At 38.0% G+C, this 72089-nt stretch overlaps 1 long non-coding RNA gene across 1 annotated transcript; it reads left to right on the top strand.

Annotated features, from left to right (window-relative positions):
- The first annotated feature begins 35918 nt into the window (after nucleotides 1-35918).
- LOC103093340 (uncharacterized) lies at nucleotides 35919-66513 on the top strand. The gene is made up of 3 exons (XR_461656.3): nucleotides 35919-36095; nucleotides 45812-45904; nucleotides 66172-66513. It is a non-coding gene; the product is annotated as an uncharacterized LOC103093340 (long non-coding RNA).
- Nucleotides 66514-72089: the final 5576 nt, after the last annotated feature.

Here is a 72089-nt window from a genome sequence, read left to right as displayed (position 1 = left end):
TCTATCTATTTATCTGTTTTTTCTATCTAATCCTATGTGAAGAAAAAAGAGAGTCCTTTTCACTTTAGAGGGCCCTGGTTTAGGGAAGCCTAAAGAGATAAACATAAGTGAGCAATCATAAGGAAGTAAACAAGGATAAACTGCTTACTTTGTAATACAGGATGACAACACATGTATCTCAAAACAGAAGTCTATTATCAGCAGAGTCATAGAAGGAGACTAATTAGACAGAGGTCATGTTTTGACCCTAAAAGAAGAATGGAAAGGGAGGAAAAGAGGAATGCACTAGAGCATCGATGATGAACCTTTTAGAGACTGAGTGCCCAAACTGAAATCCTCATGCTGCCTATGAGCCACCCCCTTACCCCAGACAGGGGAGGGAGGAAGCACTCCCATTGGGCTGCTGGGCAGAGGGTTGGGCAATGAGAAATGTCCTCAAGCTCATTGGAGAGAGGTAAGGGGGCAGCCCCCTCTGGCATGTATGCTTTAGGTTCACCAACATGGCACTAGAGAATAGGGGAGAGAGGAAGAAGAATGGGAAAAATTATCTCACACAATTGAGATATGCAAGTAGAAGATTATACAAAGAAGAAAGAATGAAGTAGATGAGGGCTATGAACCTCATTCTCATCTGGACTTTTGAAAGGAAAGAAGAATATTCATACTTTCACAGATACACACGCAGGAATGCCTTTTCCATGGGAGGAAAAGAAAACTAAGATATACTTATATGAAGAAATCCAGAAAGCAATATTGAGATTGTCAACCTGGAAAAACACAGAATCACTAAAGTTCTTTAGTTCCTTGGAAATTCCCATGGAACAATTCCCATAATGGAAAATCCTACAAGTCTTTAATCAGTACAATGGAAACAGAATTCTTATGGTCACCTTACAGAGTTATACACAACACCACACAGAGACAAATTCTGGGACTCTGGGAACATTATCTCCAGGAAAATGTACCACTATGAAAGCAGCAGAAAGAGATGCTATGGAATAATTAGGATTTGGTTAGACTTCAAAGAAAAATCCACTGCATCCCAAGCCATCACGCAGCCATCTTGACATTGGACTTCAATGACTCTGGAAGAGAGAGTGAGGCTGACAAATTTGTGAAGTTCTGCTCACTTAAATCTAATTCATGTACATTTCAAGGCATCACCAATATCACTGCTCACCTTCAAAAACAAAGGATAAACAACAGATCACTCAGACTGACCCTCTTCCTGTTTTTCATACCTAGTTCTTTATTTCTGTCTTCATGCCTTTGGACAGCTAGTGAGTCCACCAGTAATCAAATGCATTCCCTCCTTACCTCTGCCTTAAAAATAGCTGGTCTCCTTCAGGACTCTGCCCTAGCACTACCTTCTAAATGAGATCTTTCCTGATCCTTCCAGCTACTAGTGGCCTTCCTCTCAAAATCACTTTATATCCATTGTGTTTATATCTTTTTCTGTACATGTTGTTCCTCTGACAGAACATAAACTCTTTGAAGGCAGGAATTGGTTTCACTTCTGTCCTTCAATTCTTAGTGCTAATTTAGGAAATGGACTAGAGAAGGTACTTAATAAATGTTGACGGATTGATTGATGGATTATGTGATGCCAGGACTGGTTCAAAGAAGTAGTTAGGGAGGGAAGAAAAGACGCATGGGCATCATGATCATTGTATTTGAGCATTTTAAAGGTTTTCTTCTAGAAAAGGGAGTTGACTTTTTCTGTTTAGTCTCAAAAGACAGAACTAGCAACAATAGCATTTGCAAAGAGGCAAATTTAGTCTCATCAGAAAAAAAACTTCCTAATAATTGGAGTTTATAAAAATGAAATAGATTGTCATAACAGAGGATTCTCCCTCCTAGAAGATTTTAAAGCAAAAACTAGATAATAACATATGTATTATAGAAAAAAAAGATTCTATTTTTTAGCATGGGTTGGACCAAATGGACACTGATATCTTTTCCAATTCTGGAATTCTGTGATTTTGAATTGAAAGACCCTCCAAGGATGTTTTAATAATTCTATGGATGCTTGTTTCCCTTACTGTGAATATTCATTGAATGTTTATTGAGTAAACACTAAGAACATGATGGTGTCCTAGGTTTTAGGGTGGGTACTAAAGTAAAATTAGATTTATTCCCTGTCTAGAAGCTTATAGTTTAATAGAAAGACAAGACATGCAATTACCGGATACATATACACAGATAAATACAGTAATTACATATTAACAAATATCCCTGAGGGATGACTCAAAAGAGTAAATGAATGATTGTATTTATCAAGGAATACTTCCTTGTGACAGTAGTCCTAAATGTGACTTGATGAAGTAGTTAGAAGAAGGAAATATATTAAATTTTATTTTTTAAGAATGTTTTTGTTTTATTTTTCTCAATTACATGTGAAAGTAATTTTTAACATTTTAAAAATAATTTTTGAATTCTAAATTATTTCCTTCCTGCTTCTCTCCTTGATAAGGCAAGCACTTTGACACATTGAGGTAGATTATACATGTACAGTTATGCAAAACATATTTCCACAGTAGCCATGTTGCAAAAGAGAACATAGAGAAAAAAATAAATAAATAAAATTTAAAAAGTGTACTTCAATCTGCATTCAGACTTTATCAGTCCCTTCTGTGGAGATAGATAGTATTTTTCATTTTAAGACCTTCAGAGTTGTCTCTTATCATTGTATTGCTGAGAATAGCTATCATTCACAATTGATCATTGCACAATATTTCTGTTACTGTGTACAATGATCTCCTTGCTCTTCTCAGTTCACTTTGTATCAGGTCATATAAAGTCTTCTCAGGTTTTTCTGAAAACATTGTGCTTGTCTTTTTTTTCCTTCCTCCTTTCTTTCTTTCTTTCTTTCTTTCTTTCTTTCTTTCTTTCTTTCTTTCTTTCTTTCTTTCTTTCTTTCTTTCTTTCTTTCTTTCTTTCTTTCTTTCTTTCTTTCTTTCTTTCTTTCTTTCTTTCTTTCTTTCTTTCTTTCTTTCTTTCTTTCTTTCTTTCTTTCTTTCTTTCTTTCTTTCTTTCTTTCTCTCTCTCTCTTCTCTCTCTCTCTCTTCTTTCTCTCTCTCTTTCTTTCTTTCTTTCTTTCTTTCTTTCTTTCTTTCTTTCTTTCTTTCTTTCTTTCTTTCTTTCTTTCTTTCTTTCTTTCTTTCTTTCTTTCTTTCTTTCTTTCTTTCTTTCTTTCTTTCTTTCTTTCTTTCTTTCTTTCTTTCTTTCTTTCTTTCTTCTTATCTTCTGTCTTGAAATTGATACTCAAGACAGGCGGGAGTAAGGGCTAGACAATTGGGGTTAAGTGGCTTGCCTAGAGTCACATGGCTAGGAAGTGTCTGAGGCCAGATTTTAACCCAAGATCTCCCATCTCCAGTGAGCCACCAGATGCCACACTTGTTATTTCTTATAGCACAATAGTCTTCTATCACAATCATATACTACAACTTCCTTAGTTATTCTCCAATTGATAAGCACCCCTTTGATTTCCAATTCTTTGCTACTACAAAAAAAAAAAAACTTACATAAATATTGATCTCTTTGGGATATAGACCTAAAGGTAATATTGCTGGGTCCAAGGGTATATACAGTTTTTTAGCCCTTTGGTCATAGTTCCAAGTTGCTCTCCAAAATGATTGGATTAGTCCACTTCACTAAGAGTATGTTAAATGTCCCAATTTTTCCATATCCCCTCCAACATTTGTCATTTCCCTTTCCTATCACATTAGCCAAACTGACAGGTGTGAGGTGGTGCCTCAGAGTTGTTTTAATTTGCATTTCCATAATCAATGGTGATTTAAAGCATTGTTTTTTATGACTAGATTTTGATTTTTTTTCCTTCTAAAAACTACCTGTTCATATCCTTTGACCATTTATCAATTGGGGATGACATAATCTCATAAATTTGACTCAGTTCTCTATATTTTTGAGAAATGAGATGTTTTTCAAAGAAAGTTGCTATAAATTTCCTCCCCCACCCCAGGTTTCCTACTTTCTAATTTAGGCTGCATGACTTTAGTTTGTTCAAAACCTTTTTAACTTAACCTAATCAAAATTGTCCATTTTATATTCCATAATTCTCTCTGTCTATTGTTTGGTCATAAATTCTTGCCATATTCACAAATCAGAAAGTTTAAGTATTCTATATTCCCCTAATTTGCTTGTACCTATTTTGTACCTTACCTTGTATATGGTATGAGATGTTGGTTTATACCTAGTTTCTGCTCTCATCAGTTTTTGTCAAATAGTGAATTCCTTTCCCCAAAGCTAAGGTCTTTGGGTTTGTCAAACACTAAATTATTATGGTAATTTACTACTATGTATTGTATATTTAATTTAATCCACTGATCCACCACTCTATTTCATAGCCAATAACAGACTATGTTGGTGGTGATTACTGCTTTGTAATACAGTTTGAGATTTGGTACTGCTTGTCTGCCTTTCTTCACATTTTTTTCTTAATTCTCTTGAGATTCTTAACATTTTCCTTTTCTAGATGAATTTTGTTATTATTTTTTCTAGCTCTATAAAATAATTTTTGGTAGTTTGATTTGTATGACATTTAATAAGTAATTTAAGTAGAATTGTCATTTTTATTATATTGGTGCACCCTCCTCATGTGCAATTAATGTATTCTCCTTTTGTTTAGATTTGACTTTCATGTGAAAAGTGTTTTGTAATTGTGTTCTAATAGTTCCTGTGTTCAAATTTATATTTTAAGAGCACCCAGACAAAGACTTAATGGCAGAAAGAAATCTTCATGCTATTCTCTGGAAGTGTTTTTTTTCTTCCTTCTAACAAGAGGTCATATAAATTAGATTAAAAGCAAAGGGCAATCTTCGTTCCAGAGTACAGATAATAAATAAATGGATGATCATTTATGAAGTATTTACTATGTGCCAAGTTCTGGGAATACAAATATAAAAGCAACTCTTTCCTCAAAGAGTTTACAGCTTAATGTAGGGAAGACAATACATATAAAGAAATGGTAGCTGGGAAAGAGTGTTTTAAGAATCAAAGAGATGCAGATTGGTGTGATGTTAACCTTAAAAAGTATTAGCAGTCGTGATTTTACCATGTTTTTAGAGCTGGAAAGAGAGAAGGTACGGATACATTTGTATAACTCTAACCTTGGCAGTCAAGCACTGGGTTGCTACATATGCCTGAGACATTTTGTAGGGAAAAGATATGAAAGAGTGAATACAGGGCCCAGAAGAGAGAAGGCACAGACCCATCAAACTAGAGACATAATGGAAGTAAATGGACACCCCGATAATCCCTTTCATTTCTAGCATCTGTACCCTCAAAGATTTGCTAAGCATAGACTTAGTAGAGTTATCTAATCTTACTTCTAGGACATAGAATCCCCTGACTTGTGTTTTCTAGCCCCTAAACTTATTTGTGCTACTTCCTCACTACTGTATGACTTGTTGGCTTTAATAGATCTGTTTGCTTGATATTTGGGTTTACCTTTTGTGGAATAGGGGAAGAGAAGTTAAATCAGAGAGTTTAGTTTCTACTCTCCAGACCTTGGTAGGGCAGAACAACTTCTCAGGCCAACCAAAGTAAGCAACTTTTATCTTGAGCCACCAAATGAATCATATCCCAAGAATTCAAATATTTGAGTGTAATAGATAGTTATGATCCCAAACCCAATACCCTTCTTGAAGGCAGGAGAGCAAGGGAGTGATAGTCCAGCCACACAGTCTTTCTACTCTCACCGATATAGAACGTTAGTCTAACAAAGTCATAGAGGGAGTATTCCAGATCTCTATAAAAATCTCCATTACATTCATGTGGCATGGTCCTTTGTTATCAGTGTGGTGTCAGATAAGGAAATGGACAATATGTAAAGTGGAGCATGAGTGGGGCTGGCTAGTTATAGCAAGGGATCACTCATTTATCATGATAGCATGGGTCTTGTAATAGATAGATATTTAGGGTGTATATTTGATGGTATATGATAAACTAATGGATCAAGTTTGCCCTCCTCCCTTTATGTCTCCCTTCCTCCCCCCTTTCAATCTCCCTTCCTCCCCTCTTTAGAAGCCTTTCAGCTTCCCCTCCCCCCCCTTCTTCAGTTTCACTCAGTGTGAACTATGATGCTTTAGAGAAAATACTCTTTTCTCTTCTTTAACTCAAGTAAGGGTTTATTGGGGAAGACAGGAAAGGATGGAGGATAAGTTAAGAGGGGGTAAAATTTCCCTATTCTCTAAAAGGAGGATATTGAGGGTATGGAAATTCTATCACAATTGTGACACTGTCAGTCAGAGAGATATGAGGACAACTGTTTTTCTTCTTCTTCTTCTTCTTTCAAATATCAAGTCTCAGAGATATAAATAGCTTTTTCTCCACCTCTGTCAGAAGCCAAAAGCCAAAGCCAAAAAGCCCAGAAGCCCCTCAGCCTCTCAGCCCAATTCAGCCATTGATTCAGCTTGACTCCAACTGTCTTCCAGTCACATTCCAATGAAATCTTCATTTTGACCGAAAGCTTTTGTCCTCAACTTTCTGTCTTGCATGTATGCCTCCTCCACAGTCTCAAACTGAGGAAGCACTTCCCTCTTTTTAGTACCTCTTTTTAGGGGTGAATACAGAATGCAAAAGGTCACTGTGTTAGATGTCAGTTCATTTTGCTTAATTTTTTTCTTTGTTACAAGAGAGTGATGTTTGCATGGGGGAGGCAGAAGTAAAGTATATATATGGAAAATTCTGAAATATAAAAGGAAAATACATTAATAATTTTTCTTTTAAAAAATTGGGGGAGGGATTAGGTAGCCCAGTAGATTGAGAACCACACCTAGAAATATTGGCCTCAGACACTTCCTACTTGTATGTGTCTGTGCAGATCACTTAACTCCTATTATCCATCTATAAAGAGATTTTAAGCCTCCTTATCTAATCCTTACTGCTCTTCTGCCTTGTTCCAAGATGGAAAGTAAGGGTTTATAAAAAAACAAAACAAGGGATCATATTATTTCCTATAAAGATTAAGCCCCTTCTTGTCACTATTCATTGATTATATGTTTTTGAGTTTTCTAAGTAGCTAGTTTCTGAGCTTCTTTAACCTCTATTGTGAGAAATTAATAGAAATTGTACCCCTTTTTCTTTTTGGAAAGAAGTTTTGAAACAGAACCCCACTTTGGTATTATGGGAGGACACATTGGCATCCTGAAAGATGCTTGCCTCTTGCCCCCCCAAGATTCCTGTTGACCCGAAGACTGGCCTCTGACCCAGATTGAAGTAAAGTCTGTCCAACCAGGGAGTCTCAGAAGGAGTGACATCAATGACTTTATAAGAAAGGGGGCTAAGGAAGTTTTTTTGGCTCTTGTCTCTCCCTTTGGTCTTGAGACTTTGCTAGTGAGGCAGCTAGTACTCTGTCTTTGGCTAGGAAGCAGGCAAGGCCCTTTTGACTTTCCTGGCTTGGGCTCTCTTGGCTCCCAAATGGAGACATGAGCACCAAACTCAGATTAGCAAGACACAGTCAGGTAACTATTTCTCTTTCTTTCCAAATTCAACTTTTACTAACAAATAAATAATTACAAATTATTATACATCCCCTAGAGAATTTTAATCATTAATCATTAACCATTAATTTAATTTATTTTATTTTATTAATTTAATCATCAATACTTGTTTCTGTGATGTGCCTGGCACATAGTAGGCACTCACTAAATGTCTTTTTCCTTTTCTCCCTCTATACCTGCTTCTGTTAACATCCAGGCTCTGTTGTTCATCCCTATATTTTGTCATGCTATGAGAGTTTATTCATTCCTATGGTCAAGTAGTTCCCATATTTTTTCAGTTAACATAATCTGAGTTCCATGGAAGATGTAGAAGTCCTGGGTAACCTTGCACAAATTCAACCCCCAGAAATCTGGCCATGAAGAGCCCTGATGAGGATGATTATCTGGTCAGTAGCCACCTAACACATTTGGGGATTTTAAAAATTATTAATTTATTTAAGTTTGGGGACTTTAAAAGCCTCCCAACATTAAAATGTTTATGTTATAGTAGTGTCTAACGACTTTCTCAAGTTAGTCCTTTCCAGAACAGAATGCTGCCCCAAGAAAGTTGTTGGTCTAACTGAAAAACTTGGTTTCCAAGTCCTTCATCAGCAAATTCCACCCTCCATGCTTCCCACCATTATCCAATGACTTTCATTTCTCATTACTCTCCAGCTTAGACACTGCTCCAGCCAAGACAACTTGTTCTCCTGACCCACAGCTGTCTCCTTTCAGAGAGAGGATTTGAATATATTATTTCTGCCTTGAAAGCTGTTCTCTTGTTTATCCATTCACCACATACATTTTTTTCCTTCTTTTAAAACATTAAAAGTTACTTCTTTTTTAGATTCACTCAATGGTTTCCAAACTTTATGTAGCGATTCTCCCCTTGTTCCTTAAAAATTGCTCTGCTTCCTAATTTTCATAAAATCAGTCTGTGCAAATAATTTTCTTATCTTGCATCTTATTATAATAAAGTTAAGAATTTATTAGAATTTTGAATATTACCAATAAATTTTATTTTTTTCCATTTGAATAAGTTTATTTAGTCAATTTAGAACATTATTCCTTGTTTACAATAATCACATTATTTTCCTCCTTCCCTTCCACCCACTCTTCCGGCAGCCAACACGCAATTTCAACCAATACATTTTAGACTTATGTAAGTATACATCCCACCTCCCAAGCCCTTTCTTCAATTCACATTTTCACTGGGAATTTGCATACCCAGAAGTCAGCTAACTATTCTATTTTCTAGTTCTAAGGGTAATACAGAAGGATTGTTTTTAACACTGTCACTCATAAGCCCCCACTGGTGTGTTTCACACTTAATATTGTCATGCTAAAATGCAAGAAAGAGCACTGAGACATAAGTGTGAGCATGATCATAATGGAAAGGGGCCGAGGAAGGGGGCCAAGGTGGGGGACAGCTGTCCCTTCTCTCACCCTTTAAGCCTCTTGACTGAAATAGGTAATTATGTGGGACCAGAGAGTGAAAGGTAAAAGGAATGAATTGCCCAGCTCTCCTCTCTCTAAGAGATAAACCTAGTGAAAAGGTTTAGACTTTAGCCTGGATCATTTAGAACTGCCTGGCCAACCTGCACACCTTTTGTAGAGAGAAATATTTGAGAACAAGAGAGGAAGAAAGAGTGTGTCCAGAGGAATCAGCATGAACTCCGGCCCCACTCTCCACTGGCTGGGGTTGGTAGGGGTCATCCAATCACCATGAGGCCTTGTCCTTTTTCCATCAGGCCAGGAACTCAGGCAAGAGAAAAAGAAAGGCCCTGGACCAGGGATATGCTGGCAAATGTTTAACTAGCTCTATGAAAATGCAGGACACACTTTTGAGTTTAATCTACATTATTAACATTTTTCCCCTCATACTCTTTAAGTCTAAACATCCATAAAACAAAAACTAAGCCCTGATTTGTGTTATTGGCCAACTTTCAAGGTGTAAATACTCACACCAGAAATTTAAGGAAGGGCTCACAAGCAGTTGGAGCCTTCTCCAGCATCCCCCTGCCTAGGAGGTAATGAGAAAGCTAGGGATAATTGAAAATCTGTTTATTGCTCAAGGCTCTGGAGTCCTCACCACCAAGAGTAAACTGGGACTTAGTTTTGCTTTTGTTGACTTTCACTTAAACCTTGCTTTCATTTTCAAAATCAGCTATGTTTATGGTAGAATTTTATTTTAAAATATCCAGTATTTTTTTTTTATGACCCTGAATTTCCTTCTTAGAATCAATACTGTGTACTGGTTCCAAGGCAGATGAATGATAAGTGCTAGGCAATGAGGGTTAAGTGACTTGCCCAGGGTCATGCAGCTAAAATATCCATTAATTTTGATTATTCCTTCAATCACCAGCCCTGCCCATCCTCTTATGCCTTACTATGGGATCATGCTCCAAAGATTATAAAACTCTGGAACTAGACTGTCTTCTTTTTCATTATTCATTTTCACCAAAATGTTGGGTGGTAAGAAGATAGGTCCATCCTGGCTCCCTATTTACCCATAAACACAAAACTACATATCCCGAAGGTAGAGGACTTTGCCCAATGATCAATCAGATAAAGCTGTTACTATTGAACAGTGGAAAGAACCAACAGTTCTCAGTGGAGAACTTTTCAGATGGTGATTATTTTTTTATTACCCTCGCCTTTTCTTTCTCCTCCGTGGCCATTTCTTGACTCTCAAGATGATTAAAAATGTTTTTTAGGTTAGGAAAACCCAAGTAATGTCAGACATCTGAGATTCACCCAATAGTCAAGAAAGGAAGGCTAGTCTTCCTTTTGAATTAACTGCATTACTAAAGCTATTTGGGTGCTCTGAATAAATAAATGGAAGACAGTGAGCTTGGAAGCCCTGAGGGCTGAGTGGCTAGGTGGCTGGCTTCAGAATCAGGAAGCTGTGTAACTCTGGGTGAGTGTAATCACTTAACACCTTTTGGATAAACTGAGGCAGTTTTCACATGGGAGAGGGGGTTGCCACACTGAATAAATCACAAAATCTGAGTCATTATAAGTGGGACAGAAGTCATGGTTCTACTTCTGTTCCTATTTTGAATTCACTGTAATTAAGAGCTGCTGGCCAGGCAAGAAGGAATGAATATGACCAGGAAATTGGTTTTACTTTACTTTGGAAGCTAGAGGTAGATACTAGGAAGGAACAAACTGGTCTTTTTTTTTTTAATAAGTTAGGGTCTTTTTTAGCAGAAAAAGATTTATGATGAGTATAAAGAAGTCACCAATACAATCTTAAAAATTTTTTTTTTATTTAGTCAATTTAGAATATTTTTCGTTGGTTACAAGAGTCATGTTCTTTCCCTCCCCTCCCAACAACCCCTCCCATAGTAGACATGCAATTCCACTGGGTTTTACATGTGTCCTTGATCAAAACATATTTCCATATTGTTATGTTTGCACTAGGATGTTCATTTAGAGTCTACATCCACAGTCATATCCCCATTGAACCATGTGATCAAGCACTTGTTTTTCTTCTGTGTTTCTGTTCCCACAGTTTTTCCTCTGAATGTGGATAGTGTTCTTTCTCATAAATCCCTCTGAATTGTTCTGGATCTTTGCATCACTAATACAATCTTGATTACCACCATTTCTGGCTCTCTCCATAACATTTCTCCTCTCTCTGTATTCTGGACTCTGATACATGAACTTGGTTTTTGCCTAGAATCAAGTTTCTGTGCCATTTCTAGGCTACTTCCCATATCATGCTTATCTCCCCTCTCCCCCAACTCTTTCTAGTTCCCTTAATGTAGTGTCTTCCACCACTAAAATATAAGCTTTTTAAGGGTAGACACTGTCTTGCTTGTTTATTTTTATATCCTTAGTATTTAGCATAGTGTTTGGTCCATTTCAAATAATAGGTTCTCTATCCATCCATTCATTCATCTATCCATCCATCCATTCATCTATCCATCCATCTGTCCATCCATCAATCCATCCACTGATCTCACACTGTTCAGGGTAGACCCCTCATTACTCACCCTTCATTTCAAAGAGGTCTAGTGATGTCATAAGATGATTTCTTGACTTAGCCCTGAATTAGATTTAAATGAGGTAGAGATACATAAAATCATCAACCTCATTCTTTCTTCCAGTGTCATAGAAGTTCAGCAACAAGATAGAAGTCAAGTAAATTCCCACCAAAATTGGCAATTACACAAAAGAGAGATAGCATGGTATCAAACAGTGCTTCTTAAACTTTTTGGTGTTAGTCTTAAAAATTATTGAGATCTTCCTAAAAAACTTTGATTCATCTGGACTACATTTACCATATTAAAAATTTTTAAATCTGAATGTTATCATGAGAATAGCATTGGCCTTGCAGACTCCCTGGGCCCACACTTGAAAAACAACTGATATAAGAGAAAGAACACTGAACTTTCTTACTGAACATGGAGATATAGGACCTGAATTCAAATCTCCACTCTGCCATTTGCTACCTCTGTGAACCTTGGGCAAGTGACAACCTCTTTGGGCCTCAGTTTTCTTATCTGTAAATGAGGGAATTAGCTCAGATGCTGAAGTTCCTTCTATCTCTGGATCTTTGATCCTATCATTTTCCTTAATACCTGTCAACTTGAAAAAACACAGAACTATTAAATAGTCGAAAAATCACTCTTTAATCAAGGGAAAAGGGGTTAGCGCTGCTACTACGACAACAGAGCTGATTTCCAAGACTGCACCGGAGTCAAGACGCTCTGGTCACCAGCCCCTGGGAGTGCCACCGACTCAGGATGGACTCCGAGGAACAAAAGAACTTGGGGAACCTATGTACCACTCTAGATGACCTGGGGGCTTTAGGATTAGAGGGACAGTTGATTGACTTTACAATGGTAAGAAAGGAAAATGAAGAGTTCCGACAGGAATAATAGTGAGGGGCTGGGGCCCTACAATGGACACAAAAGGGAAAGACTCAGCCTAGGGCTGGGTCACCTTGGTCATGGACTTTAGCCTAGGGGGAAGAAACCATTGGGACAAAAGGGATGTTTAATATTGGATGGGATTAGCTGTTCCCACCCAAACTAAGAGGGACCTTCCCTCAGGGGGAAACTCTCCTGTGACAAGGTCAAAACCTGGGGTTTCTATACTCCAACTAAATAAACTGGGGATCTCTAGATTTCCATGTTGACATACCCCATGACTTGGCTGTATTAGTTGCTCAGTCCCTTAGTAGGTCCCTATTTCACTCTTGCATCTGATCTAGACCTCCATGATTTTTCTCACAAGACCAAGCCATCTACTTGGAATGTATGTGCTGAAGGGACTTCTCTATACTGTCTCTTTTGTGTCTTGCTCAAGTCAATCCTCATTAAACTAGACTGTACTTTTGATTAATTAACCTAGAACATATTCCTACAGGCCACTGTATAATTACTTTCCTCGGAGAAATTTCAGAAAGGACAGACCCTCAGGTTGGAAGATTTCATATCCAGAATTGTAAACCTTAAAATTTTACAGACTTATGAATGTTAAAAATTTTACTCCACATTGAGGAATCCTCCAATTCCCTACTTGAAATAATTCCCTACCAGATAGTAAGAACTCTACTTGAATGTGAAAACTCCTTGCTATGGGAGTATCCCTACTCCACCCCTACTTAAGACTGCTTTAGGGCAGAAAACTCCTTGCTAAACAATGAAAGTACTTGAAAACCATACTTATAAAGGAAAGGAGTTCTTTGAGCCATGCCTGTTTTTGGAATTGATACAATGGGATGCTAGGTGCCTATAAAGGTGGGGCAACTTGTAAACTACTTAGACCTAAAAGGTGAAAACTTACTCAGAGGTTTTCTGTTAATGAAATTAGTCGACACAGCAGCATTTTTTTTCCTGACTTACTAAAGAGATTAATCTACTCAGCTGTGAATTCAAAATGGGCTGTCTTTTGGAAAGCATCTACAGTGATTGGTAGATGGAAGAACTTAGGGGAGGTGACATAGGAGATTTTGCCCTTAAAAATAAGAGCTCAGAGAAGAGCTGGAGGTCAATTCTGAAACATTAAGATTGAGGAGGACTCATTCTGAAACATTCAGATGGAGGAGGGAGCTGGTGAAAGCAGCTGAGATGATGCTTGCCTGGTGTCACTAGCATCCTTGCTTAGGCAGACCTTGTGGTGAGTGTTAAAAGACTGACTGACTGATCTCTCTCTCTTAAGACTCAGGTCTAGGCCATGTTGGCTTAAGGCCCTTCATACTTATTTTCTTTTTCTCTCTCTCTTTTCTTTAATTCCACATTTGTATTAATTAAAATCTCTATAAAACCCAGTTGACTTGGGTATTTGAATAATTGGGAATATTTCCCTGGCAACCACCTTATATTTGATTTAAAAACCAAGACACTGTAGTGAAACATATTTTCTACAGTCAAATTTACTCACCCTCTCTTATATCTATCACAATTTATATCTTCCACCATTTTAATCATTACAGTTTAAGACCTCAACCATTTTAAATCTAACAGAATATAAACATAGACAAGGACTAATAGACTTTTCTATCGATGAAGACATCAATGTACTATAAATGAAACTTATTCATATGAGTACTATCTCATCTTTTTTGTTGGTTTTTTTTTATTAGTTTGACTGAGAAGCCAGAACTCCCTTAAGATACCTTGACTTAAGAATTACAGATCATTTTTATAAACCCTCAATGCTCCTAACCATTCCCAAAGTAGGTTTCTTTTCTTTTTTTTTTAAACCCTTACCTTCCATCTTGGAATAAATACTGTGTATTGGTTCCAAGGCAGAGAGTGATAAGGGCTAGGCAATAGGGGTCAAGTGACTTGCCCAGGGTCACATAGCTGGGAAGTGTCTGAGGCCAGATTTGAACCTAGGACCTCCTGTCTCTAGGCCTGGCTCTCAATCCACTGAGCCACCCAGCTGTCCCCACCCCCACCCCCAAAGTAGATTTCTAACCACCAATACCCTCCTTGTTTTGCAGAAAATGAAGAGGTGGGGGGATAGAAAAAAATAGGGAAATGATCCTTGCTCTCAAAGAAGAGGGAATTACTGGATGGAAATTGGATTAATTCAGCAGGTTACCTCAGAAATACCTCTTATAATCAGTAGAGATAAAGAAAAAAAAATTTATGGGGAGATTCCTATCTGACTGACAGGAAGGAGACTATAGGGAATAAATGGTGCAACCCCTTGTCAATGTTTATCTTCACCCTCCAACAATAAGATGTATCTTGGAATTCATTTAAGAAAAGAGATGATTAGAGCAGAGGACAGGAAAAGAATAAGAAATCAGTGATAGAATCATAGACTGTAATCCAGTAGACTTCAAGTTAACAAATAATCCTTATGCAATTTGTGTTGCTAGACACTATTGGATATGTAAAGCTAAAGACTTAGTCTCTTTTAGATTTTTAATCTGGGCTTGTCTATATAAAACCTTCCCAGAAGTAATCCTCTTCAATGATGAGGTTCAGGTATTTCACAAGATATTTCCTGGAAGCATTTAAGCTAAGCTAAAATCATAGGAGTTGCCCCATGATGAAAGTCTAAATAGGTATATTCATAGATTTGCAGAAGTAGATAGTACCTTAGAGGCCATCTAATCCAACCCATACTAAGAATAGATCTCCACTATAACATATCTGAAGTCATTCATCTTTTTGTGAAGACCTCCAATGAGAATAAACTCACCATTATCTTGGGCAAGTCCATTCCCCCTTTGGGCCATTCAAATCAATAGGAAGTTTTTCTTGAGATAAGTAAGGGAGATACTAATTGAAACCATGATTTCTAAGGTTCTTTCCAGACTTGAAGTCTCCAATTCTAGAATGGTGATCCATGAATTGGTCAATAATTAAGCAGTAGGCTGCTTGGCATTGTTGGAGAAACATTTGCCTTGGAGTCAGAAGATCTTGGTAGACCTAGTACCCTCCCGAAAAGGGAGGGAATTGCTAAAAATAAATGTGTGGCCACAGAATGTAAAAAGTATTGAACTCAGAATCTGAAGACATGGGTCTTTTGACAAGGAAATCACTTTAAAAGACTGATATATATTAATTTAAGGTCGCCAAGGAATTCAGCTATGTAATTCCTAAATGAAAACTCAAGTCAGCCGTCAACCTTTTATAGAGTTTAATTACAAACAGGAGGAAGAAAGGAATTAGAGATAGATAGATAGAGAGAGAGAGAGAGAGAGAGAGAAAGGGGAGAGAAGGGAATAGGGCTTAAATACCCCTTTTGTTTAGGCTGGGCCAAAAGGCCCAAGCCCTTAGATAGCTGGGGCAAAGAAAGGAGATCAGTCCCTATTACTCACGTGACCAAAATGGAGAAACAGTCTCAGGGGCCTCCACCTCCAGCTTCCTTCAGAGCAAGCTTCTCAGAGCACCTCTCCAACCACTCAGAGCCAAAACTCTCCAACCACCCACCAGTCCTCAGACCCCTCTATCTTTAAGGAAACCATCCAAGTTTCCTCCCCTCAGTTCTCACATCTACCAATCACTGTCCATCATTTTCCCTGTGCCAATGGTGGCTCTAGCTTAACCCAGGACTGCCCAGAGGTCTGTGGCTTTGCACATGTCTGTTGAAGGTCATATTCTCAAATAATTAAATCTTGATCTTTTGCTACAGCCCTTCCTAAATCCTGTTACCCTGAGTAGGGTAGAGATTAGAATAATTAAATTTTGATCTATGCTGCAGCCCTTCCTAAATCCTGTTAGGACTGAGTAGGGTGGAGATTGCAATTTCCAAGACCTGGTTCTGTCATTCCAAGTATCTCCATTGTATCAATTCTAAAATCAATCATGACTCAAAGAAATTCCTGTTCTATGCTTAAGCATAGGTCAAAGCCCTTTCCATTGTTCAGCAAAAGGTTTCTGTCCTAAAGTAATCTTAAGAAGGGAGGAGGAGGAACCTCCCATGTCAATGGGGTTCACATTCCAATAGAGTTCCCACTCTCAATAGGAAATTTTTCAAGTATGAAATTTCCCAATGGTGAAATTTCCAACATTTATAAGTCTAAGAAATTTTAAGGTTTACAGTCTACAATTGAACTCATTTCTCACAGGTCAATGTATTCTATTACACCTTATGATACAGAAATTAATGGGTAAAAGAAACTAACCCTGTGGGAAAAGGAGAGAATTTTGTTCCATGTTTTAAATCATCAAATAATGAACTCTTATATTATACATATTCTTAAATTTAAAACTTATTTTTAAATAAGAAGAAAAAGAAAATCTTGGCAGATAACACAAAGTTCAAGACACAAAGGAAATGTATGACCACCGAAAGTGATGAAAATGAATTTTAGACAAAGTTCAGGGGACAATGATTGGCCCAAAGTCAAGCTTCTTGACCTCTGAGTCTCAATTTCCTCATCTATAAAATGGGGACGTACATCCCTTATCTCACAGGATTGTAGTGTAAAAAAAGCACACTGCAAGTCTTGAAGATTGACCTAGGTAAATAGGTACAATGATATATCCTATATGAAGCAGGAAAATTATTTCAGATTTTTCAGAAAAATTTATCAGATTGCCATAAGGCAAAAGAAATAGTAACTCAGAACCATTACACTTCCATTTCCCCGATTCCTTGCTCACCAAAGAAACTGCTGTTTTACTCTCTTGGCATCTTAGTCACTTTGATTCTTGAAAGGAGTGACTTTTAGTGGACAAGGGCATTCCAGAATGTCTTCCTCATAAATTAATAAACTCATCTGTTTTCATAAAGTAGTCTCTTGTGAGTTGGGCTGGCATGAATTGATTCCCAGAGCCTTATCATCTCTGAATAAACCGATAAAATAAAGTCTCTGGCCAGACTAAGGCCAGAGAGTAGATCCAGTAGAGTAGTATCAAACAGCTGGACAGCCAGGTTGCACAGTAGATAGAGTGCTGGACCTGGAATCAGGTAGACCTGAATTCAAATCCAGCCTCGGACACTTACATAGTTATGTAGCTATGTGACCAGGCAAGTCACTTATCTTTGTTTGTCTCAGTTTACTCATCTGTCAAATGATCAGGAGAAGGAAATGACAGACTACTCCAGTATTTTTGCCAAAAAAACTCTAAATGGGGTCACAAAGAACCGGAAACAATAGAGCAACAACAATAAGAATCAGATAATGTCATACCTTATTACAGTGATTTATTTAAGCATATAATCCAACAGTTATCAAGTTCCCAGTGTGTGCAGGTTATTCTTTGTTGGGCACAAGATGAAAAAGATAAAAAACTGCACACTTTGTGACCTTAAGTAGCTTTTAGATTCATAGAGAGGATGTGGTCAGGAGTAAGATGGGAGCAAAGGAAAGATTCAGGCGAAATGCTTTAGGAGAGCTTGAGGGAGGAAGGAGTATTTGTATTTGGGAGTATCCAGAAAGGCTTCCCAGAGGAGGTTGCCTTTGAGTTGGGCATTGAAGAGAAGGAGTTCATTAAGTCAAGGTAAGGAAGGTGCAAGGTGAGGAAGGACATTCTAGCATGGGGACCTCTGCAATTGTGCTTAATCCCATTTGCCTCTGTTTCTTCATCTGTAAAATGAACTGGAGAAAAAAATGACTAAGCCACTATAGGATCTTTGCCAAAAAAAACTCCAAATGGGGTCACAAAGAGTCAACTCAACTGAAATGGCTGAACAACAACAGAGTAGAGGGACTGGACCTATGGTATCATTTGTATAGAGAACTCCTCAATGATGAAACTATATCTACCAATGAAGATTGCTTCTATTTCCAAAATTTATCACCAGAGAGAGCCTTGAACAGAGTTGTCAAATATTCCATGTGAGGACAGCCCACAACGCCCCTGAGTGTGACCCAATCTAAATTAAAATGAGGTTTCTATCTGATTTAATGTATTGGTGTATTAATTATATATATATATATATATATATATATATATATATATATATATACATATAAAAGCATGGGTGGTTTTCTAAGTCAATATGTGACCACAGGGATTTTAATGCATGGTTTAGTGCCCCCCTGTTTCTGTTTGAGTTTGAGATTGCTAGCCTAAAGCACTGAGCAGTTAACCAATTTGTCCAAGGTCACATGGCCAATCTATGGTAGAAGTGTAATTTAAACTAAAGTCTTTCTGCCTCTGAGACTGGTTCTTTAGCCACCACTGCCCAAAACGGCTTCACTTTTAGTACGCAAGAGACTAATCTAAAATAAACCTGAAAAGGGAGGTAGAACAAAGTTGTAGACAGTCTTAAATGCCAAGTTAAGGAGTTGATATTATTTCCAAATCCTTTATAGCAATGGTCACCAATTTTATTATTATTACTGAGCACCATAACAATTAAAAAGATATTTTTTTCCCCTTTTTTTCTGGAGAGTAGAGTGAGAATGTGTTGAAAATACCTCTGGAATTGGGCTTAAGGTACAGCTACCTTGTGGGGGCTGACTCAAAGTGGGAAGCTGGCCCAGCTGTGGGAGAGGGTGGAGCGGGAGAATATTAGGTTGTATTGAGTAAAGGGTAAGGATGATTCTGTTGGAGACTGGATAGAAAAAGCATCTTACTATGTTCCAGGCATTGTGTCAACTACTAGGAATTTTAAAAAGCAAGAAAATAAGACGATTTCTACCCTTAAGGAATTTGCCTTCTGATAGAGAAAGACAAAGTATAAAGGGGAGCTAGAAAGGAGGAGGAAGAGGAAAGTTGAGTATGCAGTGTGGGCTGGGCAGCCGGTGCTGAAGTAGAGAAAGTTGACCTGGGCCCAGGAAGTAAAGAGTGAGCCATGTGAGCCTTCTGAGGGAAGGTCTCCCTCAAGCAGGGACTCACCAGTTACTGAGTTGACTTCAAGATGGGGTTGACTGGAATGATCTGAGGGAGTCAGAAGGCCAGTATGGGAATGGAAAAGACCAGAGTAATGGCGGAACAGGCTGAAGGAAGAGCCCTGTTGTTAGCTATCAGAGAGGGTGGGATTCAACTCATCTTCCTGCCCTTTGACTAGTTGATCGCGCATCCATTGGGCTTAGCGTAAAAATAAAATTATTAATCAATAATTAAAATATTATATTAACATTTTTTAATGATCTTTAGACATAATAGAATAAAAAGGTAACAAAATAAAGCCATGAGCCCATGGCTAATCAGCCTGTTCAAAATCCCCACTTACCACCACAGTTGCTGACAGAAAGCAAAGAGGCTAAACCAGAAATGCCCACTGACTTTATCCCTCTGTCTACAGGAAGAACATAATGACAAGAAGTCAGTGGGTTCATGGAAATGCAGTTTTTAGGGTAACAGATTTCCAAATACACATTAGGCCATGTGGTTTGGGGGCCTTGGATAGGATAAAAAGACTAGAGAAATTTAGACATTCCTCAAGAACACGCAGACCCTTTGGGTAAGGGGGAAGATACTGAATTGTAGTTTACATAAGTAGAAGTTATGGGAAGACCTTATGTGTTCAACTGGAACCAAAACTTCTATAGGAATAGCAGATCTTAGCACAGGTCTATCTTTCCTATCCCATAGGGTGTTAGGAATCTAGAATAAGATCACATAAGTGAAAACACATTGTAGAAGGTTAAAAGTGTTAAACCAATATAATTGCGATTCCAAATATTGTTAACTACACTGCTAAGAGGACCAAATGACCTGAAGAAGGAACAGGAAAAGGGTCATTAGACAGCAAAGCCTGGTGTAAGGAGCTGGACTCTAGAGGAAGAGGACCTGGGTTCAAACTTTTTCTCTGATAACTCACTTCTTGTATCACCTTGAGCAAGGCATAAGGATTCTCTGAACCTCAGTTTCCTAATCTGTAAAATGAAGGGGTTGGATTAGATGACTTCTCAGGTAATTTCCAGATTGGATCATGATTCCGTAGAGGACATGGACTGGGTATTCATAGGTATCATATAAAATCAAACCAATAACAGTGAGAACTTATAATATATGGAGTCTTCTACTAGGTCCTTTGGGAGATAGGCAGGAAAGGGAAGAGGATATGGAAGAAAATAAATAAATACTTTACAACCTTAGAAGATAAATAACATAACTAACATATATAACATAAATAACATAAAAACTAACATAAATAACATAAATAAATAACATAACATAAGACACTGAACAGCCAAAGCCCAACCCAGCATTTTGTACATGATAGGCAATTAATAAAAGTCTGTTGAGTTGAACTAAAGAAAACTTTAAAAGAAACTAAAATAAAGACAGAAAGGAGATGTTTAGAAAGCTTTAGAAGAGGGATAAAGGTTTTTTGGAGGCCTTCATTCCTTCTCATCTCTCCCTCCCAGCTTCCTTCAAGTTTCATCTAAAATTCTACCTTCTTTATTAAGCCTTTCTTGAATCTTTTTAATTCTTAATTAATTAGTACTTTTCTTCTGCCCATTATTTCCTATTTATCCTGAGAACAATTTGTTCCAGAAGTCATGAAGGTGGCTAAAGAAGGTATTGTGGAGGGCTAAGAACTTGGGCAGACATCAAAGATGCCAAGATCATCTGCTGCAAAGAGGACCATCAACCATTATCCTGACTTTCATCTTGCCACTGGATATTGATGACTCTGGAAGAGAGTGTGGCTGAAGATTTTATACAATTCTGTCTCACTTCAATCCAATTCATGAGTAAGTCAAGACATCACCCATGACATCACAGGTCCTTTTCGAAAATGAAGGAACAACAATGTTAACATTTGTCCTGTATATCATTTGTTTATAGTTATTTGCATGCTATCTCACACATTGGATTGTGAACTCCTTGAAGGCAGGGTTTCTCTCTCTCTCTCTCTCTCTCTCTCTCTCTCTCTCTCTCTCTCTCTCTCTCTCTCTCTCTCTCTCTCTCTTTCTTTTTTAACCTTTCTTTGAGAGAAACTTTCCCCTACTTGGCAGGAAAAATCTATTCTAAACATAAGGCAGCCTTAATAAATACTTCCTCAGCTGAATGATTCATAGTAAAAACAATGAATATAATGAATATAAAGGAGTGATGTTTGTCAAGAAAGCATAACCCAAAGGTGTACTGACTACAGCTGTGTAAACAATTTTTTAAAAAACAGAAACAAAATCCAGATAAATGCATAGAAAAGATGATCCTTTTTAAAATTTTAGACATTATTTTATTTGGTCAATTTCAAACATTACTCATTGAATACACAGATCATTTTCTTTTCCTCCCTCCCCTCCTGCCACCCCTCCCATAGCCAACACACGATTCCACTGGGTATCGCATGTGTCCTTGACCCGAACCCATTTCCATGTTGTTGGTATTTGCACTGGGATGTTCATTTAGAGTCTCCATCCCTAATCATATCCCCTTGGCCCCTGTAGTCAAGCAGTTGCCTTTCTTCGGTGTTTTTGATCCCACCGTTTGTCCTCTGCTTGTTGATAGTGTTTTTTTCTCCTTGATCCCTGCAGATTGTTCAGGGACATTGCATTGACACTAGTGGGGAAGTCCATTACATTCAATTGTACCACAGAGTATCAGTCTCTGTGTACAATGTTTTCCTGGTTCTGCTCCTTTCCCTCTGCATCACTTCCTGGAGGTTGTTCCAGTTCACATGGAATTTCTCCACTTTATTATTTCTTTGAGCACAATAGTATTCCATCACCAACAGCTACCACAATTTATTCAGCCATTCCCCAATTGAAGGGCATCCCCTCATTTTCCAATTTTTTTGCCACCACAAAGAGCACAGCTATGAATATTCTTGTACATGTATTTTTCCTTATTATCTCTTTGGGGTAGAAACCCAACAGTGCTATGGCTGGGTCAAAAGGTAGGCAGTCTTTTATAGCCCTTTGGGCATAGTTCCAAGAAAAGATGATTCTTTTTTTTCTTTTTTTTTAATTCTTTTTTTTATTATATTTTATTTGATCATTTCCAAGCATTATTCATTAAAGACATAGATCATTTTCTTTTCCTCCCCCCCACACCCCATAGCCAACGTGCAAATCCACTGGGCATTACATGTTTTCTTGATTTGAACCCATTGCCATGTTGATAATATTTGCATTAGAGTGTTCATTTAGAGTCTCTCCTCTGTCATGTCCCCTCAACCGCTGTATTCAGGCAGTTGCTTTTTCTCGGTGTTTCCACTCCCATAGTTTATCCCTTGCTTATGAATAGTGTTTTTTTCTCCTAGGTCCCTGCAAATTGTTCAGGGACATTACACCGCCACTAATGGAGAAGTCCATTACGTTAGATTATACCACAGTGTATCAGTCTCTGTGTACAATGTTCTCCTGGTTCTGCTCCTCTTGCTCTGCATCACTTCCTGGAGGTTGTTCCAGTCTCCATGGAACTCCTCCACTTTATTATTCCTAAGAAAAGATGATTCTTAAAGAGTCCAAGGAAATAAACTGTGTTAAAATAAACACACATACTTAAAAAAATAGATTGCATATAACAGATGTTTAGAGTTTCATGCATGAGCAGTTTACATCTTTTTTTTTTCTTGTTTGTGAATTGGGATTGAAACTGGAACCAGAGTACAGGAAACAAGCTTTAAGGGGAGACTCAAATCCAAGCTGACACTTTCTCTTTCACTTATTAAAGAGTTGCTTAAGGAGCAGCTAGATGATTCAGTAGACAGACAGTCAAGGCCCAGAGACAGGAGGTCCTGGATTCAAATATGACCTTAGATATTTCTTAGCTGTGGGATCCTGGACAAGTCATTTTGCCTAGCTCTCATAGCTCTTCTGCCTTGGAACTAATACACAATATTGATTCTAAGATGGAAGGTAAGGAAAGAAAAGAGTTGCTTAGGAGTTGTTAAATGATTAGCTTCAGAGTTGCACAGTCAATATGAATCAGAGGAACACAGTGAATCAATTAGCAAGGATTTATGAAGCACCAGCTGTGTACCAGGTCTTGTACTAATCACAGGAGATATAAAGGAAGCAATAAACAATCCCTTCTTTTGTGGCTCTCATAAGGTAGGATGGTGGGAGAGAAGACTGTAGGCAAAAGTCCTTGAAGAGTATGTTGGGCAGCTTTCACTGGCCTGGGCCAAGTTCCTCCCCCCATCTTTGCTTCTCTGGTTAGCAATGCCCAACAATATCTGTCCTGGATCAGAGTTCTGAGCAAACTATTGTCTTTTGTGTTTGAATGGGAACAATTTAAAAAAAAAAAACTGGTAAGGTCTCTGTGCTAGGAGTTGAGAATACTCAGTCTCTGGTGGTAATCCAAGAAATTTCTTCACTCATCTTTCTCTTCTCCCATGTCAACACCTAAAATGGCACCTAAATGCTAAAAGCTTATCCACAAACAAGAAGGGTCTATTTGCTAATGACTGTTAGGATGAGAACCCAAAGACCAAAAATCCCCCACAAAAAATCCTGAAACAGTACCTTTCTTCTGGAATTAGTCTAATTAGATGCGTTCTCACTGGGCTTTCTCATGAGTCATTCTGGTTCTATGAAATGGGGAGGGCCATCACCAGGGAAGTAGAACTGGATGCATTTGTTGGGGAACAAACTGATAACTGAGAGTGAATCACTTCCACTCTTTCATCAGGAACAATGACAGCCCAATGGAGCAGAATGACTGCTCCCAATTAAGCAACAGGCATAGACCTTAATGATCATTTAATCAGAAAGATCACAGAGGCAAACACAAGGGTCTTTTAGTTCTTCAGAATTCTCAACGAATCCTGTGGGATGATTGGTGGGGCTTTCTGTATTAATTGGGGTGGGGTGGGGGTAGAGTAAATCAAGATTTCCTGGGGGGGGGGGCGGAATAGACAATCTAAGTTTATTCAACTGGTCCATTCTCTCTACATATACCCTCACATCATTTATTTTATTATTTTTATTTTTAAAATTTATTTTTATATGGTTACCCTAAAATTTCCAGGTATTTCTGTCCCTTTCTGTCCCACGCTAGAGAAGGCATCATTTGATGCCACCCCCCCAAAGTGTTATATATAAACTATGTCTTTAGTGTTTCTATTTATCAGTTGTTTCTCTGAAGGTGGACATTTATAGGTTATTCTTCAAACATTAATTCTATACTTGTATATAATGTTTTATTGGTTCTCCTCATTTCACTTTTCACAATTTCATGTAAGTCTTTCTATGGTATTTTTTAAAATTAACTTGTTTATCATTTCTTATGGTGTAGTGGCATTCCATCACAATCATTTGCCACAACTTGTTTAGCCATTCCCTAACTGATGAGCAAGTTCTTTGGCACCACAAAAATAGCTGCTATAAATATTTTAGAACAGATAGGTTCTTTTCCTTTTTCCCTGATCATCTTGGGAAACAAACCCAACATTGGTATCACTGGTTCTAAGCGTATTCTCAGTTTTATAACTCTCTGGTCATGATTCCAGATTGCTCTTTAAAATGGTCAGATCAGGTCACAATTCTACCAACACACATTCTCACTTCATAAAGGAAGAAAAAAAATCCTTAAACTTGGACACTGATTTAAAAACAAACCAAAGACTACCCTTCTGCAGTTTTCAGAAAGAAAGCTTCTTCACCAAATCAATCATAATAGCTAGATAATAGCTAGAATTTATACAGAGCTTTAAGGTTTACAAAGTGCTTTACAAATTTCAAATACAAATACAAAATACAAAATATTTCATCTGATAATGCGAATTAAAGTTAACAGGTATTTTAATGAGTAGCTACTCTAGAAGTAAAGAAATAATAATAATGACCAATATATATATAGCACCTTAAGAGTCACAAAATGTTATACAAATATTATTTCATTTCATCCTCACAACCACCTGGAAAGGTAGTTGATATTATGTCTTCTTTACAGATGAGGAAACTGAGGCAGTCAACAGTTATGTGATTGCCCAGGGTTCACGGCCAGGAAGTATTTGAGACAAATTCAAACTCAGGTATTCCTGACTCTAGGTCCAGGTTGCTACCTGATTGTGGAAAAGTATATATAGGATGGGAAAATCTGTCCTGTCTCTCATTTATTTCACACTTATTGAAGGCACTGTGTCTAGTCAATTTTGTACTCAAGACAAGAATATGAAATAACTTTCCCTCCCAAGTTAATTCATTTCAATACCACAGACATTTAAGTGCCTAGTGTTTGTTAGTTACTGTTAGGAAGGGAACTCAAAGACCAAAATAATCCTGAAACAGTACCTGTCCTCTTGGAATAGTGGGTATAGATTTTATGTGCTTCCTGAACCCTTCAGCTTTGGCCATCCAAAGCAAGTGCTCTTGACCCTATTGTAATAGGACCATGCATGCATACGCCAAGATATATTCGAGACCCTGAGGTAGTGGGTAGATTAGGGGAAAGAGCAGCAAAAGAATTACAAAAATGAGTGATATTTAGTTTATGCCTCCTGAGTGTTTATAGGAGTAGGAGAGTGTGCAAATAACTAGAATGCTTAGAAAGAGCTATAACACTAAGAATCATTGAAGGGGTTTATACTTACCTTAAATTCTTCTTCCGATCAGAAAGGGAAAGAGTAGGAATCCTCAGAAGACCATGCCTGATGGACCAAGTTGGAGGGAAACTATTTCCCTCCAGTTCTCCTAGCTTCTACTCTCTCTTCCAGGAAAAGAGGCAGAATTTTACCTTTGGGACCAGAACTCACCTCCTCATATCCTCAGACACACCCCTATTATCTCATTCATCTAAGGGAAATTAAAATGAGTCCTGGTTTGAGGGTTCTGCCTAAATGTTAAAGGACTTCTCAAAAAGCCAAACAATAGCTCCAAAGCCCCCAGGGAGATCATTTAACTTCTCATATCAGAACTATGAGATCCTAGCATAGGTGGACTATGAAATACAAAAATCTCTCAGCATTATCTCCCCCTTCATGTACCCTCTGATCTCAGCTAATGACAGAGACATTAGGAACAAACTTAATTTTTAAAAGAAAGTCAGATTTCAAGACTACCATCAACAGTAGGGGCTTAGAAGGATGGAAATTCAATGCTGAGATTTTTTTTAGCTTCATTGAAACAGATGGAAGGAAGGTGGTGGGGAGAGAAGAATGAAGTCACCTCTGCTGTTGAGGTGGGCAAGGTAGAGAAGATCCTTTCTCTAACTGGGCAGCTGAAGTCCTCTCTGCCTGCTGTGTGTGATACCCAGCTGCCACAAAGGAAGTCTGATTGCTCTGTATCCCTTTGAATAGAGTCTGTCCTATATTCCAGTCTCCAGAGCTGGCCATGGCACCTCCTTCTTTCCTGGCCATGCTGTGGTCCCATCCCAAGCTTAAGGCAACAGATCTCATCTATTTTGTATCAAGGCTAAAGTGAAGAAGATAGGGCATGGGGTGAGAACTTCAGTTCCCAAGCTGCATATCTGTCATTCATATTTACTTTTATGAGGTTCCCAACTCTGGCCATGCCTGCTATGTGCTATGTAGAAAGCACCAGAGAGGAATCAGCCCAGAAATGGATGCCAAGAGAAGGGGGAAATTATGCCCATAAAATGAGAGAACTGACCTAGACTTTCACTTAGGTTTCTGCCAATTCTAAATCATATGAAATCTAAATTCCTGTTGTTCTACTCATTTTAACTTGTTGAGCCAGGGATTCTTTTCTTTGATCCTCCCAGTAGTATATGCTTGTCTCAAAGTTTAAGTCATGCATGTCCAAGTACACATGGCTGGTACAATGAAACTGCGAATGGCTCATTAAATCAGTTATGGTTCCTTTGTGGCCGCCAGACTGTTAGGAGTAAAATTAGGGGTTATTGACTGAATATATTATACTAGTAGTCACCAGGAATTAATTCAATTCCAATAAAATACTCAAGTCAGTTTGGGATTTTTATAGAGGTTTAATTACAATAAAGGGAAGACATTAAGAAGAAGAAGAGAGAGAAAGGAGAATTTAAACTGTTCCAGCCCAGGCTGAGCCAGGCAGGAGTTCAGAGGCCTTGGCCAAAGGGCCTTCTCAATCTAGCTTGACTGCCAGCCACAAGGCCTCCTCCAAGATGAGGGGTCTCCTAGGAGGATAGCATTTTAGGAGGTAAAGGAAAAAGGAATCAGCCTAAACTGCTTACCAAGCAAGCTAAGAACTTCTTGTGGGGTTTTCCTTAATGGACTTCCCTGATTAGCAGGGTCCCACAAGGGAAGGGGCTCACCTTTGTGGTGGGACCAAGGAGAGATAGGAACCGAGAAACAGGGTGGAGAATGAAAGACACGGACAAGTCAGTGTTTGAATAGGCAAGCAAACCTATGATACTCCCCTAGATAGGAAAGTATGAGTACAAAGGAATGCGAGGTGGATGAGAAGATTAAGATAGGGAATGCAGGCCGAGATGGTTACAGCCTTGGGGAAGGAGAAGGTTAAGAGGAGAGAGAGACATAGACATTGCTAGAGAAGATTGAAGATCCGAGAGAGAGAGAGAGAAAGAGAGAGAGAGAGAGAGATTCAAGGTCGCTGCCTCTGTATTTATTGCCTTCCTCTGATTAGGGAAGTATTCTCAAGCACGTAGTAACCACGTTACAAAGCATGGACAATAAGGATTGGATAGTGGGGTGAGAGTAACACCTTTTTGGGTGTGTAGATTAGAACCTGCGCTTTCCCGGACGAGTGCTCCGAACATGTTAATGAGTTTGTCTTAGGCAACAGGCCGCGTGGTCAGGTCAAGGTTACCTTCACAGACCTTATCGGTAAAATCTTATGCTTGGAGACATAGTCGCCATACAGTCATTTATGATTCATAGATGTGAATATGCTTGGGATGCTACACTTCTCCCACAAAACACGCTGCCACGAGCCACATGAGTGAGTGAGAGAGCAACGTCTCCACGAGAGAGAGCCCGGAGAAAGGAAGTGATGCTAAATATATAGACCATTCTTTACATCACTTCCTGCGTCTCACATGTACCAATGTTAGGTTAAGTTTGACTTAGGACAACCCAGGGGGTCTGTCAGTTGTTTCTGATTTGTCAACGTGCTAGCACATGTGGTCATAGGTCATCCTCCTCACAGTTAATCCTTAAGTAAGTGTGTATGCATTCTTGGTTGCTAAATTTCTAAGACTAAGCAAAATGGAGAAAATCTAAAATTCACATAACATGGCTAGTACCATATAGCCAATGAAGTCCCTTTCAATTTAGCAATTCTGTGATTTATGACACAGTGGGAAGGATAAGGATCTGGAAACCTCTATGAAAGAGTTAAGAGCTTAGTTAAGGTCTCCTGAGTCTTTATCTTTTCTCTTCATACCTTCTCCTCTTCCTAATTTTCCTATTAGTGTCAGGATACCACTATCCTTGTAGTCAACCAGGCTGGCAACCATTGGTGCCATCTTTGACTTCTCACTTTCTCTTACCCCATCTTCCATATGTTGTCAATGTGAATCCATTTTGCGTTCAGAATGTGTCTCCAGTATGCCCCCTTCACTTCTCCGACACTGCTACTCTCTTGGTATAAGCCTTCATTACCTCATTCCTGGGCTATTGTGATAGCCTCTTGCTTCTTCTCCATGCCACAAGTCTCCTCAGTCCAGTCTAACATTTGATTGTCAAAGTGATCTCCCTAATACCCAGATCTTACTATGCCCCCCCAATACAAACACACACACACACTCAATAAACTACTGTGGCTCCCTATAAGCTCCAAGATCAAAAACAAAATCCTCTCTTTGGCTTTCAAAGCCATTCATAACCTGGCCTCCCACCACCTTTCTAGTTGTCTTTTACCTTACTCATCCCTATGTATTGGCTTTCTTGCTCTCTCTCCCATGTATTGGCTTCCATCTTGAAATTCTATCTCCCAGCTCTGGGCTGTTTCACTTTCTGGAGTCCTCCTCATCTCTTTCTCTCAACTTTCCTGACTTCCTTCAAGTTCCAGCTAAAATCTCTCCTTTTACACTATTTCCTGATTCTTAATTTGAGAGCCTTCCCTCTTTTGATTATTTCCAATTTATTCTGTCTATAGCTTGTTTGTACTTAGTTATTTGCATATTACTTCCCTATCTCTACACCCCATTACACTGTGAGGACCTTGAGAGCAGGAACTATTTTTGGCTTTTCTTTATATTCCCAGCTTTTAGCACAGCATCAGGCACAAAGTATGGGGCTTAATACTTATTGATTAATAGACTGACTGACCATAGCTCAGGATTCAAGGCTTGGGGAAAGTTAGAAATTGACTACCTGTTAGCTCTCTTTCTTCAGAATTTTCATGTCCCCACATCCCTTTTCTGCAATGTCTTTTTTAAAAGGAGCTATATATTTTTTGATATCCTTTATTCTTACTACAGCTTTATTTTTAAATATATCCCTTTCCTTTCCCTTCCCAGCAAGCAATCACTTGTATCAAAGATTTTTTTTTTAACCCTTACCTTCCATCATGTAATCAGTACTGTATATTGGTTCCAAGATAGAAGGGTGGTAAGGGCAAGCAAATGGTGTTTAAGTGTCTTGCCCAGTCAGACAGCTAGGAAGTATCTGAGGCTAGATTTGAACCCAGAAACTCTTGTCTCTAGACCTGGCTCTCAATCCACTGAGCCCCTACCTGTCCCCTAGAATACTAACTTCATAAGAGAAATGGCCATTAAAAAAAATGTATCCTTAGTCCTTAACATAATGTTTGGCATAGAGAAAGTACTTAATAAATTCTTCTTGTTCAATAATTCCTTTTTTCATTCCATCTTCTATTGTTTTTATAGCTCTTTTAAAGCCCCAAGGCTAAGATTATACAATGAGCAATCATTCTTTGGCTAAGGGAAGCATTAAAATCATGTTGTCTTTATAGATAACCTTTTGTCCTAATTAAGGGACCATTCCTCTTTATCACTTAAAAAAAAAAACACCTTATGTCCTATCTTAGAATTGAAACCAAGTTTTGGTTCCAAGGCAGAAGAGCAGGCATGTGAGTTAAGTGACTTGCCTGGGGTCACACAGTTAGAAAGTGTGTGAGGCCAGAACTGAGCCCAGGACTTCCCATCTACAGGCCTTGCTCTCTCTCCACTGAGCCACCTAGCTATCCCTGAAAGGTACATTTTTTTAAACCCCAACTGTTTTTATAGATTTGATCTTGGCCATAAGCTTATATCCTTTGCCTTCTAGAATGATCCAGAGCTCTCTTCCTTCATAGTGGTAGTTGCTAAATTATGTGTGATCCTGATTGTTGCTCCTTAGCACTTGAAATCTTTCTTTCTGGTTGTTTCCAGTATTTTTTCTTTGTCCTTGGAGCTTGGCTATACTACTTGTGGGTGTTTTCATTTGAAGATTTCTTTTAGAATTGTAAAAAAAAAAAAAAGGAATTTTAAATTCCTTTTTTAAAGTTAACTGGGGTGGAGGGGATGGGGGACCTAGAGGTCCTTTTACCATAGAGATGTGTAGGGATCAACCAGTCCACAGTAACAGGAAGTAGAAACCACAGATATAGGAAGGAGAAACCATAGAAACAGGAAGGAGGAACCATAGAGACAAGAAGTGAGGTAGGAAAAGGTTATTATAAAAGGAGTCAGTTGCTGTCAATTGGTCTGTCAGTTGTGAACAGTTAGGGTTGGCATTTGTGGGGAAGTTAGTTGCTGGTGGTGTGGGTTGGTGATTAGTTGGTGGTTGGCATTTAGTTGCTGGAATATAAAGGCAGGCCTGAGCTTACTGAGAGGACTTTTGGCTTTAGTCTTTAGAGGGCTTTTTGCCTTTTGGGGTTTTGGCTTTTGGTTTGGACTGTTAGGTTGTTTCCCTTCCTTGAACTTTTTGGAAGGTGACTGGTCTTTGTTGACAGACCTAATTGGGGTTGGATTAAACATTGATTGGTTTGGTTTTGATTGGGTGGATTGGGTTGGAATTTTGTAGGGTGGTTGTTATTAGTGGTAGTTATAGGCAGTTATAGTTAAATATAGACAGTTTTAGGTAGTAGTTATAGGCAGTTATAGGATAACTAATATATCCATTAGGTTTTCTTTCTCTACCTCTTTCCCATATGTTCCTCCTTTACTATATTCATTTTACTATATTCTTTTACCATCTCTATTTTAATTAAACTAAATTGTTAATTGTTAAAGCTGCTAGGAGTTTTCTTTTCTCTGGCTTAAAGGAAAAATATTAATTTATAACTCTACTATATTCTCATTAAAATTTAAATTATTAAAAGCTGCTCTCTTATTTTGTCAAAATCCCTATTTTAACCCTTATAGAAGGTAACCAGTAGGTTTTTTTTGTTTCCATTTTGTGTAACCAACAAAATGTGGTTTGCCAAGACTGTGAATGTTAAAAACTTGTAATGTCAAAACTGTAAAGGGTTTCGGCCAAACTGTAAAGATAAATTTTAGTGTCTTGACTTAAAATCTAAAATTAAGTGGTCACCATGGGAAAATTCCCAAATATGAAAATACCCAAGTCAGCTGGGTTTTATTTTAATTAATACAAATAAAGGAATTAAGGGAACGGAGAGGGGGGAGAGATAGAGAGAGATAGAAAAAGAGAGAGAGAGAAAGAGAGAAAGAGAGAGAGAGAGAGAGAGAGAGAATAGTAGAAAGGGCCTAGGCCAAATGGCCTAGGCCTGAGCCTAAGGGAGAGCAAGTAAGTCTTTATCACTCACCACAAGATCATCTTCAAGCAAACTCCAAACCTCCGAACTCCAACTCCACCTAACTTCCAATCCAAAAATGCTTTCCAACTGCCTCAAATTCAACAAGTCCCTTCCTTTTATTTTATTTTATTTTTTTAATTTTTATTTGGTCATTTCCAAACATTATTCATTGGAAACAAAGATAATTTTCTTTTCTTCCCTCCCCACCCTCCCACCACCTCTCCCATAGCCCGCGCAATTCCACTGGGTATCACATGTGTTCTTGATTCAAACCCATTTCCATGTTGTTGGTATTTGCATTAGAGTGTTCATTCAGAGTCTCTCCTCAGTCATATCCCCTCCACCCCTCTAGTCAAGCAGTTGCTTTTCCTCAGTGTTTTTACTCCCACAGTTTATCCTCTGCTTGTGGGTAGTGTTTTTTAGATCCCTACAGATTGTTCAGGGACACTGCATTGCCACTAATGGAGAAGTCCATTACATTCGATTGTACCACAATGTATCAGTCTCTGTGTACAATGTTTTCCTGGTTCTGCTCCTTTCGCTCTGCATCACTTCCTGGAGGTTGTTCCAGTCTCCATGGAATTCCTCCACTTTATTATTCCTTTGAGCACAATAGTATTCCATCATCAACATATACCACAATTTGTTCAGCCATTCCCCAGTTGAAGGGCATCCCCTCATTTTCCAATTTTTGGCCACCACAAAGAGTGCAGCTATAAGTCCCTTCCTTTTAAAGAAATTTTCTCTTATGTCACCTCCCCTAAATTTTCATATCTACCAATCACAGTAGGCACTTTTCCCCAGGACTACCCATTCTTAATTCTCATCTTCTTTTGTTCTCACCTTCTCTGGTTAAATTAAATCCTCTGAGTACTTCACACCTCTTTTGCTAAGCTTGCCTTTTGTAAGTTGCTTGACCTTTTGGTGATTAATTTAACCTTTATAGGTATTTAGCACTTTTTTGTATTAGATCTAAAAATAGACCTAGCTTAAGGTTCTACCTTTACTATAAGTATGAGTTTGGGACTTTTCATTGTTCAATCAGGAGCTTGCAACTTTATCTTCCCCTAAAGCACTGTCTGAGTAGGGTGGAGTAATTTTAAAAGTTCTCAATACATTCCTGATCAAGTACCTCCATTGTTAAAACTGGGGAATAGCTTAATCAAATCTTCTGAAGTAGAGTCTGAGCAGTTTTTAAGATTCACATTTGCCTACTAGTTCTAAAAAATCTGGGCAGTTTTCTTTCAATATTTCGTGAAATAGAATGTCTAGGTTCTTTTTTTTAGTCAAGATTTTTAGGTAGTCTAATTCTTTAGTTTTTTCTTCTTGATCTGTTTTGTAGGTTATTTGTTTTGACTATGATAGATCACATTGTCTTCTTTTTCTTTCTTTAATCTTTTGACTTTATTTCAACATTTCTTACTGTCTCGTGGAGTCATCATCATCTTCTCTTTGATCCATTCTAATTTTAAGAATATTTGTTGCCTGGACAAAAATGTGTACTTCTTTTTTCAAGGTATTCATTACCTTTCTATTTCTTTCTTTCATAGCTCTCATTTCTTTTCTTTTCTATTTTTTTATCTAGTACTCTTGTGTATTTATAAAACACATTTTTTTTAAGTCTTAAAAAATATTGCTTCATTTCTTCCAGAGACTCTAGTCCAATTTATGTTCAGGATGTATTTTTCTTTTAGGCTTTGCTTAAAGATGCTTTAGTCATTCTCTTCTTCTGAGTTTGTATCTTAAGTGTCCCTGTTACCACCACAGGGTTTTTAAAAAAACCTTTACTTCTGTATTAGGATCAATTCTAGAACAGAAGATCAATAATGATTAGGCCATTGAAATTAAGTGATTTGCCCAGGGTTGCACAGCTAGGAAGTATTTGAGACCAAATTTGAATATAGGTTCTTCTGACTCCAAGTCTAATATTCTAATTCATTGCCCCATGATAGCTTTTTTTGTGGAGTGATTCTTTTTTAAATTTGCCTACTTTTTGATGTTAGATATGAGTTTAGGGTCAGTTGTTTTTTTGTTTTTGTTTTTTTGTTTTTGCACATCTGGAAGGAAAGTCTAGATTGTTCTTGCTCCTTTGCTTCTTTCTTAGGGATGTTTGGTATTGTGTTATTCCAGGATTTCAGGGACAGCTCAAGCTGGTAATCTAAAAGCTTTCAGCATTCCCAAAGTCATCTGATCCAGGTCAAAGTCTGATTACAGACCTCCAGGTCTGAACTCAACAAGTATCTGACCGGAGCTAAATCCAAATAAACTGCTATTGAAATCAAGCCAAACTCATTCCCCTGGAAAGCCCTGCTATTTCACAGTGACAGAACTATAGGCTCTTCTTTGATCTTGGATTCCTGGCCTCATTATTTCTCTGCAGGCTTTAGACTTGGCTAAAGGTGGTAACTGAGAACTTGCTTGGCTGGGGAACTGAACCACACTGCTGATGTTCCCTTCCCTACTGCTTCTCTTGGTGCCCAATACAGGGTATAAGTCTACTCCATATCCTATCTTCATACCCCAGGAAAAAGTTCCCTTTTCAGTATAGCCTGGATCAAAGACCCTGTTCTGGGCAGTGACAGACAATTCTGCTGGTTATCATCTGTTACCACACAATGCACAAGATTATGGTATGTTGGTATGTGCGTGGGCCCTCATCTTGTGTCTTGTCCAGCCTCACCCTACACTGGAGACCTCCAATCTCTCTCCTGACCAGACCCTATCCCCAGTATACATAGACCTCTCTATCTTCCTATGCTGACCCAAGTTAGAAAACTGATTCATTGAGACTTTTTCTTGAATTTTTCTCATCAGAAAATAATGCATTTTCTAGGCCTTTTTGGAAGAGTTTTTGTGGGAAACTCAATATACTTCTTTCTACTCTACCAACTTGAATTTGCCTCACCTCAACTTGTTGAAGTCAGGAGCATTATGAGTGATAAAAGATGATTTGATCTGGTACTCGAGAGATCATTGATCATTTTGTAAAGGGCTGTTTCTGGCCACATGTCTAATGCATGAATCTCCCCTATTCAACATGCCCAAGAAACACTTCTCTTGCATCTTTAGCTACTTTAGCATCTTCTGCATAGAAAAGTTAAGGGATTGACCTCAAATCACCCAATTAGTTAGTGCTAAATCCAAGATCAGAAAGTAGGCCTTCAAGCCAAGTTTTTTCACTTACATTTCACCTAGAAGACACACAGAAGACAGAGAAGAAGGTAGTACGTTGTGCAAGAGCTTGGCCTAAAGATCTACTTTCTAAGATCTAGCACTAACTAGTTGGGAGTAAAGAAAAGAATCCTGTTTTAAGACTGTCCAGGGAATTCACTGTTTATTTTGTTTTGTATTAACTTGAAAATTACATAACTTTGACAATTATTTCAAAAGAAAATACCAATTCTCTAGATGAGTTAATTTGTCCCACAACGAGTTTATTTAAGACCAGTGGGAGTGGAAATGGGAAAAAGGTCAAAATGAACTGAAAGTTCAACCCTATTCTAAGCTGTAAGGTTTGCCTTTTGAGCAATTTCCTCTATTGACATGTTTCATCTGCCAGGACCTGCCTTCTCTGATCCAAATCTTATGGTGCTCTGACTATCTAGGATTAATAGTCCAGCTTCACCATTGTTTAGCTTTTCTTGTGCCTCTAAGCTTAAGTTAATAACTGATAACCTCTAGTCAAACCTCTTAGAGGAAGGCCCTCCAGGGCCTCATTTTCATCTCCTGGATAACAGGGCATTTTAACAGTGATATTTCCGAGATTATGTTCCTCCCTTGGGTGGGTAATTCCAAGGAACGAGCAGCACCCTTACTCATTGCTGGGCTGAGAGGTAATTTGGGGCCTTGGGGGCCTCACAAATCATTGCGAGAACTTGTTGAACAATCACCATGAACGCTGTACATAAAGTACAAGAATGAGTTTTCTTCTCTATTAACTAATGTTGGCTCAGTGCCATTTAAAGGCCTTGTGTTTGGATTGGGGCCAAGCCATGCTACTGCTTCCCCATAGGAGTTCCAGCATAAGCGGCAGGCTGAAGAGTCCGTGCCCCCTCCAGGATTCCAGCTCCGCCAGCCCCGGCACTCTCCTCTCCTTTTGCCATAGAGTCTGCAGACCGCCAAGTGCATCATCAGGCATTTACTAAGCACAGACTGTAAGTGGGATCCTGGGGAATGCAAAGGGGAAAATGAGGCAGTCCCTGCCCAAGGTGAATTTACATCGTAATGGAGGAGTGCGGGGAGGGTTAGGGATACTGATCGGAACATACAGCTCTGACCCTGGTTCAGACTAGGATGAGTCTGGCTGGAAAGAAGGGCTGCTCCCCACCTTCGGGCCTCCCCACCAAGGGTCACTTTCTCAGTTCCTCATGAGGCCTTCCTGTGAGTGAGACGCGTCCCTCCCTAAGTCAGAGACTTCATTCCACCTCTGGGGAGGACAGATGGGACTCCCGGTCTCAGAAAGGAGTTTTTCCACTTCTTTTTGCCAAGCATCCTCCACCAGAACACTGTTGGTTCATCCTGACCATAATCATGTATTAATAAATGCGTGTGTTAGGGTCAAGTTCCCAACTAGGAAAAATCCTAGTAGTTAGAAAGCACATTCTCTGTCTCTCTCTGTCTCCCTCTCTGTCTCTGTCTCTCCCTTTCTGTCTCTCTCTTCTCTCTCTGTCTTTGTCTCTCTCTCCTTCTCCCTCTTCCAGTCTCTCTCTCTCTGATTCTCCCTCTTCAACTCTATCTCTTTTCTCCCCTCTCTCTGTTTCTTTTTTTCCTGTTTCCCTTTCTGTCTCTCTTCTCTCTTTCTCTCCTCTCTCTTTCTTCTCTTTCTTCTCTCTGTCTTTGACTCTATCTCTGTCTCCTCTCTTTCTTCTTCTTCTCCCTCTCTTTCTTCCAGTCTCTCTCTGTCTCTCTTTTTTCCATCTCCCTGCCTCCCTTCCTCTCTCTCTCCTCTCTCTCTCTCTCTCTCTCTATTTCTCTCTCTCCCTCTCTCTATCTCCCTTTCTCTCTCTCTTTCTCACTCTCTCTCTTTCTCTCTCTCTCTCTTTCCCCCCTCTCTCTCCTGTTTCTATCTTTCTCTGTCTGTCTCTGTCTCATCTCTTTCTCTTTCTCTTCTCCCTCCCTCTTTCTCTCTCTTTGTCTCTCTGTCTCTCTCAACTCTCTTCTCCCCCCTCTATCTCTATCTTTCTCTGTCTCTCTCTCCTCTCTCTCTATTTCTTTTCCCTCTCCCAGCCCCCTCTCTTTTTATTATCTCTGTCTTTCTCTGTTTCTGTCTCTCTCATCTCTCTTTCTTCTCCCTTCCTCTTTCTGTCTCTGCCTCTTTGTCTCTATATCTTTCTCTCTCTTCTTCCTCTCCCTCTCCCAGCTTCTCTGTCTCTGTTTCTCTGTCTCTGTCTCTCTGTCTTTGTCTCTCTCTTCATCTCTCTGTCTCTGTCACATCCCCCCACTTTCTTTCTCCTCCTCCCCTTTTCCCTCTCCTTTTTCTTTTCCCTTTCTGTCCCTCTTTCCTTTCCTCCCCCCTTTGGGTAATCCTAACTCCTTGCCTAGTTCTTTTCAACCTCCCCAAGGACATGGATCACAAAATGTAAAAAAAAAAACATTAAAAATTGTATCAACATGTAAAAAATTTTTTTTAAAGAAAGAAAATCTGAAGTCAGACTGTGAGGGCTTTAAATTCCAGAGGAGTATGTAATTCATTCTTAAGGCAATGGGGGAACCACTGAGACTTCTGGAGTAGGGGAGGGATAGGTCAAAAGCAGACGTGTGCTTTAGGCAATCAGTTTAGAGCAACTATCATGTTGGAGGTAACAGCCCCGGTTTGACTCCCCTGCTCAAGAGAGACAGACAAACTCTGGCTTCCTGTACTAGGAGGTAAGGAGGTGCGATGACATATGTGGAGCTTATTTTAAAAGAGCAACATCATGTTTACACCCACAACTTTTGAGCATGTTCAGATAGCTTATGGAATGAGGAGATTAAGTATGTTCAGTGAAAAGGAAAGAATGGGATCCAGAGGCCATACCATTCCATTGCCTAACCCTTACCCACTCCTTTGCCTTGAAACTGATTCTAGGTATCCATTCTAAGACAGAGGGAGTTAAAAAAAACCCAAAACAATAATAAAATAAAACCATTGGACTTCATGACAACCATGATGATAACTCACATTTATAGAAAGCTTTAAGGGTTTTTTTTTTCTTAAACTGGTTGGATACTAAGTATTGATTCCAAAGCAGAAGAGCAGGCAGGGCTAGGCAATGGGGGTTCAGTGACTTACCCAGGATCACTGAGCTAGGAAGTGTCTAAGGTCACATTTGAACCCAGGATCTCCCTTTCTCTAGGCCTGGCTCTCCAACCACTGAACCACCCAGATGCCCCTAAAGCTTTAAGTTTTTCAAAGCACTTTTTCCATAATAGCCTTAGGAGAGAATGAAAGAAAAGAAGGTAGAGTCAGGATCAGCCAATTTGCTTTTCAACATCCAGAGGAAGGCAGATTGTGTTTTCTCAAGAAGTTGTCAGCTTTGTTTCTCTTCAGAGGTTTGCTTTCAGTCTCCTGGTTGAGATATCTATCTAGTTGTGGGTGGAGTAACTTCTTTTGATAATGGATCAATCACATTAATGATGATCATAGGAAATCTCTCAAACTACACTTCTAGAGCAGTGAAGGACTTTCTCAAGTGGCAATGATCTTTGACCATACCAGGAAGAAGGCTTCAAAATTGCAGAAATAGACTACGTGTCACAACACTGCATTTTAAAATATCAATATCCCCTGGGTACAAAGTCAACTCTGAAAATAGAAAGATCTTGAAATATCTTTATGGTTGGCAAAGCTTAAGATAAACTTTCATTGAGTAAAAAAAATGAATGGACCTAGTGATATGGAAATTTTAGACTTGGTGCCAGTAATATAGTCTAAAGATTTTTTTAAAGGTTATGATATGAAAGGGGCATAGATAAGTAGAACACAGTTAGAATTATTATTTTAGATTTAACATGTACTTTGGCAACAAAAAGTAATATGCCATAGAGATTCACAGTTTTCTATAGGAATTTTTCTTATTTGTCAAGTTTGTAATAATAAAAAGAACACTTACAAATAATACCTTTATATTTAAAGCAGTAGTTTAAAATAATAGAGTACATGAATAAGATATGATTTAACTGTAAAAAGATGTGACTTGAATGTTAAAAGTTTGTTGCTTTGATTTTATTCCCCATGTTTTTACTTATATTTTTAAAATTACTTTTTTTTTTAAATCTTTCATTCATTTCTTGGTTGATTTTAATTATACTACAGACCTGTGGCTTAAAAGCACTAAGCCCAAAGAAAATCATGCTAATATTATAAGCTTAGAAATTGTCCCAGAATTATTTAGTCAATGAAAGACAACATTTTAAAATTGTGAGCACTGGAATAAATCATCTTTAATAAATAATAAATAAATCATCTTTAATAAATCATCTCTTCCAACTCTAAAAGTCCATGATAATTCTGTGATGATGTGAAAATGAGCTATAAGCCTCGGACTATACTTTTTTTTAAGTGTCATAAAATATTTATTATTTTTTTAAAACATTATTTTATTTGGTCATTTCCAAACATTATTCATTGGAAACAAAGATCATTTTCTTTTCCTCCCCCTCACCCCCACCTCTCCCATAGCTGATGTGTGATTCCACTGGGTATCACACGTGTCCTTGATTCAAACCCATTTCCATGTTGTTGGTATTTGCATTAGAGTGTTCATTTAGAGTCTCTCTTCAGTCAAATCCCCTCAACCCCTATAGTCTAGCAGTTGCCTTTCCTCGGTGTTTCTACTCACACAGTTTGTCCTCTGCTTGTGGATAGTGTTTTTCTCCTAGATCCCTGCAGATTGTTCAGGATCACTGCATTGCCACTAATGGAGAAGTCCATTACGTTCCATTGTACCACAGTGTCTCAGTCTCTGTGTACAATGTTCTCCTGGTTCTGCTCCTTTCGCTCTGCATCACTTCCTGGAGGTTGTTCCAGTCCCCAATGGAATTCCTCCACTTTATTACTCCTTTTAGCACAATAGTATTCCATCACCAACATATACCACAATTTGTTCAGCCATTCCCCAATTGAAGGGCATCCCCTCAGTTTCCAATTTTTGGCCACCACAAAGAGGGCAGCTATGAATATTCTTGTACAAGTATTTTTCCTTATTATCTCTTTGGGGTACAAACCCAGCAGTGCTATGGATGGATTAAAGGACAGACAGTCTTTTATCGCCCTTTGGGCATAGTTCCAAATTGCCCTCCAGAATGGTTGGATCAATTTACAACTCCAAGAGCAATGCATTAATGTCCCTACTTTGCCACATCCCCTCCAGCATTCATTACTTTCCATAGCTGTTATGTTAGCCAATCTGCTAGGTGTGAGGTGATACCTCAGAGTTGTTTTGATTTGCATCTCTCTGATTATAAGAGATGTAGAACACTTTTTCATGTGCTTATTGACAGTTTGATTTCTTTATCTGAAAATTGCCTGTTCATGTCCCTTTCCCATTTATCAATTGGAAAATGGCTTGATTTTTTTGTGCAATCAATTTAGCTCTACGTAAATTTTAGTAATTAAACCTTTGTCAGAGGTTTTTATGAAGATTGTTTCCCAATTTGTTGCTTCCCTTCTGATGTTAGTTACATTGGTTTTGTTTGTACAAAAACTTTTTAATTTGATGTAGTCAAAATTATTTATTTTACATTTTGTGACTCTTCCTAAGTCTTGCTTGGTTTTAAAATCTTTCCCTTTCCAAAGGTCTGACATGTATACTATTCTGTGTTCAATAAAATATTTATTTTTGTCAGAATAACTGACAGCTTTCTAAAGAGATACTTTTGGTTTGTGTTTATAACAAGTATTTCATCCTTTATAATCCATTCAAAATGCTTGAACTCTGAGGTAAATTATGAACTTAATATATATATACATATTTATATTTATATACATTTACCCCAACTTTTCATTATTAAGCAAAAAATATTAATTTCTTCAAGCAGGATAAATAGAAATTATTCTCTCTTGTGCTTATGTGACCTTGGACAAGTCATTCATCCTCAATTGCTTATCCCTTACCACTCTTCTGCCTTGGCACCAATACTTAGTATTAATTCTAAAACAGAAGATAAGGTTATTTTTTTAAATGAAGTTTTATCTGACTAATGAAAAGTTACTGTAATCTCAAATATAAATATTGTTGGATATAGTATCAGGAAATAAATTGACATTAAAATTATGAAGTTTTAACATCTTATTCTTTTGAATACCTTAGTTAAGGATATATAATTTTGGGCAAAAAGGTAATCTGGAGCTGTCCTATAATCCCACAAGCTATAAGGAAGTGTTAAGAAATTTTTCTGCAACTCTACAAGGTGTAAAAAATTCCCTAATCACCATTTTTTAGTTTGTTTCTATTTTTTTATCTTATTTTTTCTTCCAATTTAGGAAATTACTTAGTAACCACCACAACAAAATCTTTGTTTAAATAACCAAATGGCGAAAAAAATTATATGTAAAACCACAAATTCTGCATTGTTTACAATGTTTTAAAATATGTAAATTATTTTGTGTGCAAATATAAACATCCTCTGAATTTGTGTTTGTTTCCTTTGGATTTGTTTAATTTGGATATTTTTTCTTTTGGTTTTTTACTTTTTTTAAAAAATGTACTAGTAGTATATATTATTCTTATTCTCTTTTCTTCTCTTTCAATTCTTCACAATTTATTCAGCCATTTCTCCCAGTCCTTACATTTGTATTCCTTCCAATTATTTTGTCATTATAAATAAAATTTCCATGAATATACATCTTTTTACCCTCTCAATAATGACTTTAGGGCCTAATCCTAGTAATGGGATTCCTAGGTTAATGAGATTGAAGAGCTTTACATGTCTTAAAATATATTTCCATCTTGTTTTCTAAAAAAAACAATTCAAAGCTGCTCTCGTAAGGTAATATTGAGGCTATTTCTCCATGTTCCTAGTAGCATTTAATTTGATCAACTTAACCAGGCTGGTTCTCAGTCAACATATATTAAAAGGACTATATTTAGCTAGATTGATACTTGGGCAGCAGATGCAATCTATTGCCAGGACCATTCTCTTTCCAAAATCAAGTCTTTCCAGTTTGGTCAGACCTCGTGGAATTTTTGTTCCAATACCACAATCCCTAAGGAATATAGGATTACCTCAAAAGTATAATGAAAGTGAGTGTAAGACTTATGCAGAATATTTATATTCTCTAAACCATTGTTTTCCCAATCAACATTATATTTGGATTATGTGTATACTCAGGCTTACATCTACTGTTAGCCTCATGCAGGTATGTGGGGGCTCTCCAGATATCTATTATATTTAACTTATCTAAGATTGATTTCCTAAACTTCTTTCTTTCTTTCTTTCTTTCTTTCTTTTTGTTGGATTTATCTAGTTCTGAGAGGGGAAAATTAAAGTCTCTGCCATTATTATTTTATCTATTTCCATCTGTAACTCATTTAATTTTTTCTTTAAAAATCTAAATGCTATAAAACTTGGTGCATATAGTTCCAATATTGATAATACTTCATTATCCATAATATGCCACCCCCTTATTCATTCTTTCCAATTATTACCATTTTAGCCCCAACTCTTTCAGAGATAATGACTGCTACCCCTGCCCTTTCTGCAGTAGCTGAAGTATAGTATATTCTACTCCATCTCTTCACTTTCACTCTATGTGTATCTCATTTTCAAGTGTGTTTGTTTCTCTGCTCCCCCCATCCCCATGGTTACATGATTCATGTTATCTTCCTCCCCTCTTTCCTCCCCACTCCCAGAGTTGACAAGCAATTCCACTGGGGTACACATGTCTTATCTCAGTGTGTTTCTTATAAATGACATATTGTCAGAGCATGGTTTTTGATCCTTTCTGCTATTCATTTTCTTCCCAAGGGTGAATTCATTCCATTACACACAATGTCATAGTTACTAGCTATGCATTTGCATCTACTTCATTCTTCCTCACTGTTTGTTCCTCTCTTTGTTTCTTTCCATAGTATCCCTCCTCAGATGTCCAATTTCCTTTGACCAATTCACACCCCTTCTCAAAAATCTTCCCAGGAGATATTACATCCAGATGTTGGACAATCAGTTTGAGATAGTTTGAGACCCAGTTTAGGCAAGGACACATACTCCAGAGAGATATGGATACCTGAGAGAGAACTCAGCTTCAAGGCACATATCCTCTAGGGTTTCTCAGTGGCTTAGTGGATAGAGAGCTAAGCCTGGAGACTTGAGGTCCTGGATTGAAATTCAGACACTTCTTAGGTGTGTGACCCTGGGCAAGTCACTTAACCCCCATTTCCTAGCCCTTCTGCCTTGGAACCAATACTCAGTATTAATTCTAGGTCAGAAGGTAAGGATTTAAGAAAAAAAAAAAAGAGGAACATGTTCTCTGGATACGGAGAAAAGAGCCAACTGTGAACTTAAGAAAGCTGTTGAAAATTAGGTTGCAGACAAGACTACTTGAAGACAGAGAAGACTTTGAGATCCTGCAGGTTCAGTCAGGAGTTGCATTGTCCCATGTAGGTGCTCCATGGCTTCCTCACTACTCTTGTACTATAAGTTTCTGCCATTCTTTCCACAGATGTTATGCATCTTTGTGGGAAAGTACATCTCCAGTCTGGGGTTGGGGAGAATGTTTTCTAGCTATTGTTTTACTATTCCATCTTAGTGAATGACTTTGCTAACTGCTAATTGAGTTTCCTGGTTGACAATTAATAGGAAATATACCACTAAGGGCTCATACATAAAAGGTATCCTTGAATCTTGAGTATGTCTTCTCCAGAGGACCCAAACTATAAATCTATGAGTTCCAAATTTAGGGAATTATACCAGAAGGGAGCATTACATTATTGAATTACACTATTACATTACATTTCATTATAGTATTTTTGGATTTTTTTAACCTTTACCTTCTATCTTAATATTGGTTCCCCCCCCCACGCCCCCCCCCCCCCGCCACTTCTAAAAAACACCTTCTGGGAGCAGCTGGGTAGTTCAGTGAATTGAGAGCCAGGCCTAGAGATGGGAGATCCTGGGTTCAAATCTGACCTCAGACACTTCCCAGCTGTGTGACCCTGGGCAAGTCACTTAACCCCCATTGGCTAGCCTTTACCACTCTTCTGCCTTGGAACCAATACACAGTGTTGATTCCAAGACAGAAGGTAAGGGTTTTAAAAAACAAATTAAAAAAAATTTAAAAACACCTTCTGCCTTGGAATAGAATAAATATCAATTCCAAGGCATACAGGCAGTAAGGGCTAGGCAATTGGGACTAAATGCCATGTCCAGTGTCACACGACTTGGAAGTATCTGTATCCAAATTTGAACCCAGGTCCCACCAACTCCAAGTCTCATTTTGTACTGTGCTACCTCTCTGCCACTGTATTGTTTTCTTCTAATATATTGTAGCTTTGGTGAGAACACATTATGACTTTGCTTTTTTTCTTTTTCCTTAGTACGAATTAGATTGAAATTTGTAAATACTCATAGCAGGCAATCTCTTAACTCTCAACCCATTAAAAAGTAGTTTGGCAATTTTCCCTAAATATTTTAATTATTGCTCATACAAATCAATTATATTCTCCTATAGTTTATTTTTTTTAAACCCTTACTTTCCATCTTAGCATCAGTACTGTATATTGGTTCTGAGGCAGAAAAGCAGAAAGGGCTAGGCAATGGGGGCTAAATGACTTGCCCAGGGTCACAAACCTAAGAAGTGTCTGGGTCCAGATTTGGACCCAGAATCTCCCAACTCTAGGCCTGACTCTCAATCCGATGAATCACCTAGTTAGTTGTCCCTCTCCTATAGTATATTTTTTCTTTTCTTTTTTCTTAACCCTTACCTTCCATCGTGGAATCAATACTGTGTATTGGTTCCAAGGAAGAAGAGTGGTAAGAGCTAGGCAATGGGAGTTAAGTGACTTGCCCAGGGTCACACAGCTGGGAAGTGTCTGAGGTCAGATTTGAACCCAGGATCTCCCATCTCTAGGCCTGGCTCTCAATCCACTGAGCTACCCAGTTGCCCCCTTTCTTAAAGTATATTAATAAAGTTTCAAAGAAAAAATTTACAGATGTCAGAAGCAAAATGATCTGTGAATGCTATAAATTTAAAAATATAAGAGAACTTTTTAAAAAATCCCACTAATATGGCAACTGAGTGAAGGATAGAATGGAAAAGGGTGAGACTGGATACGGTGAAACCAATCAGGAAGCTCTTGAAATATTTTAGTCAAGAGGTGATATAGGCCCAAACTAGGGTGTTTTTGTAGTGAGCAGAGTGAAAGGAGTGTATCTGAGACAGGGAAGAGGAGAATCAACAGGATCTGGGTACCTGAGCAGTAACTTTCTAACCAGTCTCCTTGCCACCAGTCTCAACAGCACCTCATTCATCATATATACTGGCTTGATATTAATTTTTTTTATTTCATTTCTGGTCATGTCCCCATTCTAGCTTAAAATTTGTCAGTGCCTCTTTTTGGTCTGTTCAAATCAAGTCCACATCCCCAAGTCTAACACCAGAGGTCCTCCAGAGGACTATATTTTTCCAGCCTTATCTTATATCCCTTCCCTTAATGTAATCCAGAATGCAGCTTGCCTTATCTGCCATTACTCTCTTTCATTGAATCCATCCTTCAGCCAAATCAAACTCCAGGCACCTGCCAAATATGGCAGCCTCACTCACTACCAACCATAAAGCGACAAAGCCACATAGCACCATTTAGCCCGCTTTCAACTTATTCCATTTATTCTATTAATTATAATTACTCTATGTTAATTTCAAAGTCATATTCTTTTGTGTCATGTTTTTCAGAAATTGTCCAGAGTGCTAGTGAATTTGGATTCTGAAGACCTAAGTCTGTTCTATTTCTATCTAACATCTTAACAGTCTTGGGACCATAAGCAGGTTGGTTAAGCTTCCTGGCTCTTAGTTTCCTTTCCTATAAAATGAGTTGCATCTTATTTTCACTACTTCACAAAATTGTAGAAAAGTGCTTTGTAAAATATGAAGATCTATCCCATTATAAGCTACTATTATTATTATTAATCAAAGAAAAATATTAGGTAGAGAGTGCCTATACTTGCAGTTGTACTTAACACACCCAACATGTCCAGCGCTTTCCCTGGGTCCATGCTCATTGTTCCCTTCATCTGGAATACTTTTCTCTCCCTCAGTGTAGCTGTTGAAATCTTAATTCTTCAAGACTCACATCAGTTGCTACTTTCTCCAAGATTTTAGATTGAATAATGCCTCAGACATTAACGAGCTGTGTGACATGGGTCAAATCATTTAACCTGTTTGCCTCAGTTTCCTCATCTGTAAAATGGGGGGTTATAATAGCATCTAATTCACAGGGTTGCGTGGAGGATCAAATGAAATAATAATAGTAAAGCACTTAGCATAGTATCTGGTGTACAATAAGCACTGAATAAATGTTAGCTATTATTATTTGCTTTGTGACCCTGAACAAGACACTTGACCTATTTCAACTTTATGTATTTCCTCATCTGTAAAATGGGAAAGTGGTACCTACTTCCTAGGGTTGCTTTGAAGATCAGATGAGATAACAACATAAGCAAAGCACTTTGTGAACCTTAAAAATGGGTTAATGCTAACTAGTTAGCTAGCTGACTAGTAGTAGTAGTAATATATATATAATGTATTCTCAGTGCCTAGAACAGCATCTGTCTAGGACCATAGCAGATCCTTAATAAATGCTATTTTAAAAATAAGTTTTCTTGATGCCTTTCTTTTGTCGTATTCATTTCTAATATAGCCCTCTGAATGAATATAGCGTTCTCCCTCCCCTTTGTGGTAAATCTTCTCTTATAGAAAACATTAAAATAAAACCCCAAAACCAGTTCTGTAAAACTAATCAACACACCATCAACATTCTACAGTACATGTAACATTTAGAACATTTCTTATCCATTCTCGAGGCCAAACTTGGTTATTATATTTTAAAATGCACATTGGATTAAACTGAATTTAATTGACCTAAGCCATGAGGAAGCTTTTTGTACAACTGAAAGGAATAACTCTACATAGGTAAGTCTTTCTCATTATTAAGTGAGCTTTGCTCATCTACAGAACCATCTGAAAGATAATTCATTTGGAAATGTAGTTAGTTCAACAGCATTACAGTATTTGTACCTGGTTCCCCTCCAGCTCCATGCAAGTCTCTGACACTGGATAAGTGACAGCTCAAACACTGTTCCATGGTCCATAAGGAAAGGTCAAGGAGATTTTCATCCAGTCAAAGCTATTTGGTTCAAGAACCCCAAAAGCCCAGTGCCCTGCTGTTGTTGCTGAGCTTTAGGAGAAATAAATTGTGTGTTGGTCTATCCATTCCTCCTCCATTCATCACAGTTTGATCTGTATTCATTTTATTTTTGCTGTATTTCCCCCAATCTGGTAGTCAACATTTCCAGCAGCTACTTGGCAAGCATGTTGATTGAAGATACCAATCTGGACTGGTGCATTGCAGCTGAATCCCTTCCTGCTCTCCTGCTGCCTTTGTTGCTACTAACTGCCTATGTAGTTGGAGGCATTTGTTATAACACTCAGGGAAATATTCAATAAAGTTCCACTTGAATGCCTTCTTTTGGGATAGAGATTGACTCTGGATCATTCAGAGCTAGGCCAAGATAATGCAGTCTCTGGAACGGAGGTCCTGCAGAGCTGGAAAGATTTTTAGCGTGATCCTGATTGTGAGCTATATTATATTTCTGTTCTTCAAGGACCAGTCTAGCTACATCTGAAGGGATCCATCTTCCTCTATGAGATGGATGCAGCTATAGTAACTCTTTTTTTATGGAAAATTTTTATTTAATTAATTAATTTAAATTTTTCCATGGTTACAAGATTCATATTCTTTCCCTTCCCTCCTCCCTCCTCCACCCTCTGTAACCAACGAGCAGTTCCACTGGGTTTTACATGTCATTGATCAAGACCTATTTCCATATAATTGATATTTGCACTAGGGTGATCGTTTAGAGTCTACATTCCCAATCATATCCCCATCGAACCATGTGATCAAGTAGTTGTTTTTCTTCTGTGTTTCTACTTTCACAGTTCTTTCTCTGGATGCGGATAGTGTTCTTTCTCATACATCCCTCCGGGTTGTTCAGGATCACTGCATTGCCACTAATGGAAAAGTCCATTACATTCAATTGTACCACAGTGTATCCGTCTCTGGGTACAATGTTCTTCTGGTTCTGCTCCTTTCACTCTGCATAAATTCCTGGAGGTCTTTCCAGTTCAGATGGAATTCCTCCAGTTCCATCACTATCATATATCACAATTTGTTCAGCTATAGTAACTCTTGAAGTTCATCTGTTCATCTGTACAGGGGATTCGATTTGCCTTGGAGGAAAGAGAACCCACTTAAGAGAACCTCCTCAAAAGAAAGGAGCTAAGTTCTATTCAACAGCAAGATAGCACCTACAGTGAAACTTCCCAGAGTCACAGTATGTCATAGTTGAAAATGATCTCAGATTAAATTAATAAATTAAATTTTAAAATATAAAAAATTACATAAAAATAAATTGATCCATATCTGTATAGGAACACACACACATATACACACACACAGATTTTTTTTTTAAAAAGAACATCCATCATGAACTTGTCTCTGCTTAAAAACTTCAAGTAAAGGGGGAAGATATGGTCTTCTACGGCAGCCCCCTTTTGGAGAATTCTGATGATTAAGTTTTGCCTTCTAAGAAGCCCAAACTACTTTTTATTTTTTCTACACATTGTTCTTAGTTCTGCCTTCTGGGACTAAATGGAACAAGACTAATCCTTCTTTTATCTGATAGCCCTTCAAATACTAAAAGATAAAAATCATGCCCTCCTTTTTTCCAGGCTATACATCCCTCTTTCAATCAGCCAATCTTCACATGTCTTATTTGCCAGTCCTTTCACTATCTTGGTTGGCAATTTTTGGATACAGTCCAGTTTGAGAATGACTCTCCTAAAATGTGCTCATCAGAATTGCATACAATATTCCAGATATGGGCTGACCAGGACAGAGTACACTGAACCTATGAGCTTCTTCATTCTGAATACAGTGCATCCATTGATGCAGCTTAATACAATAGCATCTTTTTGGCCTGTTGTATCACTGTTGCCTCATTTCGAACATGACTCAAACACACTTGTATTCAGAATAAAATAGCCCTACCCTTAATGGGAGTCCACAATCTAATATGATCTCTACCTCTGTTCCCTGCTAAATGTACTGTGAAGATTAAATTTGACTCTCCCCTGATTGTGAAAATGAAAATACTTAACTCTCCCCTGATTGTGAAGATTAAAGTGTAACCCCTGGCTATTTTTAGATTCAATCCCTATAAATGTAAACACCCTATTTAAAGTTAAGTATGGAGATCTGTCAATTTTTAGATCTAATCACCAAAAATGCAAACATCCCACTTAATCATAAAGTGGGAGGTCTGTGACCCATGTGTGCAATAGTGGGTGACGAATCAGAATCGACTGACTGCCTCCTGGGCAGTCCTAGTGCAGGACTTCAACTGTGATTGGTAGACATAAAATTAGGAAGACACAGGAAGTGACAAAAAAGAAGCCTCTTTAAAAGGAGCTGTTACTTCCTGAGGAAAAAATAGTCAGGGGTTACAATTTAATTCTCACAATCAGAGGAGAGGTAAATATTTTCATTGTTATAATCAGGGGAGAATTAAGTATTTTCATTTTCACAATCAGGGGAGAGTCAAATTTATCTTCACAGTACTCTATGGGTGACTTTTTTCCTACCCTCTTACTTACAATTAGAGTCTAAAGTGACCTCAGGAGTCATCTAGTCCAAGCCATATCTGAGGAGGAGCCATCTGTTCATCTTCAAATGACCATATGGTCAGAGGTATACCTGGGAATTCTGAAATGTGGAGCAAATTCAGAAGAAGGTTGGGTAATGATTGAGGTAGACTTGAGTTAGATGACATTCGACTTGAGGATTTGATTAAAGTATTCAATTGGGAAAGGGATTGGGGAAAAGAAAACTGAGAAGCCAGGTACTGAACTCATTGGGAGTAGGGAGAATTGCCTAGAGGTTCATAGTTGATAATAACAAAAATCTGGAAAGGATGGAATGAACTTTAAAGGACAATAGGTGACTGTTGACTTATGGTGACAAAGAGGGGGAGTCTGGAAGTCATAGAATGAAGTGGACAGGATACCAAATCCTTTTCCTAGACTTGTGTGTTGGGGTGTGAGAGAAAGAACAGGTAGAAAATGCCAAAGGATGTTGGTGTCTTCAACAGAAATCTTGGTTTCAGAGATCAAAAAATGGAAATTAGAGAATAAGTGGGAAGTTTGTTAATACTAGTGGAGGGCACAGTGAAAAGTGAGGAAAGAGGACAGGGATCATGGAGAGCTGAGTTTATTCTTGGTAGGAAAGAGCATCCTAATTACTGCATCAATCCTGCACTGATCTTTGGTGACTGCTGTGGACAAGGATCCATTCAGGCACTCTCCCTGGCAGAATGGTAGATCTGGGAGAAGGATGGGATGGCCATGGGACCCTTGGTGGAAGGTCTGGGCAAGAGAGTGAAGTGGTAGAAAGGAACTCCCCTTGGAAAAGAAGCTCTAGCTGTTCCTGTCTGTTTTCAGTTTTACATTCATTCTCCTACATAAATCCAGTGTTAGAGAATATACTGCCTCCCAAACCAGTCCACTCCACTCTTGGACTATTTTACTTGTTAAGAAGTTTATAGAATTTTAGCAACAGAAGGGGCCTTCAAGGCTATTCAATCCAATTTGTACCTGAAAAGGCATCCCTTCTATGATATACCTGACATGGAGAGAAAGCATGGGGCAGTGGGAAGAATACTGAACTTTCCTACTATGTTCACAGTCATGAAATCTTAGTTAAAATTCTATCTCTGTCACTTATTACCTTAGGCAAGTAATTGCCTTTCTCTGGGCCTCAGTTTCCTTGTTTGTAAAATAAGAGGGTTGGACTAGGTCACCTCAGAGATCTCTTCTGGCTCTATATTTATGATCCTTTGAGGGAAACCCCTCACCTCCCAAACTACATCATCCCATCCCACTTTTAGATTGCTCTAAAATTCTGCATCTTCAACCCATTGTCAATGACAGGAGCAAAGTGGGTATTGAGGAGATTTTTACCTACTTTGCCTAACCAAAGTTTTCAAACTTTCAAAAACATATATTTCAAACACCCTGAAATATATGATATTAAATCTACCTTTATTGATAATTTTCCACTCCCAGAAATGTGCAGGCTATTCCACCAAGCAATGTCCAAATGTCTCTTGAGTAGTCTAGCCCTAATGACCATTTACTTGGACTCTCTTGGTGCATAGATGATGACAATCAGAAGTTTCCAAATTTTTCATTTGTTTCCTCCCCTTGTATATATATACTTTATCTCTCCTTGGGCTATGGTTTCTGTTCTACATTCCCTTTAGACAAAGATCTGACTTCTTTCGACCAGTCTTCATATGGTTTAAATTATTATTCTGCAACTTGGGTTTTTAGCCAAACCTGAGACATCTTTTACCAGATTCTCCTAATTGGAGAAATGCTAACACAGTGCAATATTCTCTCCACCAAACCCAATGATTTCCATGAAAAATGCCTTAGGCTTAGCTAGAAATCTAGTTTACAAATTTGTTAATATGCAAACATTTAGTAAGTGATTACTGCATGCCAGGCACTATGTTAGACCCTGGCCATATAATAACTTCCCTCAAGGAACTTACATGCTAAAAGAAACACATACATAGCTGGTGGTATATGAAGACAGATATATTATATATGTGTATATATAATATATATATATATAATATATATATACATATATTTGGGGTGGCCAAAGTGCATGAAATCATCAGTCTGATGGAGTTATGCCAGGGAGGTTTCCTAGAGAAGGAAATCCATAAGAAAGTTTTGAAAGCTGAATATAGGGGAAGACAGACTATAAAAACAATCAAAGAACACCAATTAATTAAAAGGAAACAACTAACCAGGATATGACATCAAGTAATCTAATTTCTAATTGGAGGAAAGATTAGGGTACCTCCAAATTGGAAGGGGGAAAATGAATGTGTACAATTCCCCAAAATGTTTAAAAAAAAAAAAAGGTGTTTCACTCTTTCCAGGTGTCTGTCTGAATATAATCAAAGAAACATGAAAACAATGACTAATGAATCAATTCAGGGCCAGTTTTTTCTTTTAACAAGACGCATGGATTTCTTGAGATATATAACCATGAGAAAACTCCTGAGTTGTCACAACTGACAGAATCAAACCAAAAAGAGACCCAACTAAAAAGATGCTGAGACATCCCCAGTTCTGGCCACCATGACAAAAATATAGAATGAATTCTCTTTTGATCCCTTTTCCACCAATGTGCTTATACATTTTCTTGACTTTTATAGTTATAATCTATCTTATTTTTTTCTATGTTTTCTTTGTTGTAAATTACTTCCTACAAGGATTTCCATAATTCTTTGTGTTCCTCATATTTGTAATTTAATGATGCAATAGTATTTTATTATATCAACCTATCACAACTTGTTCAGCTGAATCCTGAAAGTTGGACTTGGAAATTGTTTCCCAATTTCTCTTTGCTAAAAATAAAACTCTGGGGGGCAACTGGGTGGCTCAATGGATTGAGAGCCAGTCCTAGAGACGGGAGGTCCTAGGTTCAAATCTGGCCTCAGACACTTCCCAGCTGTGTGACCCTGGGCAAGTCACTTAACCCTCACTGCCCAGCCCTTACCACTCTTCTGCGTTGGAGCCAATACACAGTATTGATTCTAAGACGGAATGTAAGGGTTTAAAAAAAATAAAATCAAGCTCTGAAAATGTCTCTTGCCCTCTTAAATTTTTTTTTTCTCAAGATAGAGCAGTGTTTTCTGAAGGTCAAATTGACAGAGAAATGGAAAGAGTAGGGAGGACAAGTCCCAAAGATTCTTCCTAAAGGAAATGATAAAAAAAAAAGATTAAAAAAATGATAATCCTCCAGAAGCTGTTGGAATCACTATTGTTTTGGAGGTTTTTGGCTAAGAAGAACTTAAAGAGATACAGAATTGCAGAGGGGATAGAGTACTGAAGCTGGAGTTGGGCTGTCTTGGATTCAAATCCCACCTATGATACTTGATAGCATAAGGCATGGGCAAGTCATTTAAATTCTTTGAGCTGCAGTTTTTTCCATATGTAAAATGGGAATAATTATCCATTTAGTACATCAATCACTGGATCATTGTGCAGTTCAAATGAGATAACACATCTAAAATGCTAAATAAATATTATTATTATAACCATTATTATTAGAGTAATTTGAGTCAAAATTTTAGGGTCCTTGTTCCCTAAAGACCTCCGAGTTACCTTGGATTTTGGTACACTTGTATAGTGAGGCAAGCAGGGGTTTGGGGGGCAGAAAGTATACTATTAAGCAGTCCATGTTCTGCGATCAGCCCAAAAAGGAGGGTTCTAGGGAAGGGGGTTCAACAGATGGAAAAGCAGCCTAGAAATGAAAAGGGAAATCATAGAAGAGGAACTATAAGAGGGAAAAATGAGAGAACAACAAGGAAGCTTCTGCTGCCAGGGAGAACAAGTTTTAAGTGAATGTAATCCAGGGGAAACAGTTTAGGGGCAAAAGGCCTTGGTAAGCAGCAGAATGCTTTAGCTAAATGATGCTTTGCTGATGAGGAATCCTCCCTCCCCCATGGGAATAAAATAGTTTTTAGAACCATTATTATGACTATTATTATCAGAGCAACCTTTGCCAGTTGTCAAGGCCTTCCTTGCTCCCTAAAGACTTTTGTTTGTGAGATACACTCTACAAGTGGGATCAGCAGGGCAAAGGATATGATTTTTGAAATTTCTATGCACCCTGGTCTGATTGCTCTCCCCAAACCACTATGTAGTCTCACCATTGAGGTAACCAATGACCTTTTTCCCCTATATTCCCAGCAATGCTTCATTTGATTGGTTTTAAATTATTTTACCAACTTGATGGATATGAGGTGAAAGTTCAGTATCATTTTAAACATTCATTTCTCTATTATTATTATCTGAACTTTTTCAAATCATTATTAACAATTTGCATTTCTCTGATCAAAAAATTGCTCATGTGCATATCTTTACATTTTATCTATTGGAGAATAGGCATTATTCTTCATAATTTTTTATGATTTGGTTATTGATCCTGGATGCCAGATTTTGTCAGATCTATTTCCTTCCACAATCTTCCCCAGGTATTTGTTTTCTTTTCATTTTGGATATATTATTTGTGTTGTCCAAACTCTTTTTTCATTATGTAATCAAATACATTTATTTTGTTTTTGAAAATTCCTCTGCCTGTTCAACAGATAAGTTTCCTTTCTCCATAACAGATATATAATTTTGCATCCTTCCAATTTTAAAATGATTTTTAAAAATATTTTTCTAGTTAGAATTTTTATAGCATATAATGTGAGTTGTGAATTTAAATTCATTTTTGTCATATTGTAGTATAATTTTTCCAGTAATTTATGATTAGTAGAACCAGGTAGTTTGGATTATATTTGCTTTATGATATATTTTGAAATCTGGAAAGGTAAATCGCGCTTTATCAGATTTTTTTTTCATAGTTCTTGATTTTCTTGTCCATTTGATTTTTTTATAATAACTTATCCTAGTTTTATAAAGTAACCAACTTATCTGTCATTAAATATATAAATTTGTGAAGTATGATCATTTTTGCTATTAACATTGTTCTTTTTTTTTTAAACCCATACCTTCTGTCTTGGAGTCAATACTGTATATTGGTTCCAAGACAGAAAAGTGGTAAGGGCTAGGCAATGGGGGTTAAGTGACTTGCCCAGGGTCACACAGCTGGGAAGTGTCTGAGGCCAGATTTGAACCTAGGACCTCCCGTCTCTAGGCTGGGCTCTCAATCCACTGAGCTACCCAGCTGCTCCCTTATAACATTTTTCTGTAGTGATCCTATCATGGTTTTATAGACTCCAATGACATGCCATTTGTTATTGTCTTTCTAGAGAAGACCCCTTAAAAATTACTTTCTGTGGAAGACCTCTATTTATGAGTCCAGATCGTCTACATAGGGCTAGATTTCTATTTCATATGCATTCAATGATTAGGATTATTTAATAACTATTTTAGCTACATCTAGTAGGAATCCTTATAATCTTATAAATCTCCGGTATAGAGTTGTTCAGATATTTTCTACCTACATTTGAATACTTTGTGATGATCTCCTGACTACATCCTCATTATGGACAGTTAGCTGAAGCAGTGGACAGAGTAGTAGGCCTGAAATCAGGAAGACTCATCTTCCTGAGTTCAAACCTGACCTCTGATACTTACTAGCTGTGCCTCAGTTTCCTCATTTGGCAAAATGAGTTAGAGAAAGAAACGGCAAACCACTCCAGGGTCTTTGCCAAGCAAACCCCAAATGGAGTCACCAAGAATCAGATACAACCAAACAACAACAACATTCTCATTATCATCACCAAATTGTTAAAAGCTTCCTAGATTGACATACAGAGTCCTGCTCCTAGGATCTCCAAGACTCTAATAGCAATGTGGAAGCTAAGCTGAGCTCTGCAATGATGGAAGGACTTTGGGTATTGTACTATGTACCCCATTTTGTGAAGGCCAGGCTAGAGAAGTACAGTGTCGTAGAGCCAGTAGGCTGGCCACTTTAATCAAATTCGTTGGCTATGTTGACCCATGAATCAAACAAATAATCAAAAAAGTACCCTCAGCCATGAGTGGTCCCCTTCCTATTCAGCCGTGGTTACTAAGAATGATACAATTTTTAGATCCTCTACACACTTTAACTGTTTGTACTCCGATTGCAATATCCTTGTCCGTTCACCCAAAAAGGAACATACTTCTGAAACGAATGACTCATTGCAACAAATGAAGCAAAACAAATTTTGACATTCTTACTATAAAAGAAACCAAAAGACCTTGTGATGATACCTCGCAGGTCCTCCTTAAAAAGGCAAATGAAAGAACTGACAAAATTGACTTTTACAAATGCATCTAAAGGAAAAAAAAGAGCATCATTCCTGTGACATTTGTTTATCTCATATTGCATTGCTTATGGCAAATACTTGCAAAAAGACCATGATGAAAATAATAGCATTTTATGCACTGACCTTTGTTGTTGAGGACAAAGAGGTAAGAAAAAATCTAATATGCAAGATCCATCAAATTAAATCAACATAGAGTTTGATATTCTATGACTACCATGCAAAAGGTAGAAATAGGTGAAAATGGCAAGACTTTGGAAAATATGGGTTAGGACTAAGGCTGTGAAGAGCTGAAGACTCTTGGCCTTCACGGTAGCTTCAAACCTACATACTATGAATACTTTGAGAAAAAAAAATGTAAAGTTCAAGAAATTTAATGCAAATATTCAATATTCAGTAATGATCCTGTGTTACATTTTTATAAAAAACTATGCACATGATTTATGATACAAGTAAAAATATGAAGGAACCTCCCCCTAAAAAATGCATTTAAAACCTGTTTATATAAAAGACATTTCTTTAAAAAAAACTCAAAATTTTACAAGTGGCTACATTTTCCTTTAAGAAGCAAGAGTCTCATCTGCAATCATATACAAATATACTAAGCGGCATTTTATGACTCTGTATGATTCATATGGACTTAAATACAGTTCTTTGCCTCTTTATGCAACACAAAATAATAATGTAAGATGAAGTCATTAAAAATATAGACTTTTAAAAACTTTTATTTAGATTTCAAGTTGAAAAATATATAATCTAGTAATTATAGAACAAATAATTAATTAAAAATAAGATATACATGTTATTTCACCCAATAGATTCCTATGGACTTAAATAGTTCTTTGCCTCTTTATGCAACACAAAATAATAATGTAAGATTAAATTAAAAATATGGACTTTTAAAAACTTTTATTTCGATTTCAAGTTGAAAAATATATAATCTAGTAATTATAGAATAAGTAATTAATTGGTAGTAGTAGTCCCTCGGTAACCGAGGATGACGATTGTCTTTGTGCGCTTTCATCTATGATAGATGAGTGTGCACAAAGACACTTGTGCATGAAGGAGATTTAAGTGGAAAAGTCGATGCACAGAGACAGTCCCACTCTCAGTGTTGGAAGCCTGGGTCCAGTGGCACGAAGTCGTTGCACCTGGAGACTTTCTCAGCTGCATTGGAGTGCTAATAGGTATTAATTAGAAAATAAGATATACATGTTATTTCTCCCAATAGATTCCTATGGACTTAAATAGTTCTTTGCCTCTTTATGCCACACAAAATAATAATGTAAGATGAAATAAAAATATGGACTTTTAAAAAACTTTTATTTATATTTCAAGTTGAAAAATATATAATCTAGTAATTATAGAACAAGTAATTAATTAAAAAAATAAGATATACATGTTATTTCACCCAATAGAATGTAAACTTCTTGAGGGCAGAGACCATTCAATTTTTATTTTTATATCTCTAGCACTTAGCGAAGTGCCAAGCACATTGTAGATGCTTAATAAATGTTTACTGATTGCTTTATTAATTTTGTCAAAGAAAGGACATTGGCATAGACTACAATAATTTCATACATAAATTTAATTCCTGTAAGCCAACTAAGTCTAAACTAAGTGCCTCCACTAACAAACATTAGATTAAACTGCCTTACAAAGAGATATTTGTCACCACTCTCTCTGTCTCCTTTGTCTCCTCATCCCCCTTATCTCTGGAAGCTTAATCAGCAAAACTCTGTTAAAGCAATTAACCCCCTTTTTTGCTTAGGGGCTATATAAAAACACTTTCAGTCTGGAGTCCCTCCTCAACTGTTTTATGGTGTTTAGGTTAAACTAACAGTAGCCCAATCACATTAGTTCAGAGCCCCCAGCTGGGAAAAATCTGACCATTTAGACAAAAGTTTGACTCTCTGCCCTAATTTAAATGTGCTTATTTCTAACTAACCCCTGGCCTCTTTTTGGTGGAGAAAAAATTTAGGTCACTAGAAACACCTGGACGAAAAATCGTGCCGAGGATGTTAGGGCATCTCTCAATAGACAGAGGTAGGAAAAGGAATTTGGGCAATTTCCTGGGTTCTTAAAGAAGCCGGTACAATGAGTCATTGCAGCCTGCATCCTCTGCTCCCGCAGGCCTGCGATGGTCCTGATCACATCAGCATGACTTTGCTTTTCCTGTTGCTCCTGGCTCTTGGGCTGCCAATGGCTTCTGACTCAGAGCTGTGAAGGCCTTCCGTCCACCTTCCTCTCGGCCTCTCTCTCTCCCAGTCTAAGGATGCCACTTTAAGAACTCCGGAAGCCATTCACGTCTAACTTCTGGTTCCAAGCCCCAGACAGACAGAAGGTTTATCAGTTGGAGCGGAAAGGCTCAGGATACGGGTCCATTTTCAAAGACTTCTTACAGATACAATGAGATTTTGCTCGCTGATTCTAGTCTTTCATACAGGACAAGATATAAAACAGGGCGACATCCTCTTGCCAAAAGTGTTCCCTGGTGTCATGGAGCAGACCAAGATGGAATCCAAATGAAGGATTGGCTGTGGGTGGGGGCTTACAGAGGCTCCTTTTTGCAGATGACATGATACTGGTTGCATCCAGCTCTAGACAGCATTGCTAAACCACTTGGAAAAGATACATGACTACTCAAACGATTTTATTTAACTATCTCCACATGGAAAATCAAATGAGTAAAGAATGCACGTTCTTCAGATTATGGACATTCTATAGCGTTTATCCAGGTCTTAGACTTGCTCTTCAAACTCCACATTTCTCCCAGAAGTAAAAGTTTATTTAAAAAATAAGTCTACAGGCGGGGTAGGGCAGAAACTCATGCAATACCTCCAACTACAAAGAATTATTAAAAGTAAGTACCACAAGCCAATGAATGGCAAAGTGTGAGAGCAAACCATGACAGAGAACCAAAAAAGGAAACAGGAAGAATGTGAGCATATCAGGTATTATAAACTCGAATATCATAATAAATAATAATATTTTTAAATGCTAGAAATAGAAATAAATAATAAATATAAAATAATGATGTGAAAAAAATAGAATATCATAAGCTAGAAATGAGAGATGGTTTCATCACATAATGGGAACAAAACACAACTCGTGTACAACCTATTGCTTCCTTGCTAGTAATAACAATAAAAGCCAATATTTATATATTATCCTTTTGAGGATTACAAAACACTTTATATATGTTACTTCATTTGATTCTCACCATAACTCTGGATGCTATAATTAGCATCATTTTAAAGATAAGGAAATTGAGACATAGAAGTAATTTGCCAAAGGTCACAGAGCTCGCCAGTACCTGAGGCAGAATGTGAGCTTTGGGTCTTCCAGTGATCATTCTTCTCTACCGCCTAGTTAGTATACTTTCCTTAGCATGTATGTGAACTTATGAGAGAACACCCACAAGGGCCTCAGAGGATAGGAAAGCATGGATGCCATCGGGATCTCCATTGTTGGAGGGACCGTCCACATCAAAGAGATCACAGATCCATTTCAATATTGGAGTAACAGATTGTAAACCTTGAAAAAAAGAATGGCCTTGACTTATTTATCTCTGTTATTCTAACCACTAATATCTATATCATAATTCCCTGAATAGTAAACATTAATTGAGCAATCAGTAAACATTTATTAAGCACTTGCTAAGCACAGCAGTGAAACAGGTCTATATGCCCAGGACACATAGAGAGCTTCCTCTAAATCAATTACAACAGAATACTCTCACTATATATATATACATATATATAATTTTATTATCATTTATTATTTATTTTTATTTATTTACTCATTCATCATTTATTATATTATATTAATTATTATATTAAATATTTATATTTTCTTTTCTTTTTATATCTTTTTTTACTTTATGTATGTATAGTGTAATATATTGTATTTATATTTTATATAAATATATTTATATATAATAGACATATAAAGTATAATGCCTTGCTTGCCTCCTCCTAGTCCTAACTGTTCTATTCTACTTTTACAGGTTTAATTACTGGCATCTAATATCGGTGTGAAGCTGTGAATCCTGCTTAAAGGGATTTATATTTTATTTTTATTTTATTTATTTATTTTTAACAAAACCCTTACCTTCTGCCTTGGAACCAATACCAAGGCAGAAGAGTAGTAAGGGTCAGTGTAAAAGAAAAGAATTTTCAAGGCAAGCCAAGCATGCAACACAAAGCAAAAGACATCATCTGTCAATCAAAAGGTCACATTGCATGCTTGGCTTGCCTTGCAAATTCTCTCTTTTATAAAAATCAGGCAATGGGTGTTAGGTGACTTGCTCAGGATCACACAGCTAGGAAGTGTCTGAGGTCAGATTTGAACTTAGGACCTCCTGTCTCTAGCCCTGGCTCTCCATCTACTGAGCTACCCAGCTGCCCCTAAAGGGATTTATATTTTCTAATGACATCATGCAAACCCTAGAAAATCAGAGTGTTTTAGAACTTGAAGTTCTTTTAAAGTTCTTCTTGATCTGTCTTTATCTTATAATACAACAATGAAAGAAGTGTCCTCAAACAACTTTATCTTCTCTTTTGGGTCTATTATTTGTTAATTTACCCCCTTTTTACTACCCCCTTTTTAGCTTAGGCTCTCCATCAATTTTCTCTAGGATCAAATATAAATTCCTGTTTCCCTCCAAAACTTTATATACCCGGCCTCATCCTATCTTTCTCATCTTCATATGCATTACTCCCTTCCAACCTGTAGGTCTACTTACGGTGCACTACCTAACACGCTTCCCTACCAGGCTCTGGCCTTGTCCTCTGCCATCTGCCTTGGCTCCTTCGCACTGGCTGTCCCTCATGCATGGAATGGGCTCTTGCCTCATCCCCACCTCTTGTAATGTCTGCTTTCTTCGAAGACTCAGTCCAAGAGTTACCTTCTGAAATGTATGGAGGTGGAATGGTAAAAAACAAAATTAGGAAACACTGCTGAGTAGAATACTGATGAATGGATTAAGGTTAACCAGAAAAGAGATTTCTAATGTTATTTCCTCTGTCTTGTCCCTTTTCACATTTTTAACAATGGCTTGGGTGAAGTCCTATGTAGCACACTTGTCAGGAACCTGGAAGATGGACAAACTTGGAGTCCAAAAAGTTCTCAATGGGTTACAATAATTGGTCAAATCTAAGAGCCCCAAATGTAATAGGAATAAATAGAATAAGTTTCACTTGTTTCAAGAACTCTACCGTCCAAGTATAAGACTGGGGAGATCTGTCTAGGCAATAATTCTTGTGAAAAAGATTTTGATGTTTTAGTTAACTATGAACACAACATGGGACAATGATATGATATGACTGCCCCAAAAGCTAATGAATTTTAGGCTATATCAGTACCACATTTATTTAGAGGTACTGTCCTTAAAAACTCAAAATTATATTTGAAAAGTGTCAAATGGACCTAACAGAGGAAGAAGAGAATGTTTTATTGATACATTTATTTGTATTTGTCCATTCATGGGATAAATACCTTATGACTCCAGGAAGCCTTTTTAAGGATAAATCTAAAACAAAGATTTGAAGGGTCTGAAGATGGCAGTGCTACAAAAGATATCCAGAGAAAGAAGTTCTTTGATTGAATTACAGATTGGCAGTGGTAGGTAGAATGAAAGTGGCTCTCTTTGCAAAATAGGTTTTTTGGGGATGGGTTAGAAATTTCTTCCTGGCCTTGTTTTTTGTTTGCTTGTTTTTAAACAAACCTATGAACCCTTTATTCTCCGGTATTGGTTTTGATCAATTTCTGATCCACTGTGGTTTTGAGGAGTGCTTCAGTGCTCAAAAGAATGCACATTAAGTGGTCATATTGGTTTTAAAATGTTGATTTTGTATTTGTGCTTTAGGTTGTAATATATTAAAATCAAGTTTATCAGAGATGATTTGGAAAAATTTGGGGAGACTATGATGCTGCCAAGGTGAAAATAATATCAGTGTTGTACATTACTTATTTCTGTAACATATTCTTCAATTTAACCTTTCCTTTCCATTCCACATGGCAGGACTTGAGCCAAAGCCTCCCTCTTAGATCACTACAATAGTCTAATAGTCTCTCTGCTTCCAGTCTTTCCTTTTTTTCCTGCTTCCAATCCATTCTATGCTATATTGCTAGATTAACCTTCATAAAATAGTGGTTGGGATGTTCCTGTTCCCCATCTCCATCCCAGTCTAGTTGATGTAATCACAGAAAATAAGGAGCAGATAACAGAGAGGATGAAGAATTCATATGTTAATATGTAAATATATATCTATACTCTGTTCTCTCTTAATAAAGTATAAAAACGTTTCTCTGGATGAATTGGAAGGGGAGCTTGGTGTCTTTGACCAACCGAAGATTGGCTATAACCCTGGAGATCTTTAAAAAGCTGAGGTCACCAAGTCTTGGAGAAAAAGAGCTGAACAATTTGAGGGAACCAGATCTAAGGAGCAGTTATATTGCACGTGAAGCCTGTACCTTTATCAGAAAACAGGAAAAGAAAGGAAGAGGGAATCTGTCTCCAGAGAGATGTGCCTTGGCCACATGTTCCCTATGTATGTGCCTCATTACTGGTATATTCTAAGTTTGTTCCTACTCTTCCATTGATGTTTCATTTGTGGTAGAGCATGTCCCAGGTTTACAAGGAGATCTATTATGTAGTACTATTTTTGCTATCCTATCTTAGTGCTTTTTCTTTGATCCAATTGTATCTACTGGCTAACTATTAAAGGTAACCTTCCTGGTGGGACTCATGAGCTGTATATCATGAGTTTTATGTCTATCATAGGGTACCCTTGGAGACTAGAATAGTTGTCTTTCTGGGGACCCAACCTGTAAACCCATGTAAAGTGAGTTGAAGAGGTAGCTCTTAGACCTGGGTGTGATGCTAAAATACTTCTGTCACCTTCTTGTTGCATCCCTTGTTGATGCACTGGACAACCTTTGTAACCCTGCCCCAAAGCCCATTGGTGTGGGACACACTCCTTCCTGGTGGAGATGGTCTCTGCATCCTTCACCAATCTTCTATGCTCCCTCCAGCTGTGAGTCACTTTGGGCACTTCTGGCTTCCAGTATTGAGAGGGAAGATGGAATAGGCCAGCCCCACTTCGAGTTGTTGAAGGAAAATCAACTCAGGGAAGATATCGGAGGAGTGGACAGTCTCCATCATGTCCCTGATCCTGGCTTGTTCCTTCAGAGATTGCAGGGAGTTTTGGGTGAGATCAAGGACTCTCTGAGCGATTACCTCACTTCCAATAAGAGAGCACTTTTACTCTGTATTAGAGGGTATATAATCTAATACCTTCTTTCATTTCTGTTTTGCTCTGATTTAGATGAGTTTTCCAGGCTATGGGTTGTGTGTGCTCACTGTGGAACTGGTATTTGGTGGGAACAGGGTCTAGTCTGAGATATAGAGCTTAGGGTCCTGCTTTCCTACAATAATGAACCAGTGGTCAGAAGTTAGCTTGAATTTGATCATATTCTCTGGACTAATAATATTTAGGGAAGCAGATAAAATTCTCCTCTTTCTTTTCAGAGAGCAAGTGGCCTCTGGCCCCTATTTCCTGCTTCTCTTCCTGGCAGGAAAGAAAGTCCCTTGGAGAAGGGCCAGGGGAATAGAGGCTAGAAATGTCTATTCTGCCTCTCTTCAAGCCACACCACTCTATTCCCATGCTACTTATGTGGGGAATAGGTCTAATGACATGGGAAGTCTCTTATTTTTGTTATTTGTTGATGGTGATAATTCTCCATGGTGAAGAGTGAATTCATGAATTCTGATGGTGAAGAGTGTTGTACACTGTTAGAACTGGGGTTTGAGGCTGTTCATATAAGCTTGTTTCACTCTGGGCAGAGTCACTTTTTTGTTAACCCCATTCCAGTCACAGACTCAGAACCTAAGAGTCATCTCTGACTCATCCCTGACTTCCTCCACATCTAACAGGCATCAGGTGCTGCCAGTTCTATCCACAATATCACTCAAATCACTTTCCTCCTGTCTACTCATACTGGCAATACTTGAGTTTTAGCCCTCTATCATTATCTCTTATCTAGACTACAGTAATAGCATCCTAACTAGTGTCCCCACCTCCAATTTTTCCCTTTTGTAGTATATTTTCACACAGTCATAAAAATAATACCAGATGTACAGATCTGATTATGTTACAACCCTGCTCAAAATCTTTAGGGACTTCCTTTTTTGCTTATAGGATAAAAAAAAAAAACCTTTAGCTTGATATTTGAGGTCATTCACAGCCTGGCTCCAACCTATCTTTTCAATTACTTTCCTTCATGGACTTTATGTTCCAGCCAAATTTGATTACTTAGCTGTTTCCCAGTCTTGTTTCACAATTCTTTCACTTCCATACATTTGTTTAGGCTATTCCCCTGTTCCTGGAGTTCACCAAATCTTCCCATTGAAATGTTCCTTCTTTGTGATTAAATTCTTTCTCCATGGAACTTTCCATGATCCTCCTAGCTAAAAGGCATATCTTCCTCCTTCAATTTCTTTTTCTCAATCTCTCCTTTGACCCTATCACATCACATCATATCATATTTATTTGTGGATATGTTGTACATGTGATTAAACTGCAAATATCTCAAAGAGGAAGAACTCTGTTTTTTGAATCTTGATCTTGATTTCTCCTTTGGCTCCATCACATTTTACCTGATATTATAATAATTAGTATAGAGGCCATATTAGTATTATTAGATTGTAAGCTTCTTGGAGACAAAAACTATGTTGCTTTTCATCTTCATATTCCTCATTGTCTTGTATAAGAGACAAAATTATAATTAAAAATTGTTCCATCTATAAAATGGGGACAAAATATATACTGTATGCTATCTAACTCAATTCTTTTGAGGATCAAATATATATGAATGGTTTGTAACCTTAAGGCATTATTATAAGTTGATGCCTCCATGAGCAAAAGTTGATGGGGGTTGATGGGGGGGAATGATAAGAAATAGAATGGAGGCATGGTAAAGGGTGGGGACATGAATTTGAGAGATGAAGTACTCAAATGAGGGAAAAGAATATGAACGTTAAGGAGTGAGATTTAGAGTCTGAGAACTGAGGAATGGAAATAGATGGCAGCTAGCATCAATGAGAAGGAGTCTGGGCTAGAAAGGAAGAATCTAGAAGGTGGTGATGAGCTTTACTTCTTTTTTCCCATTTTTTCTTTCCTCCTTTTTCATGTGGATACAGGTATATATAAACATATAAGTATTTTATTAATCAATTCCTCTTTCTTTTATTCCTCTTCCTTTAACCTACTAATTCTCTTTGATTCTCCTTTTACTTATGGCTGTTGACTATTGGGGCAGAAGAAATGATGGTGGTATTGTGGAAAGACCATTTGTAGATGTTGGGGAGCCTAGTCTTCTAAAGGATCACAGTGGGGATTGTGAAGATGGGATTACCTTTCACCTTTTTACTTGTAAATTTAATCAACAAAAAGTGAAAATACCAATATTTAGCGTTAAATTATGGGAAGTCCACAAACTACTTACTAAAGGGGTTTGCACCTCTAGGAGCAATTGACTGCCCCTTGGGCAGTCCTAAGCAAATTTAAAAACTACAATTAGTCCCCTAAAGTGGAGAAAGGTATAGGAAGTGACACAAAACACTTTGAAAGTGAATGAAACTTTCTGTCACAAGGTCTTCAAGCTCTTTTGAGGTTCTGGAGCTGGTGGAGGGCTTTCTTCAGTGTGGACCTGGGAATCTATCATTTGGTAAGACTGCTCTTAGACCTTCCTCCTTAGACTACAACATGGATGAGTGAAAAGATGACTCCTTTCCTGCTTCTGGAGAGATTACTTTCCAGAGGAGGCTGCGTGGTTATTCATCATTGGGTCCTCTGGCTAAATGACCCTCCAACTGAGGGTCCTCCAGTGGAGGGTTAATAAGCCCTGCCTGAGTTGAGCCAGGCACCAGAGAAACATTTAGGGTGATCAGTTAGACTGCTTACTCTGCCCTCTTTCACATTTCTCTACTCTTTCCCTCTGTTTTGTAAATAAAGCTGCTAAATAAAAAGTAATTTTGACTTGAGTCATAATATTGATGACCACATTATCTTATATTTTGTCATGCCATATTAATTTTATCCCCTACATTTTTTGCCTTCTTTTTTTCCTTAGATATCCTTCCTCCCTTCTGCTGATTGAGAAGATACTTTTTGCCTCTAGTTCTCAGAGTTGAAGACTTAGTGAGTCACACCCAATCACGACAATAGGTTCAGCTGTCTAATGGAAAAGAAGATTCAAGTTTTGCCTATGGAAGTCTATGGAATTATTTATAAAATAACTCAGCATGTCCCCAGCTGCCAACTGGGAAGCAGTTTGAATTTGTGTAGTCAAATATCTAGAAAACTCCCGGCTCTGGACATGACCAAAGTTCCCACAGGAAATATACATTCCTGTTTTGACCACAAGTGTCATATGTGAAGAGAAGCAGAATCAAAATAAAAGAACGATTTAAAATAGTAGTATCAAACTCAAATATAAAATAGGATCTTTGTGGGCAGCATGTATTATTTATCTGTGTTTTATCCAATTTTTATTTATTTTGTTAAATGTTTCCAAATTACATTGGGTTGATATTCAAGAGGATTATGGGTCCCATGAAACTGGCAAGGTACATATTTGTCACCTCTAGTTTAGAATATAAGAAAGAAAAAATCATAAATGGATGGATAAGCATATAGAGGGGAAGGGGTGTGTGTGTGTGTGTGTGTGTGTGTGTGTGTGTGTGTGAGAGAGAGAGAGAGAGAGAGAGAGAGAGAGAGAGAGAGAGCAGCTTCCTCACAATTGTCACAGAAGAATGGACAAAAACAGCCAGAGCTTCTTGTAAGTGGAGAGGCTGAAGGAGGCTACGCTAGACTACTGTTAATTTGGGGTTTGGAGGATTTTTTCCTTTCTGGCTCCCAACTCTGCTTCACTCTCATAGAGCTGTTCTGTCTTCTAATGAGTTCAGGCTTCCCCATGTGACCATGTAATCCCGGTCCACATCACGTGATAGTCCCTCCATCTTTCCTAAACCCAAAAGAGGCTGCTCTTTAAGGCACTAGACTACAAATCCCAGGGGACTTGCTATTCATGCCTGAAGATGTGTCTTCAAAGGGCACTCCATTAGTAGAGAAGGCTTCTAACTCCACCCTATCATTCTACATTTTGTTTCCTTTGAAGCCGCAAAATTATAGCTTTCTAGAAGCAAATTCTAATTAGGAATCCCATTCCAACAACTCTCAGTGGTAATGATGAGATCAAATTTGTTAGCTGACACGAGAATGTGCTGCTCACTTTATTCTTCACTTTGTGCATTTATATAATCTGACACCACAGTTTTACTGCTCACTTTCTCTTTAGATGTTACATCTGGTGAATTACTTCTGTTATTCTTCCAGCTATATACCTTTGGCAATTGGCCTTTTCCTCCCTTTCCATTAAAGATCTACCTGATCATGTTTGGAAGATTCCAGGCAAGTATGTTACTGACCTGTGTTAGGTAGAGTCCACATCTTTCCCAAAGTCCCATTATTGCTGCTTCTTAGCATCAGTGGGCTCTTTTAGGAGGTGAGAAGGAGGGGATGAACAGTGAAAGGAGGGGAGTGAAAAACTGGAAAGAGGGGCAGCTGGGTGGCTCAGTGAACCGAGCACCAGACCTGGAGATGGGAGGTCCTGGTTCAGATCTGACCTCAGGGATTTTCTAGCTGTGTGACTCTGGACAAGTCACTTAACCCCTATTGAAAAGGTACAGAGTCTTTACCACTCTTCTGACTTGGGACTGATATTTTGAACTGATTCTAAGATGGAAGGTAAGGGTTTAAAAAAACAAACAAAACTGTAAGGAAGAAAAGAAATAGGAATCCTACCTAGGCCATGACGTAACCTATAGAGGTGAATGAATGGTATGGGCAAGTGGATGGAAATTCCCAGAGGCAACAGAGAGGGTCCTTGCGGCCAATTGAACTTCATCATGGATAGCATGGAGCATAGTTGGACTATTTTCACACAGTGGGATGATTCTTACTCTCTTCCCTTTCCTTGGGTGAAGAGAGGAGAATTTTTGCCTCTGGGGCAATAGCCAGGTTTTCCTCCCATTTCCCAACCCTCCCTCCAGGCTGGAAACTCATGGAAATTGTACCAAGGAGTTTCCTACATAGATGAAATCACAAGTCTGGAAGCCTAACATAATTGGAAGAGAGGATGTCAACCAAGATATTCCATCCTCAGAAGTGATGGGTGCATACTTGAACATAAAAGCAATACCTCAAACCTAGAGACTAGAGGTCCTGGGTTCAAAACTGGCCTCAGATATGTCCTAGCTGTATGACCCTGGGCAAGTCACTTAACTCCTATTGCCCAGTCCTCACTGTTCTTCTGCTTTGGAACCAATACACACTATTGATTCTAAGACAAATGATAAGGGTTAAAAAAAGAAAAAAGTAATACCTGAGTTAGAGTAGGAATCCATGATTTGAGTTAGTGAAAGTAGCTGAAGACTCCATGTTTTTGTGCGTATGTGTGTGTGTAGGGGTATGTGTCTGTGTGCTAGGATTTGGAAACATGGCACATCATTTTAGTAAGTCCAAAGTCTTAATATTTCTCTTATCTGATGTTTCATAACTAGAACTTTGGCATAGAGGAAATGATGAAATATTATTACTAACCATAATAAATGCACAACTTGGAAGGAGAAAAAATTGACATCTGAATTATGTAAGATACATGAGGTATAACCTTTCATCATCAGACTCTATTTGGAAGTGTGTGGTCAGTTTTGGTTCTAGATGGTCTGCTACTGACTTGGCCTGGCCAGTGACAAGTGTCTGAGTTCCTGCGGAGCCAACACTCGCCTAACAATGAAAAGTTGGAAAGCCCTATTAGGGAAGGAACTGTCTGGAGAAAAAATAATAAATGGGTTTATTATTTGGTCTGGAGCAGAAAGAAATAACAAAAAGGTTTGGCAAGACAAAAAGTCTTCATTGGATGCCAGGGAAATTCTGGATGAGGTAAATAAACTTAGATTGTAGAATTTCGAGTCTGAATTGTTTAGTTTGGCAGTGTATACGTGCAGAAATATACTAGATAATTGCTATAGCTTCATTTTACTCTGTCGTAGAGACAAAGTTTGATGGACAAAATGATTTCAAAATCCCCATTTACAAAATTACCGGGCTAATTCAATAAATAAATCTCCAGGAAGATTTTTTTTTCCTAATTCTCTCTTTCTAATAACCCATTGTTATGTTTACTTCTTTATCTGAATAGGCAGCATGTGTAGTGTGTAGAGTGTCCACCACCGAGGCAGAAAGATAAGGGTTCTAGTTTTCTCTCTGACATGTGATAGCTAAGCAACTATGGACAACTCAATGTTTCAGTGCCCGGGGCACTTATAAGTTACAGTAAGTTACGATTTCCAACAGTGGATTCCATGCATGGATTAAATCACAGTTATTTACCCTCGGTATTCATCTGAACAGAGCATGGCAGCCAACATACCCCATCCCCAGAAATTATAGGTGCATGCTCAAACACAAAAGCAGTGCCTGAGTTAGAGGAAGAAATTGCATGGCAATTTAGGTTAATGAGGACAGCTTGAGAACCATGTTGTACCCTAGAAACACTGGCTAGATCTTGACATTTAACCAAGTAAGTGCAAAGCAATACAGAAGAGAAGGAACATCCTACTTGTTTCCCCTTATCATCACGGAAGGTCTTGTAATCTCTCAGGTATCCCATGGGGAGGAAGAAAGCCCCGAGGGGGCATTGGTCAGTCCCTAGAGGGCCTTGAACGCTCTGCCCACGAGAGGTCTGCTGTTCCAAAAGCCAAGAAAGTTGTTAGAGGGAGAAATAGAAACTAGGATATCACAGGATCTGACACCAGGGCTTTCCCTGACTTATTCTGGGAAGAGGAGAAGCGAGTCATTTAACTTCTCAAAATCTCGTTACTTCTATTTAAAAAGAAGCCAGATCAGAGGCTCTCTCTGTGATTTTATGTCTATACTGAACTGCAGGGTGAGGAAATATCCTTTACCGATCCAGGCCATCGCCTTCCTGCCAACTTCTTGTCCTAGTCTGGGTCAGGGCCCTCAGGAAGGTCCCCTGCGGGACAATGTGTCCCAGGCTACAACTGAACCTGACTTCTGAGGAGTGGCAGCATGTCAGCAAGTGGGAAAACCTGCCTGGGTCACATATAAAATAGTTTTTTATTAAGACAGAAAAGTAAGAGTTATTTAAAAAAATGTAATATAATGATAGCTGGCACTTTTAAGATTTTCAAGGCATTTTACAAATAATATCTCATTTGATCCTCACAACAATCTTGGGAAATAGGTGCTATTGTTATCCTCATTTTACTGATGAGGAAACTGAGTCCAGGAAGAGGGTAAGTGATTTGCCCAGGATTATAAAGCTAGCAAGTTTTAAAGGCAGGATTTGAATTTGGGCCTTTTAGTTTCCAGGTCCACTATTCTATTTGTTGTTCTACTTAGCTAATTTAAAGTTAATCAAATCTGGCTTACTAAAACAACTGATTACTGTGGGGAGGAGGAAAGGGGGAGTCCCACTGGTTGGGGAATTGAGTTATTATTGGGCTAAGAAAATAAAAAATAGTTTCTTTGGGTTTCCTCTAACACCTGGAAGGAAACATGTCATAACTATCCTCTGGGGACTCAACTTGCCCATCAGAGTGGGTGCTGGAATAGTAGCCCCAGAGTACATATGCAAATTCTTTCCATGATGGCTTTTGATATTAAGAAGCAAGTGATATTTGAGAAGAATATTTCATTTGTTGAAGAAAGCTTTGGGAAAGACTTGGAAGTATAAAGAGATTTTTGGAAGAAGAATGAGACCGCTCTTGTTGAAGTGGAAGGTTAAGCATAGAAATGGTGCCCCTTTCATAGAAACAAGAAATAAGCAAAATAAAGTGACTAACAAGATTCACAAGAACAAAGAACAGTGCACCAGAGAGTGGAGAAGAAAAGAGAAATCTAGACTATTCAAAGTAGCTTAGCTACAGCTTAGCTAGAGTGTTGGGTGGTGAAGGGAGGGATGCTATGATTGTAGTGATGACTAAGAAGTTTAATAGCATCATATAAAAAGTGTTGACCCTGGAAGAGATTGACTGGATGACCTCAAAAATCCACTTAGATCAGGAGGAATCAGACTTAGAAGAGGCCTTTGAGATATTCTAGTCTAAGCTCTTTCTTTTGCCAATGGGGAAACTGAGGCCCAATCTGGATACTACCCAGTGGGATCTTCTAACTAAAAATTCTTGAATCCAAGAGAGAGGAGGAGCAATGAGTCTGGAGCCAAAGGAGCTGCGTTTGAATGCTGAATCTTCTATTCACTCTTGTGTGATTTTAGGCAAGTCCTTCATCTGTTCTAGGCCTCAGCTTCCCCATCTACAAAAAGGAGGACTTAGATAAGATCATCTAGAAGGTTCCTTCCAACCTCACATCTGTGATTCCTTGAAGATATCAGACATTTGACTGAAGAGACACTAGGCTCCAAGAAGGTAATGGCATTTCCAAAGGGGGGAAAAACCCCTCTTTTCTCATCCAATAAAGAGTTAAAGATTTTTCTGGAATGAAGAGATTATAATAGGAACTCTATGATGTTTTTCCTTCTCATTTTTCCTAAATATAGGCTCCATGAGAGAGGTCACTAAGGCACTAAAAACTTACTTGGGTTCATTAATAAAACATATGATGAAATGTATAAATCTTAATAGATGACAGTCCATGAATTGTCCTTCCTAGAAGCTATTGTAGCTGTAAGGAAGTAGAGTTTCATATTGAGGGGTGGAGTGGGAGCAGAGTGAAGATTATATTCTGAAAGTATCCCCTAGGAGAAAACTTCATATAATCAAAATTACTTTTAAAAAAACCCTTACCTTTCATCTTAGAATCAATATTATGTATTGGTTCCAAGGCAAAAGAATGGTAAAGGTTAAGCAATGAGGGTTAAGTGACTTATCCAGGGTCACACAGTTGGAAGTGTCTGAGATCAGATTTGAACCCAAGACCTCTTGTATATAGGCCTGGCTCTCAATC

This window comes from Monodelphis domestica, chromosome 2, assembly GCF_027887165.1.
Source record: "Monodelphis domestica isolate mMonDom1 chromosome 2, mMonDom1.pri, whole genome shotgun sequence".
In the NCBI taxonomy this organism is placed as follows: Eukaryota; Metazoa; Chordata; class Mammalia; order Didelphimorphia; family Didelphidae; genus Monodelphis; species Monodelphis domestica.
This window is presented reverse-complemented; position numbering and strand designations above follow the sequence as displayed.